This window comes from Triticum urartu, chromosome 1A (genome assembly GCF_056163025.1).
Source record: "Triticum urartu cultivar PI428250 chromosome 1A, HENAU_Tu73, whole genome shotgun sequence".
Classification (NCBI taxonomy): Eukaryota; Viridiplantae; Streptophyta; class Magnoliopsida; order Poales; family Poaceae; genus Triticum; species Triticum urartu.
In genome coordinates, this window is record NC_141873.1 from 87252040 (window position 1) to 87323884 (window position 71845).

A 71845-nucleotide genomic window follows, 5' to 3' on the forward strand; every position below is an offset into this window, starting at 1 on the left:
ACTCGTCATAGGAGTATCGTTTTCACAGGGCAAGGCCGCGAAGTGAAGAGAATTAGGGCGAGGCGCGGGCCCCACCGACAGGGAGGCAACCGAGCTATTAGTTTAGCAGGGAGGTACCAAAATAATCTAGGAGTGGATCACTAGACAGTGGTCAAGAACATCATGAAATACCTGAAAAGGACTAAGGATATGTTTCTCGTTTATGGAGGTGACAAAGAGCTCATCGTAAATGGTTACGTTGATGCAAGCTTTGACACTAATCCGGACGATTCTAAATCGTAAACCAGATACATGTTTATATTGAACGGTGGAGCTGTCAGTTAGAGTAGTTCTAAACAAAGCGTCATGGCGGGATCTACGTGTGAAGCGAAGTGCATTGCTGCTTCGGAAGCAGCAAATGAAGGAGTATGGATGAAGGAGTTCATATCCGATCTAGGTGTCATACCTAGTGCATCGGGTCCAATGAAAATCTTTTGTGAGAATACTGGTGCAATTGCCTTGGCAAAGGAATCCAGATTTCACAAGAGAACGAAGCACATCAAGAGATGCTTCAATTCCATCTGCGATCAAGTCCAGGTGGGAGACATAGAGATTTGCAAGATACATACGGATCTGCAGACCCATTGACTAAGCCTCTCTCACGAGCAAAACATGATCAGCACCAAGACTCCATGGGTGTTAGAATCATTACTATGTAATCTAGATTATTGACTCTAGTGCAAGTGGGAGACTGAAGAAAATATGCCCTAGTGGCAATAATAAAGTTATTATTTATTTCCTTATATCATGATAAATGTTTATTATTCATGCTAGAATTGTATTAACCGGAAACATGATACATGTGTGAATACATAGACAAACAGAGTGTCACTAGTATGCCTCTACTTGACTAGCTCGTTGATCAAAGATGGTTATGTTTCCTTACCATAGACATGAGTTGTCATTTGATAAACGGGATCACATCATTAGGAGAATGATGTGAGTGACTTGACCCATTTCGTCAGCTTAGCACTTGATCGTTTTAGTTTACTGCTATTGCTTTCTTCATGACGTATACATGTTCCTATGACTATGAGATTATGTAACTCCCGATTACCGAAGGAACACTTTGTGTGCTACCAAACGTCACAACGTAACTGGGTGATTATAAAGGTGCTCTACAGGTGTCTCTGATGGTACTTGTTGAGTTAACATAGATCAAGATTAGGATTTGTCACTCCAATTGTCGGAGAGGTGTCTCTGGGCCCACTTGGTAATGCACATCACTATTAGCCTTGCAAGCATTGTAACTAATGAGTTAGTTGCGGAATAATGCATTACAGAACGAGTAAAGAGACTTGCCGGTAACGAGATTGAACTAGGTATTGAGATACCGACGATTGAATCTCGGGCAAGTAACATACCAATGACAAAGGGAATAATGTATGCTATTATGCGGTTTGACCGATAAAGATCTTTGTAGAATATGTAGGAGCCAATATGAACATTCAGGTTACGCTATTGGTTATTGACCAAAGACGTGTCTCGGTCGTGTCTACATAGTTCTCAAACCCGTAGGGTCCGCACGCTTAAAGTTCGGTGACGATCGGTATTATGAGTTTTTGTGTTTTGTTGTACCGAAGGTAGTTCAGAGTCCCGGGTATGATCACACACATGACGACAAGTCTTGAAATGGTTAAGACGTAAAGATAGATATATTGGACAACCATATTCGGACACTGGAAGTGTTCCGGGTGATTTCGGAGAAAACCGGAGTGCCGGAGGGTTACCGGAACCCCCCCCCCGGGAGAAATAATGGGCCTTAGTGGAGATAGAGGGCTGGCCTAGTGTAACCACCCGAGACCGTTGTGCCAGGTGTCTTCTAGTTATTCGTTGTTGTTGCCTTGTCATTGCTTGCGTTTCATGCATCTCATATCATGTCATCATGTGCATTGCATTTGCATACGTGTTCGTCTCATGCATCCGAGCATTTTCCCCATTGTCCGTTTTGCAATCCGGCGCTCCTATGTCACCCGGTGCCCCTTTCTACCTCTTTTCGTGTGTGGGTGTTAAACGTTTTCAGATTGGACCGAGACTTGCCATGCGTCCTTGGTTTACTACCGGTAGACCGCCTGTCAAGTTTCGTGCCATTTGGACTTCGTTTGATACTCCAACGGTTAACCGAGGGACCGAAAAGGCCTCATGTGTGTTGCAGCCCAACACCCCTCCAAAGTGGCCCAAAACCCACCTAAACCTCCTCCATCATCTCGGTCGTTCGATCACGATCGCGTGGCTGAAAACCATACCTCATTTGGACTCTCCTAGCTCCCTCTACCTATAAATATGTGATCCCCTCCAAAATTTCCGCGCAGATCAAACCCTACCCTAACTCCCTCAGCGCCACCGGACATGTCCGTCTCGCCGGCGGACGCGTCCACCGGCCACCTCACCCCGGCCAATAGGAATCCGCCATGTCACCATGCCGCCGCTCTCCACCAACCAGGCCACGCCACCTCGCCGTGCTTCTCTCTCCTCCCCGCCGCGGACCCGTGGAAGCCCAGATCCGGCACGCCCGGGCCCGGATCCCCCGCCGCCTGTGCCCTTGAGCCCCGAGCACGCCGCCCGCGCCTGACCGCGCCCGAGGCGGTCGCCTCTGCCGCCGGCCACCGCGCGTCGCCGGCCCCGCCGCCGAGCCGCCTCCTCCTGCCGCGTGCGTCGCCGCCTTCGCCCGGCCGCCGCCCGGGATCTCCGCCGTCTGCGTCATCGCATGATCCGCCGCCGAGTGCCGTCCCCGCCACCCAGCGCCGCCCGCGCCGCGCCGCTCCAGTCGTCGGCCACCGCCGCCCTCACCGGAGCCCGCCGGCCGGATCCGGTGGATCGGGATGAGATCCACCGGGAGCTCAGCCAAACACGGCCCCGTCCAGATCCGAACCTCCTCGTCCCCGTATCCCTCCATCCCGATTTCCCGGAGAGGTCTATTTTTTCTTCTAAGTCCCAGATCTGCATATTTTTTTCACATTTTTCATCGCATCATAACTCTGCATCCGTAGCTCGGATTCGTGCGTGTAGCATATCATAATGTTCGTCTCGACGAGTACATCATTTCATCTCATTGCATCATTTTCATTTGATCTCATCTTGTTGCCCGAAATGCTGTTGGAAGAGGGCTATGTGATGAATTTGTCAGATCTATTTCAGCAAATGGCATTTTGTCATTTTTGCCATGTTTAATGTGTGCATGCTATGATCCTGAGCTCTACAAGTGTTTTGTTATATGCCAATGCCATCTTTACAGAGGTGATTGCCATGTATTTTTGTGATATTTGTGGTTACTAGCACAAGCTTGCAAAGTAGCGTAATCGGTAATGCTGATTTCAGGGACTTAGAATTTCACCAAGTCCTTGTTCTGTTTTTGTTGTTATGCCATATGTTCATGTTGTTTCCTAGTGATCCATGCCTCTTTTGAGGATGATCATTAAGGATGTTTTGTTAATATTGTGGTGCTCTATCCATCCATGTCTTTGTTTGCAATTATGGAGCACCCTAGCTTGAGTCAATCGAGCTCTACTTTTTCTATAAAATAATCCTGGCAGATTGTTGACATGTTTAGCGATTTTGCCGAGGATGTTGCTATTGATCCGTGCATGCTATGTTGTTGTTCTTGCCATTTCTAGCTTCTATGCCATGTATTATTGATGGGTGTATGCTTAGTTTGTCATGCCATGCTCTGTAGTGAGTGCATCGAGCTCGTAAACATGCCTACTTTTCAAATCTGTTTGCATGCTCCAGTTTTTCACCAAGTCTGAATCTGTTTATGTTTTTGCCATGTTCACATGCTTGCAATTGTATTTTCTGATCCCTTTTGGCTCATGGTCACTAAGGAACTTTTGTTAAGTGCTTTGAGTAGCTTCATGCCATGCCTTGCTTTGCCATGTTAAGTTCCTGTAGCACGTAGTTTTCATGCTCTAAAGTTTGCTTCATGATGATAAATTCCAGACTTGTGTTAATTTCACTAAGTCTGAAACCTGTTATCATTTTCTCTTTTGCCATGCTTGTTTGAACCTGTTAATGGATGAATTAGCCGTAGCTCAGTGTTCAACTTTTGTCAAGCTTCATGAGTGGGTCCCTGCCATGTATCTTGTTGTCATGTTTGAGTGTTGTAGCATATTTATCTTGATGCATTTAGTTGGTCACTTGCTAATTATCGCAGACCGTTGCCATATTCGTTTTGATTGTCATTTCCAAACCGTGCATCCGATTCCGGTGATCTTTATATCGATTTCAACCGAAATCACCTCACCTTTCCAGTGGCACTCTTGGATTTCCAAGTTGAGGCCAGGTTCAATCATTCCTTGTCAAATCTTGCATATGCATCACATACCGCATCCCGCATATCATACCATGTTTGCATCATGTTGTTTGAGCATTGCACGTGGTTGATTGCGTTCCTTTTTGCTTGTTGTTCTTGTTTGGGTAGAGACGGGAGACGAGTTCGTGAACGAGGAGCCCGTTGAGTTCGCTTACGAGGATCAAGTCAACTCTGAGAATTTTGCAGGCAAGATGACCATACCCTCGAAATCACTTCTATCTTTGCTTGCTAGATGCTCGCTCTTTTGCTATGCCTATGCTGCGATACCTACCACTTGCTTATCATGCCTCTCATATTGTTAAGCCAAGCCTCTAACCCCCCTTGTCCTAGCAAACCGTTGTTTGGCTATGTTATCGCTTTGCTCAGCCCCTCTTATAGCGTTGTTAGTTGCAGGTGAAGTTTGGAGCTTGTTCCATGTTTGATACATGGATATTATTGTTGGGATATCACAATATCTCTTATTTAATTAATGCATCTATATACTTGGTAAAGGGTTGAAGGCTCGGCCTTATGCCTGGTGTTTTGTTCCACTCTTGCCGCCCTAGTTTCCGTCATATCGGTGTTATGTTCCCGGATTTTGCGTTCCTTACACGGTTGGGTTATAATGGGAACCACTTGACAGTTCGCCTTGAATAAAACTCCTCCAGCAAGGCCCAACATTGGTTTTACCATTCGCCACCTAGCCTCTTTTTCCCTTGGGTTAGGCCAGCCCAAGGGTCATCTTTATTTTAACCCCCTCCCCCCCGGGACAGTGCTTGTCTAAGTGTTGGTCCAACCCAGAGCACCGTGCGGGGCTGTCCCTTGGCAACTTGGGTTACGTTGGCTCCCATACGCTTAGCTTATCCGGTGTGCCCTGAGAACGAGATATGTGCAGCTCCTATCGGGATTTGTCGGCACAGCGGGTGGTCTTGCTGGACTTGTTTTACCATTGTCGAGGATGTCTTATAAACGGGATGCCGAGCCTGATCGGATTGTCTTGGGAGAAGGAATATCCTTCGTTGACCGTGAGAGCTTGTGATGGGCTAAGTTGGGACACCCCTGCGGGGATTTGAACTTTCGAAAGCCGTGCCCGCAGTTATGGGCAGATGGGAATTTGTTAATGTCCGGTTGTAGAAAACATGAAGTTGATCTTAATTAAAATACATCAACCGCGTGTGTAACCGTGATGGTCTCTTCTCGGCTGAGTCCGGGAAGTGAACACGGTGTTGGAGTAATGCTTGACGTAGGTTGTTCTAGGATCACTTCTTGATCATAGTTGTTCGACCGCGCTTGTGCCTTCTCTTCTCGCTCTCATTTGCGTATGTTAGCCACCATATATGCTAGTCGCTTGCTGCAGCTCCACCTCATACCTTTTACCCTACCTATAAGCTTAAATAGTCTTGATCGCGAGGGTGTGAGATTGCTGAGTCCCCGTGACTCACAAATACTTCCAAAACCAGCTTGCAGGTGCCGATGATATCGTGCAGGTGACGCAACCAAGATCAAGGAGGAGTTCGATGAAGATCTTGTCCTTTGTGTTGTCTCGTTCTAGTTGATCAGTAGTGGAGCCCAGTTGGGGTCGATCAGGGATCTGTGTAGCATTTGGGGTAGTCTTCTTTCATTTTGGTTCCGTAGTCGGACCTTGATTGTATCTGGATGATGTAATGCTTTATTCATGTATTGTGTGAAGTGGCGATTGTAAGCCAACTATGTATCTCTTTCCCTTATGTATTACATGGGTTGTGTGAAGATTACCTCACTTACGACATTGCTTTCAATGCGGTTATGCCTCTAAGTCGTGCTTCGACACGTGGGAGATATAGCCGCATCGAGGGCGTTACAAGTTGGTATCAGAGCCTTCCCCGACCTTAGGAGCCCCCTGCTTGATCGAATCGCTGGCGTTGTTGAGTCTAGAAAAATGTTTTGAGTCTTTTAGGATTATATATATCAGAGAGTTAGGAATTCTTTTTACTCCTCAGTCCCTTCGTCGCTCTGGTGAGGCATCTTGACGTAGAGTTTTGACTCTTCTCTTCTCAGATTTCACTAAAAAAATTTAGGATCACGCGGGTATCTTGGAATCGTTCCGATGGTTTTGTGACGAGAACATTGTTCTTGGTGCCTCCTGACATTTAGGGGTTGTGGCAGTGTCCCGGGGAGTTGAGCTCCGAGGTGTTGTCATCACAATTTTATCGTTGCAGTTCTGGAATACCTGAGTTTAGTTTCGCCGACATCGAAAATCTCTTTTATGCGGTTGTTGGTGAGATAACCTCGACGCCACCCAGTACTGGGGCGGGAGTTCGGGAGTATTGCCATAACTTGTATAACGGATGCTTTTCAAAGGTTGAGGTAAACGATTTCCGAAGGTTTCTTGGTTATGTGATGAAGGATGGATACAGCTGGATGTAGGATTTGCTAGTTTGGGTGAGATATTATGCTTCCCCTGTATCCCCAACACCTGATTGCATAACCGGAAAATTTCGGGAGTTTATAAGTGGGAATTCAAGTAGCTCCTAGGATTTCTTTCCGATAGATGTATGATTTGAAATTGGGGTTCGACGTCTAGTGGTCCGCCTATCCACGGTTGGTTTTACAGTGGTCTCGTTGTGTCTTAAAGAGTCCTTTGCTATGCTGACTCGGGGACGCTTCGTATGTCATGTGCACTGCCTTGTACATGATGGTGCTGTACGATCGAGCCCGTGTAGGCCCCATCACGAAATCTCTATCATATGTTTGTTCCGGCTTATTCTGCAAGCCAATCCTTTGTTTTGTTTCAGTTGTGGTATTCGAGTTGCTTTGAAGTCAAATGTTGATTACATACCTTTCCTAAATGGTGTTCTCATATTCCTATGTGAATACTAATCCTTCTTGATCATCGAGGTTGTCATGTTAATTCTTTTTCAACCAGCGTGTTTCTCCTCAAGCGGATCCGATCACTTCAACATTTGCAAGATCAAGTATCATTTCTCCTCAACGGTGTTTGTTTCATCCGTCTCCAAGTTGCCTTTGTTTTTCCCGCCCACCCACCCTTTTTCTTCAAGGACTCAGATTTCTTGATCAAGTGTCCATCTTATTCATGTGAAGTCTCTTCTTTCTTTTCTTTCAATGTTCTTACCCGGGGTTTCTCATGAAGATTCTAACGGAGCCTCAAGTTCATCATTATTCGTTCTCTTTCTTCTTCGGTGGTTTCAAGTCAAACTTTGTTGATCATATCCTTTTCCTTGTTTCAAATGTTTTCTCGTGCCGGTGCACCTCTTAATCATCCACTTCTCGCTATTCAATTGTTCCAGAGTGCTCTAGATATCTCAGAGATTCATGTTTTCACTCTGCTTTCGTTCAAACTCTTTCGAGTATGTTACCTCATTCAAGTCATCTAACTCAACCGGCACAATCTATCTTTTAAATCTTTTCAACGGTGTTTATTTTGAGTGGGCCCTAACCCACAGGTCTTTTCCCAGGATCTTACCTGACTCTTCTTATTTTTACCGGAGCTATCTCAAATTCTTCAAAGTTTGACGTAAGAATGAGTTATCATAAGTCAATTGCCTTCTCCAAGATCTTTCAAATTCTTTTCATCATTGGTTCAACCTTTATAATTTTATTCTGGAGTATCTCAACAATTCATGGTGGTGTTTCTCATCGTCATCCTCGACATTTGAAGATCGAAGAAGAATTTTCCTCCATATCTTGCTCCATTCTCTTCAAGATTCTAAGTTCTAGCTTGATGACATCCTCTCATAATTGTTTTGGTTGCGAGAATTCTTTTCACCTATCCGGAGCATTTCATGAGATGTTTCCATTTCTTTACTCCGAAGCCCATCATCTCAGATTTATTCATTCCAGCTTTCAGCTCTCATTCTCTAAATCTTACCGGTGCATCTTTCAAATATTCTCGTATCAGCTCAGAATCTCTTCGTTCCCATGTATCTAATTTATCTCTAGTATTTGTTCATTCGTTCTCTAATTCTCCCTGGCGTTTCCTTATCTTTTCTTCGTTCATTTTCAATTCTTACGGTGGTTCTTCCAGGATTCTCTTCCTTAGTTACCGTATCAAGTCACTCGTTCTTTCCAATCATACCGGTGGTTCGTTGAAGACCTTCTCAAGTTTATGTTATATCTCTCTTAATCTTTTCTACGAGAATAAATAATATGTCAAATCTGTTGATTGTCATCAATTTAAATTTGTGAAAGGATACGCATAACGTAATTCTTATTCTTGCTTCATCCAAGTGATTAATTCCTTATTCTGGAGGCTCATCAAATTCTTGGTTTCAATTGTTTCATCTTCTTTTTTCCCGGAGTTCCAACCTCTCTCAATTATATCACCACGGAGATCCATCTAAATCATTACAAAGATTCACCTTGTGTTTTCAACTTCCCTTTCCTCTCGTTATCCTTTTGTTACCGGAGTTCTCACGAAGGTTCTACATGATGGTTCATCAAAGAAATAATTCCTTCTCCAAGTGTTCATTGAGATTCTTTTCAAAGGGGCTCAAGCTTTCTTCATCTTGCATTTTAAAGTGCAATTCTTTCAACCGTATCATCGGAGGTGGTATTATGTCATTCTTGATAATTTGAGTTCATGTTTCATGATTCACATGTTGTTAAGAATGAGGTATTTTAAATCCATCAACCTCTCCGTTGGAGTTGTCTGGGGTTATATTTCACCTAAAGCTTTCCCTAAGGATTAATGCTATTAATGGTGGTAATATATGATCCAAGTTCTTCATCTATCCTCCCGGTGAAATAGCTTTCTCGTCTCCTTGTTCATACCAATCAAATTCTTTTGCCGTTAGTGGCAGGTTGTCACCTCATAATTTGAGATGTATTCCATAAGACCATATCAAGCTTATCCTTTTTTGTTGTTGGTTTTCCAACAATTCCGTTCGACCTTTCTCTTCAAGATGCTTTTGCAAGCTCATGTAAGGTAGAAGATGTTGTTTTCTTCTCCGTTCTTTTGTTCCGACGATCCAACTTCTATTCTTTCTCCCGGAGGTCTAGTGATGTTGCTCTTTTCACTCCTCATCTCGGTTTGTCAAGACCATATTCTTTCCTTTGCTAATCCTTTTTCCAACCGGAGTGTCGTGTTTTCATTCATGTATCTTCTCATCTTATCAAGTTCTTATTCAATTCCTTTTCTTTTCAACCAAAGTGTTACCCGAATCGGTTCTTTCTTTTCCTCTTTTCTAACGGAGTGTTTTCAACTTCGTTCATCTCCGTTGTATTCTTTTCTCGAAATGGCTTAACCTTTTCAAGGTTCGTGGTTTCACTCATTTGTCAAAGAAGCAACTTAGTTTTACCGCTTATCTTCCTCCTCCGTTTTCCCTCTGGTGCCATTCTAGATCTCGGGACGAGATCCTCTCGTAGTGGTGGACTGTTGTAACGCCCCGAGACCGTTGTGCCAGGTGTCTTCTAGTTATTCGTTGTTGTTGCCTTGTCATTGCTTGCGTTTCATGCATCTCATATCATGTCATCATGTGCATTGCATTTGCATACGTGTTCGTCTCATGCATCCGAGCATTTTCCCCGTTGTCCGTTTTGCAATCCGGCGCTCCTATGTCACCCGGTGCCCCTTTCTACCTCTTTTCGTGTGCGGGTGTTAAACGTTTTCAGATTGGACCGAGACTTTCCATGCGGCCTTGGTTTACTACCGGTAGACCGCCTGTCAAGTTTCGTGCCATTTGGACTTCGTTTGATACTCCAACGGTTAACCGAGGGACGGAAAAGGCCTCGTGTGTGTTGCAGCCCAACACCCCTCCAAAGTGGCCCAAAACCTACCTAAACCTCCTCCATCATCTCGGTCGTTCGATCACGATCGCGTGGCCGAAAACCGCACCTCATTTGGACTCTCCTAGCTCCCTCTACCTATAAATATGTGATCCCCTCCAAAATTTTCGCGCAGATCAAACCCTACCCTAACTCCCTCAGCGCCGCCGGACATGTCCGTCTCGCCGCCGGACGCGTCCACCGGCCACCTCACTCTGGCCAATAGGAATCCGCCACGTCACCACGCCGCCGCTCTCCACCAACCAGGCCACGCCACCTCGCCGCGCTTCTCTCTCCTCCCCGCCGCGGACCCATGGAAGCCCAGATCCGGCCCGCCCGGGCCCGGATCCCCCGCCGCCTATGCCCGTGAGCCCCGAGTGCGCCGCCCGCGCCTGGCCACGCCCGAGGCGGTCGCCTCCGCCGCCGGCCGCCGCGTGTCACCGGCACCGCCGCCGAGCCGCCTCCTCCTGCCGCGTGCGTCGCCGCCTTCGCCCGGCCGCCGCCCGGGATCTCCGCCACCTGCGCCGCCGCGTGCTCCGCCGCCGAGCGCCGTCGCCGCCACCCAGCGTTGCCCGCGCCGCGCCGCTCCGGTCGCCGGCCACCGCCGCCCTTGCCGTAGCCCGCCGGGCGGATCCGGTGGATCGGGACGAGATCCACCGGGAGCTCAGCCAAACACGGCTCCGTCCAGATCCGGACCTCCTCGTCCCCGTATCCCTCCGTCCCGATTTCCCGGAGAGGTCTATTTTTTCTTCTAAGTCCCAGATCTGCATATTTTTTCGCATTTTTCATCGCATCATAACTCTGCATCCGTAGCTCGGATTCGTGCGTGTAGCATGTCAAAATGTTCGTTTCGACGAGTACATCATTTCATCTCATTGCATCATTTTCATTTGATCTCATCTTGTTGCCCGAAATGCTGTTGGAAGAGGGCTATGTGATGAATTTGTCAGATCTGTTTCAGCAAATGGCATTTTGTCATTTTTGCCATGTTTAATGTGTGCATGCTATGATCCTGAGCTCTACAAGTGTTTTGTTATATGCCATGCCATCTTTACAGAGGTGCTTGCCATGTATTTTTGTGATATTTTTGGTGACTAGCACAAGCTTGCAAAGTAGCGTAATCGGTAATGCTGATTTCAGGGACTTAGAATTTCACTAAGTCCTTGTTCTGTTTTTGTTGTTATGCCATATGTTCATGTTGTTTCCTAGTGATCCGTGCCTCTTTTGAGGATGATCATTAAGGATGTTTTGTTAATATTGTGATGCTCTATCCATCCATGTCTTTGTTTGCAATTATGGAGCACCCTAGCTTGAGTCAATCGAGCTCTACTTTTGCTATAAAATAATCCTGGCAGATTGTTGACATGTTTAGCGATTTTGCCGAGGATGTTGCTATTGATCCGTGCATGCTATGTTGTTGTTCTTGCCATGTCTAGTTTCTATGACATGTATTCTTGATGGGTGTATGCTTAGTTTGTCATGCCATGCTCTGTAGTGAGTGCATCGAGCTCGTAAACATGCCTACTTTTCAAATCTGTTTGCATGCTCCAGTTTTTCACCAAGTCTGAATCTGTTTATGTTTTTGCCATGTTCACATGCTTGCAATTGTATTTTCTGATCCCTTTTGGCTCATGGTCACTAAGGAACTTTTGTTAAGTGCTTTGAGTAGCTTCATGCCATGCCTTTCTTTGCCATGTTAAGTTCCTGTAGCATGTAGTTTTCATGCTCTAAAGTTTGCTTCATGATGATAAATTCTAGACTTGTGTTAATTTCACTAAGTCTGAAACCTGTTATCATTTTCTCTTTTGCCATGCTTGTTTGAACCTGTTAATGGATGAATTAGCTGTAGCTCAGTGTTCAACTTTTGTCAAGCTTCATGAGTGGGTCCCTGCCATGTATCTTGTTGTCATGTTTGAGTGTTGTAGCATATTTATCTTGATGCATTTAGTTGGTCACTTGCTGATTATCGCAGACCGCTGCCATATTCGTTTTGATTGTCATTCCCAAACCGTGCATCCGATTCCGGTGATCTTTATATCGATTTCAACCGAAATCACCTCACCTTTCCAATGGCACTCTTGGATTTCCAAGTTGATGCCAGGTTCAATCATTCCTTATCAAATCTTGCATATGCATCACATACCGCATCCCGCATATCATACCATGTTTGCATCATGTTGTTTGAGCATTGCACGTGGTTGATTGCGTTCCTTTTTGTTTGTTGTTCTTGTTTGGGTAGAGACGGGAGATGAGTTCGTGAACGAGGAGCCCGTTGAGTTCGCTTATGAGGATCAAGTCAACTCTGAGAATTTTGCAGGCAAGATGACCATACCCTCGAAATCACTTCTATCTTTGCTTGCTAGATGCTCGCTCTTTTGCTATGCCTATGCTGCGATACCTACCACTTGCTTATCATGCCTCCCATATTGTTAAGCCAAGCCTCTAACCCCCCTTGTCCTAGCAAACCGTTGTTTGGCTATGTTACCGCTTTGCTCAGCCCCTCTTATAGTGTTGTTAGTTGCAGGTGAAGTTTGGAGCTTGTTCCATGTTTGGTACATGGATATTATTGTTTGGATATCACAATATCTCTTATTTAATTAATGCATCTATATACTTGGTAAAGGATGGAAGGCTCGGCCTTATGCCTGGTGTTTTGTTCCACTCTTGCCGCCCTAGTTTCCGTCATATCGGTGTTATGTTCCCGGATTTTGCGTTCCTTACACGGTTGGGTTATAATGGGAACCACTTGACAGTTCGCCTTGAATAAAACTCCTCCAGCAAGGCCCAACATTGGTTTTACCATTCGCCACCTAGCCTCTTTTTCCCTTGGGTTAGGCCAGCCCTTTATTTTAAACCCCCCCCCCGGGCCAGTGCTTGTCTAAGTGTTGGTCCAACCCAGAGCACCGTGCGGGGCCGTCCCTTGGCAACTTGGGTTACGTTGGCTCCCGTACGCTTAGCTTATCCGGTATGCCCTGAGAACGAGATATGTGCAGCTCCTATCGGGATTTGTCGGCACAGCGGGTGGTCTTGCTGGACTTGTTTTACCATTGTCGAGGATGTCTTGTAACCGGGATGCCGAGCCTGATTGGATTGTCTTAGGAGAAGGAATATCCTTCGTTGACCGTGAGAGCTTGTGATGGGCTAAGTTGGGACACCCCTGCAGGGATTTGAACTTTCAAAAGTCGTGCCCGCGGTCATGGGCAGATGGGAATTTGTTAATGTCCGGTTGTAGAAAACCTGAAGTTGATCTTAATTAAAATACATCAACCGCGTGTGTAACCATGATGGTCTCTTCTCGGCGGAGTCCGGGAAGTGAACACGGTGTTGTAGTAATGCTTGATGTAGGTTGTTCTAGGATCACTTCTTGATCATAGTTGTTCGACCGCGCTTTTGCCTTCTATTCTCGCTCGCATTTGCGTGTGTTAGCCACCATATATGCTAGTCGCTTGCTGCAGCTCCACCTCATACCTTTTACCCTACCTATAAGCTTAAATAGTCTTGATCGCGAGGGTGTGAGATTGCTGAGTCCCCGTGACTCACAGATACTTCCAAAACTAGCTTGCAGGTGCCGATGATATCGTGCAGGTGACGCAACCAAGCTCAAGGAGGAGCTCAATAAAGATCTTGTCCTTTGTGTTGTCTCGTTCTAGTTGATCAGTGGTGGAGCCCAGTTGGGGTCGATCGGGGATCTGTGTGGCATTTGGGGTAGTCTTCTTTCATGTTGGTTCCGTAGTCGGACCTTGATTGTATCTGGATGATGTAATGCTTTATTCATGTATTGTGTGAAGTGGCGATTGTAAGCCAACTATGTATCTCTTTCCCTTATGTATTACATGGGTTCTGTGAAGATTACCTCACTTGCGACATTGCTTTCAATGCGGTTATGCCTCTAAGTCGTGCTTCGACACGTGAGAGATATAGCCGCATCGAGGGCATTACACCTAGGGCAGGCCACGCGCCCCTTCCCCTCTGGTCCGAATTGGACTAGGAGAGGGGGGGCGCCCCCCCCCCCTTTCCTTCTCCCTTTCCCCTCCTAGTAGGAGTAGGAACGAGGGGAGTCCTACTCATACTAGGAGGAGGACTCCTCCTCCTGGCGCGCCATAGAGGGCCGGCCGGCCACCCCCTTGCTCCTTTATATACGGGGGCAGGGGGCACCTCTAGACACACAAGTTGATCATTGATCCCTTAGCCGTGTGCGGTGCCCCCCTCCACCATAATCCACCTCAATCATATCGTAGCGGTGCTTAGGCGAAGCCCTGCGTCTGTAGCATCATCATCACCGTCATCACGCTGTCGTGCTGACGGAACTCTCCCTCGAAGCTCTGCTGGATCAGAGTTCGTGGGACGTCATCGAGCTGAACGTGTGCTGAACTCGGAGGTGCTGTGCGTTTGGTACTTGAATCGGTCGGATCGTGAAGACGTACGACTACATCAATCGCGTTGTGCTAACGCTTCTGCTTTCGATCTACGAGGGTACGTGGACACACTCTCCCCTCTCGTTGCTATGCATCACCATGATCCTGCGTGTGCGTAGGAAATTTTTTGAAATTACTACGTTCCCCAACAGCAAGACCCGGCCAAAGGCCGGCTCGTGGAGAGGCCTTCTGGGCCGGCTTGTGGAGACGACCCAAATGGAGGATTCCCAAACTTGGGAGGCAAGACAAGTAAGAGTTAGAGTAGGATATGGTTGACAGTTCAACCCGGAATCATCTGTAAACCTAGGGGACTCGACCTATTATATAGAGGGAGCCCCTAGGACGAAAGACTAAGTTGTAATATCTCGAGAGCTAGTTAGTAAATCTGCATCCTTGTAATCGAGATCATCGTCAATATCAATCAAGCAGGAAGTAGGTCTTTACCTCCATCGTGACTCCGTGAGGGGCCGAACATGGATAAACTTGTGTCCATCATTTTCAATCAACCATGTTCAAGTGACCACCTAGTTGCGATGGCCTCCATACTTAGTCCTTTCCCGAGGACATCTGCTGTTGTAAAACCGCGACACTGCCCAAGTTCAAATTTGGACATTTAAGCCGATTGGCATCCCGCAACCCTAGCCACATCCACCTCCTCCCTCTCCGCCCCGCAGCCCGATCCCATCCACCTCTCTCCCGCTCCGTCGCTCTTCCTACGCCCTTTGGCTTCGCCATGGTTCGGCAAAATATAACGACATATGCTATGCTCACGCCGGAGCGCTGGCTCTAGATTGAGCAGGAGATCCAGGCGTGGCATGCCGCGCGCGCCACCCGCATCACTGTCGTCCTGCCTCCGGATTTTCCGAAGTCGAAATTGGAGTCGAAGGAGGAGGAGCAGGTGGATGAGGAGGAGGAAGAGGAGCAGCAGCCGGCTCCGATGGAGGTGACGAAACCGGAGGAGGATGAGGCGGAGAAGCCGAAGGAGGGTCTGGCGCCGGCTCCGGGCTTCAATATGGAGAACGCGAAGGCGGAGTTCACGGTCGCCCAAGCAGCCGAGATGGAGGAGCAGCAGGCCTTCCTGGAGTCCATCCAGGATAAGGCCTATGTGGAGGCCAACCGACAGTGCATCCGGCAAGAACTAGCGGTGACTGACGCGCTCTTCGACGTGGTGGAAGCGGAGGCCGACACGGAGCAGATGGAGGAGCCGCATGAGCTAGAGTTGCGGCTGCCGTCCATGTACCCGAAGCCAGGCACCGAGATAGTGGACATCTCCGACGAGGATTAGGATAGTTGATCAACGTATTATGCAGGGAGGAAGCTAGAAAAAATGGGCAGTGATGTCAATCACTGCCCACGGTAAGCCTATTATAGTGGTGCAACAACATAGACAATGGTCGAGAGCAATATAAAGAGCAAACATATGCAATGAGCTCGTGATATTATTATTACATAAAAAAAACCATACCGAGTATTGGCCGAGCGAAGTCATAGAACAACACTTGTTTACATATTCCATAAATAATAAGCAAAACGATGACTTTGGAATGTTTCATTTGCAACTTTCTGAAAAAGATAAACAAAAGAATATATATTAATTCACAACAATGGTAAGAAAGAAATAATGCAGACAATAAGTATCATTAAGCAAAAAAAACTAAAGTGATATGAGACTCACATTTTATAACTTCCCTTCTTGATCTTTCATCTTCTTAAATAGATCAATAACATAATCATTCGTTATATTGTAGAAAATATATCTTTCTCCACATAGCAAATCAGGATCACTTATGAACTCGTCACCCATTTTGTTTCGCAAAATACTCTTGACGATATTCATTGCTGAAAAGCATCTCTTCACTGACGATGTAGCAACTCGCAAAATTAGCACCAACTTGAGAAGTTGATACACCAAAGGAAAAGCAAGATGCTTTTTAGTTTCCACCAACACTTTAGCAAGATTAGCAATGCCATCCAAATTGTCAAATCTCTGGCCCGCTCGGACATTGTCAAGAAAATCCGAAGTTCATGACCGAGATCCATCAATTATGTTGAATTGAAATCATCAGGATAAAACTCAGCTAGCTTACCTGGGATGGGAAGAACTTGTAGAGTTCTACGATCTAGAGAGCGAGAGAGACACAGTGCAGATTACCTGGGATGGGGAGAACTTATAAATTAAAGATTATGTCGGTCGGCCGATGTCAACATTCATCGGATGAACCAGCGTCGAGTTCTCCGTCGTTCGCTATCGATTCGCTTTGTAGCTAAACATGCATAGAATCCAAACAAAAGCATGTAGAGGATAAAATCCACGTAATACCAAGGACGGAGCTCCCATGTAGCTATTGAAATTAAGTTTTGTAGTATGAGGTATCTAAATGCAGATAAGCAAATTTGAGACGTGATCAATCAATCATTGTCCACGGACCTTTGAAGGGTCAATCGTAGATGCTTTTACTGTGGATATGGCACGCGAGGACAAAAGGGCATTCGATGAAAATGGAAACGTGACCGCTACACGTCATAGGAGTATCGTTTTCACAGTGCAAGGCCGCGAAGTGAAAAGAATTAGGGTGAGGCGCGGGCCCCACCGCCAAGGAGGCAACCGAGCACATGCCGCCTTCGTTTCCTCCCCAAGCCGCAAAGCCCAGTTCGCGGGGCACGCACGCTCTCCTCCCACTCATTGTCGCCGCTCACCAGGCGCGCCCTCTCCCGGGACGCAGCCCCGCGGGAGCACGGCGCCGTCCGCCCGCGCGCGCCACCTCCCCGGCATTGCGAGGGAACCGCCCAGGTGCGAGCAGATCGTCCTCTCCCCGGTCGCGTCAGCCGCTCTCTCCTTCCCTCGCCCGCTTCTCACGCCCCTCCCTTGTCCCCGCAGGAGCACGCACGCCGCGGCCCCGTCTCGGTCCGCCCCGCGCCGCCCCGCCCCCTTGGTCCCTGCTTCAGCGCCGGTTGGACCCCGCGAGCAAGCCGCGAGTGCCAGGGTTAGTTCATCTGTCTCCACGCTCGCCTCGTCCCGTTTGGGTTCACTTTTTGCTCCGCGAGCAGCATTTGGATTTGCTCCTCATGTGCGGCGCGTCGATTTGCCGATGCATTTAGCGGGTTTCCTGCTGTGGGGTTTAAGATAAAATTGAATCTCGATTCTGAGTTCGCGACTTCATGGGGGGACGAGGAGATATCTGGACGCGTGCACGTAGATAGGATCACGGGAGCGAAGTACAGTGAGTGATTGACAAAAAACTACCAGTTTGGGGGTTTGCGTCTCACAGAACTACCACTTTTTTAAAAGTGGCCGAAAACTATTAAAAAAACGTAAAAACGTGACTAAAAACTATCAGGTTGACTGAATGGTGGTTTTGACCGTTTTAACCACGATTCTGACATGAGTGGCCCACGTGCCAGGCTAGCGGCCCGCCTAACGGCTAACGGCGCGCACGCGGGGCCGTTAGAGCCGCTCGTCGGTCGCACCTGATCGGGACCAGGTCATAACCTGGCCGACCGGGCCGCTCGTCCCCACCAGCTCTCTCACTCTCCCCCGAGCTCACTCAACTCCTCTCTGCTCTCCTCTGCTTCTGTTTCTTCTTCTCGTGCTCCAGCGACGCCGTGACCATGCCGTCGTGGCCGAATAGCAACAAGACGTCGGATGACGATGACGAGTACATGAGCGAGTTCAGCAGCATGCAGATGGAGTACTTTGTAAGTCATCTCAGTCTATCCTCTCCCTCTCCTGTCTGTTCTGTTCTAGGGTTAGGGTAGGGTTAGGGTTTGAAGATATTTGAGATTTTTCCATTTAAGTTGATATATGTGAGTTGTTCTTGATACAGATATGCTTTTGCTTTTGCAGCAAACTCCTGACACTGTGATAGACCCTAGTTTCTGTGGGCTTGTGACTGAATCTGACAGAAGGTGCATCCTGCACAGGCAGAGGGCGGGCACGTTTGTGGCATTTGAAGGCACTGACACTGGCAGGAGATTCATAGGATGTGCTACTGAGGTAATGGACCAAGTTGGTGTGGATTTGATTAGTTTGAATTTCTGCTGTGTAGTGGAAACAGAGTGTTTAGTTGTTGTTATTCTGAATTTTCCTTAAGTCTGAAAACATTGGTATGTCTGAATACTTTACTTGTAGTAAAGAGCACTGGAAACATGTCTGAATACTGTACTTGTAGTATAGAACTAACTAGCTAGTGTAGCTTATATCATTATTGTTTATGATTTGTTATTCTGAATTTGCTTGTTCACTGTAAAATTAAATTGATTTTCAGGATGGTGTGAACTGTGGTGTTCTGGAGTGGGTAGATGCCCCCTGGCCTGTAATTCTGCAAAGGCGCTTAAGCAAGCTCTGGGATATGTATCATGAGCAGAACCTTGGTAGAGCCCAGGATAATGAGGCTCATGGGATAGAGGTTGCAAAACTGCAGAAGGAGCTTGATTCTCTGGCCAATCAGTATAGCCAGCTGGTGGATGATGTGTCCAAGTTGTTTGATTATCAGGATGGAATCAAATCTCATGACATGGATTGCACAAGCCAGGCAATCAATGAACTGAAGGAGAAGAAGAAGCAACTTGAGGAGCAGGCAAAGATTGAGCTTCAAATGGAGAAGCTTAAGCTCAAGAAAGAACAAAGGTGCATCCTTCAGAGTCAAGCTGATATAATCCAAAACACAAGGAAGGCCATGAAGGAGCTAGAGGTGGAGAAAGATCTCCTTAAAGAAGAGAAGAAGAAGCTGGAGAATGTCATTGCTGAGCTCCTTAAGGTTGGTCATGGGTGCAAGGAAAAGCTGGACAAGATAAAGGAAGTTGTGATGGAGGAGTGAAGTGGCAACTCTCTGGATGGTAAGTATATATGAGGCCTATATATATAATTGGCCTAGGAATGATCAGTCTGATGCAAATATGCCCTGATCTGCTTATGAACTACCTTTGAACTACCTAAGAACTGTAATGGGTTCAGATCATTTTGGTTGGTGTGGGGGTGGTGTTTGCCCTGATCTGTACTGCCCAAATATTATCCTGATGCTGAGAACTGGTGCTAAGTTAAGTTAAGAACTAAATTATCTAAGTCTGATGTAGTTTATTTGTGTGTGTTGTATCATAAGTTCTTGCTGAGATCTGTTTACTTCATAAATTGCTTCATCACAGGTTCAGACAAATTCAGAGAAGTTTGGAAGACATCTAGTCTCCCATAGATAGCATTTAGTCTTACATAGATAGGACATGGACACTGAAATTGTTCAAAGACACTTAAACTGACAGAACTGAATCTCACTGAGATTGCAAACACCCTGATAAACTGACAGAACTAAACTGACATAACTGAATCTCACATAGATCTGGCGATAACTGAATCTGAAACTTACTGTTTCAGATTGTTAGGCCCCTGCCCTGCTATGCGACCTGACCGTCGCACCTCTTGCTTGACTTGAGTGGTAGGTGGCAGCTCTGGCACCTCCTCTTCGTCTCCATCGATGACGATGATGGGAGGAGGACGTCGGCGAGCCAGCAGTGCTGGTGGGGCGATGATCTGCAGGTCCTCGTCGGCGTTGCCCATAGTAGTTGGAGTTGCAGCTTGTGCTGGAGGGATATAGCGGTGGGCTGCCCACCGTTCCCTCTGCCCAGCATCGTCGGAGTCCGCCTCCTTCATTGCCCACAGCAACATTTCGATGGGCATGATACCCTTACCTGGGGTTGCATAGCGCTGGTCCATGCACTGCTTCTCCTCAGTCATCGCCTTCTTCCTCACCTCTTCTGATGCATCCACGAGCCCCTGTGCGCTGCTGTATCTCATGGCAATCTTCATGTAGTCGAGGAAGAGGTCTTCGTCGCCGTGAGCCGACCCAAAAAGCATGGCAACCCAGCCCTTGCCGGTGGGGAAGGGGTTCAGCCATGGGTCTGGCGTAGAGGAAGAACCAGCCATGGATGTAGGTGGAGTGAGGTTTTCGAGAGAGAGGTAGAGTGAGCAGAGATAGAGTGAGCTGTTGGGCTACTTAAATGTTGGAGTGGAGGAAGTGCGGTGGAGTGTGACAGTGGGGAAGTGGTAGATTGAGTGATGAGAAATGGTGGTAGTTGTGTTGCAATTAAAGTCTTTGTTGAAACCCAGCAACTTGGAACTTGTGTGCTCAAACAGTGGAGTAGTTGATGGTCAAACAGTGGAGTATTTCAAAAATTAGAGTGACCAAAAAATCACATTTCAGCAAAGCCCAAGTATAGAAACATTCAGATAAATGCAGATAGATGGATTCAGGCATAAGTTCAGACTTAAAAATACTGTGCCATGGATACATTTCTTAGAAAATAAGCATAGTCTTTATCATAGATTTTCCAACAACCCAAACATAGATAGTTCAGAAAATAAGCATAGTCTTTAACATGAGTACTCTCTTTAACATAGATTCAGGCAGCCACATTGCATCGTCTTCATCAAGGTTGGTGCATCTCCTGAACTGCATCCTTCACTGCAATCATGAAGTTCAGAAAGTTCAGAAGAAGACAAGATTCAAAGCAAGACTAAGAACAAGATTCAGGGCAATATTGAGCACAAGACAAGCAGATTCAGAAACACCACAATTTAGTCAGAAACTACCGCGTAGAACTAATCCCAATCCTGTCTTCCTTCTGCTGCAGCCAGGATCTGAGTCCATCTCTTCCTTGTTGCTTGGAATCGATGGAAAGAAGCCCTGTCTCTGGCCCACCAGATGATTAGTTCATCTGTGATGTTGGTTCCTTCTGGGAACACCTCCTTGAACTGCTTCACGTCATTCTGGTTGCGTTCCGCCATAATCATGGCAGCAATCCTCTGGCGTCGCTCCTGTGCCTGTGCTCGACGGTTGGCCCTCCTTTTAGCCCTCCTTTCAGCCCTCCTTTCAGCCCTAACAACCCACAATTTCCACAGGTAATTGTTCCCATCCTACTGGTGTCTCTTGGGGCAGGAACTTCAAACTCTCCTTTCCTCCTTGCAGTCTGTTTTCTGCCTGCCTTTTCTTTGAACACAGGAGGTTCAATGTCTGGAGTGTTTGTGTGAGGCCAGAAATCTGGACCAGGAACATGGTATATAATTTCTTTGTATGTCTCCAAATAAAGTGGCTTCTTGAAAAAGTCATTGACATAGTCCTCAGGATGCAGCTTTTGCTTTGTCAGTACAGATATGCCATGACTGCAAGGTACACCAGTCATGCTCCATCTCTTGCAGTCACATGTATACCCTTCCATGTCCACACAATACTGTTTTTCTTTGCTAGTAACTTGCCAAATTGTTGGACCTGCTCTGTCAGCCTGACAATACTTGGCATACTGCTTGTTCTCTTCTAAAATCTCTGAGTAGGTTGGTGTGATTGTCCACCTGCTAATCTGTAACTTCTTCCTAATTTGTTGCCTCTTGATCATTTGCTTGGTCCTAATCCCTTCAAACATTGTCCTTATTGGTTTGGCCCTAACATCCAGTATCATCTTGTTGAAGACTTCACTTAGATTGTTCACAACTAAATCTGTTTTGCAAGTATGATCCATAGCAAACCTAGCCCAAGTAGAGACCTCAATTTTTTTGAGCCATTTCCAAGCATCCTCAGACTGTGCTTTCAGCTCTGCCATGCCTAGTTCATGCCCATGTTTAGTGTAGGAGTAGCTAGCCTTGTCAATACACTTCTTTAGTTCCTGGCCTCTAAATCCAGCAGATTGAAAATTTGCATATATGTGCCTAAGGCAATACCTTTGAGGTGAATCAGGGAATACCTCATTTATTGCCTTAAGCAAGCCCTGCACATTCACAAATTATTAATACAACTGAAAAAAAGTAATAACATAAATTGCTCAATGAAATTCTTCCCAACCTTTTGCCTATCAGACATGATAGTGTATGTTCCAAATTTGTTGCCACTGCCAATGCAACATCTCAATTGAGTTAAAAACCAATTCCAATTTTCAGCATCTTCCTTGTCAACCACACCAAAAGCTATAGGATAAATATTGTTGTTTCCATTCCTTCCTGTGGCTGCAAGAATTTGTTGTCCAGTGATTAACTTGATGAAGCATCCATCAAGACCTATAAATGGTCTGCAGCCATTAAGGAAACCTTCCTTTGAAGCTGCTAAACAATAGAACATATACTTGAATCTAGGAGTAGGTGTTGGGTTCTCTAGATCTTCAAATGTTGTTACTATACACCTGCTACCTGGGTTTGTGTCAAGAACTGCTTGAAGATAATCCCTGAGCCTCAAGTACTGCTTCTTGTGGTCACCTTGAACTACATCAACAGCCTTCCTCCTTGCCCTATATGCCACACTTCTTGATACATCCACTGAAAACTTAGTCTTGGTCTTCTTAATTAATGCATCCACATGAGATCTAATGTCTTCTCTCAATGCTGCCTCCACTGACCTTGACATCCACTTAGTAGTAACCTTCATGGACTCTGCACATGCTCCACAAGTGTGCAACATATCACACTTCTTGATGCAGAATGTTTTTTCATGAGCTAACTTAGAGGCACATATATAAAAATCACATCCCTGGGTGGCTCTCTCTGAGCACCAAACAATAATCCTATCTGGGGCATTTTTGTGGTATTGAAAATTTCTCAAAGTCCTAATGTGAAAATCCCTAAGTGCATCTCTGAACTCATACACAGTGGTGAAGCACAAGCCCTTACAAAACTGTTCTACTGGTCCTTGAAGTTTGTGATCATACCATATCCTGTCTTTCAACTTCTTATTCCTTCTCTTCCTACCACTTGGTAGTTTATAGGATCCTTCAGGCTCATCTTCTTCATCACTGATGCCATAGTCACCAGGGAAACATTTTTCATCTGCTTCAGGGAACCAATCTGCTTTCTCCATTTTCTCAATCTCATGGTGGGATCTACTAGTTGGACCAGGTTTTCTCACTACCTTCAGTTTCTGTACCACTGCTGTATCTTGTTTTGCAGCTTCATCTTAAGAGGAATACTCTGACTGAAAATCCACATTGTTCCCATCTAAACTTGAATTTGCAGCTTCATCATCAGAAACAAATTCAGACACATCAGTATCACCTTCAAAATGGTTAAGGTTAGCCTCTCTCTGCACCATGCTTTTCTTCAGCTCTTTCTTTCTGTCCATGCTTATATCCACCACCTTAGTGCAACTTTGTTGAGTGTTAATGCAATGTTCAGCAAAATAATTATCTCTGTTCTCATCTGCATTACATTCCTCAAGAGCTCCCACTACTCTTATGTTCAGAAACTTTTCATTATGAGAGTGTGCCAACATCTGCTGCACATCATCTTCACAACATATTTTATCTAAACCTTCTAATCCTTTCTCCTCATCAAATACATAGTACATATAATCATCAGCCACAAAGCCCTCACTCCCAATAAGAGAAAGCATTGTCAAATATGATATGTCTAACTGGTATAAATTTTGAACCACAGATTCTCTGGCATTGAAATGGAACCAAATTGACCACTTTGGGTCATCAATTCTGAAAATTATAAAATGAAATACCTTTATTAACTGAATACAGGATTACTGAACCTAAGTAGGCACAATATTGAGTTTCTGTCAAAGTGCTTTTTTCAGTTTCTTACACAACAAAGTATGCGCAATACTAACAATTTCCAAGATGACCATAACTAAATCTAACCATGCAAAAAACTAGCTTAAATTACCGATTCTCTGAATCTCTGAATCTCACAACCATGCAAAAAACTAGGCCGTACCTGTCGCCGCCAGCAGAACGAGGAAGCTTCCGCTGACCTTGAGCTCTGCTTCTTGTCGTCGACGGTGGTCGCGCCAGCGCCGACCAATCCAACCTCTGCTGCACGCCGGCAGCGGAAGGATTAGATTCGGACTGAGAAGGCTGCTGTGCCGCGCTGCCGCCCGGAGGTATGCCTGAATCGCCGCCGGAGTTTGCATCCACAGCCGCCATGGCTGCCAACGGCTAGAACTAGGAGCTCGGGGGAGAGTGAGAGAGCTGGTGGGGACGAGCGGCCCGGTCGGCCAGGTTATGACCTGGTCCCGACCAGGTGCGGCCGACGAGCGGCTCTAACGGCCCCCCGCGCGCCGTTAGCCGTTAGGCGGGCCGCCAGCCTGGCACGTGGGCCACTCACGTCAGAATCGCGGTTAAAATGGTCTAAACCACCATTCAGTCAACCTGGTAGTTTTTAGTCACGTTTTTACGTTTTTTTGGTAGTTTTCGGTCACTTTTAAAAAAGTGGTAGTTCTGTGGGACGCGAACCCCTAAAGTGGTAGTTTTTTGTCAATCACTCAAGTACAGTAGATACTCTAGTTCTTCATATTTTGCTTAATTAGATCAGTAAGCGTGGTAAGAATCGAGCCAGAACAGAAACGCCAGCGATTTCTTTTGCAATTAGCCGCCTGAAGTCCGTATCCTTGGCAGAATTGGTCCACTCCAATCTCTGTTCTCCCAGGAACAGAGAGCCCGAACAGAGGCTTCAGAGATTCGTGTGATGGGGAACGTGATTTGAGGGATTCTTGTCATTTATTCCGCAGCGGTGTAGGTACCACGACTATTTTTTGAGCTTGCTTATGTGTGGCCACTTGCTGAATCTTGTGGGGAAGGGAAGGGGATGGATGTGTGTGGGCGTGGTCTTTCTTGTGCCCTGGGGTCCGTTGCTTTTCCTCCTTCGTGCAGGAGGTGGCCTCCCTGATGAATCCCTGCCTGCATTTATGATTCTTCATGGTATTTTTTGTTTGTGTCATCTGATTTGATGTAAAGCTGCATTCCTAGCATGCAGCATTACAAGACTTCTTATCATATACGAAAACAGTGGGGTGACTTGTGAATTTTGTGATGGATGGATGTTTCATGGGCATCCTGTGTCCGACTCACCTGCTCTTCTTCGGCTTTAGGGAGGGGTTCCCGTAACTGCTGCTGCTGTTACTGCTTTCTCCTTTGGGTTTTCTGGGTTTGTTATGATAGTGTGTTGTTCCTTTTTGGAGACTACCGTAACACATCACAACTGGCATTATCCCGAGTCTCTTGGCTAGATGGTAGGGAGAATGCTTGTATGTCGAGCTTCTTCAGTTGTACTGTGTGATGTTGACTGAACCAGAATGGGCTTGCTAGCTTATTACTCATTCTTATACCTTGAGCTAAGAATTACCTACTTCAAGCTGACTGCTGTTTCTTCTTTTTCTTCAGGAGTTCAGGGTGTACTTCTGAGTGGAGCGTGTTACTTCTGATTGAGTTGAGTTTCGTCCGCTGTATTACTGCTGTAACTTCACAGCAGCAGAGAAACAGCGTCATGGTTGAGAAGGTATCCAGTTTAAGTCCCTGTTTGAGCAGTTTGCTTCTAGAACTTTTGATTGATCATTTACATGCAAGTATGATTAAACTTTATCAGGTTCTGTAATGACAAATTAACTTGTTACAGGGATATGTACTGAGTAATGACTATGCTTCAGTTCTTGGTCATATGTATTCTGCTTAGAAGGCTATCACTCGCAAGGTAAACATAGAGTTACTGTTTCTATCGTGTGCAAAATACATCCAGCTCCTATACTGTCATTCATTCCCTATGTGTGTTGACTGGCAAACTTTCTAGAGTCTCCGTATCTTTAAGTTTGGTCCTTATATTTAAAAGTTCTAAAATCAGAGAACTACAGAGATAAGCAAAAAGAAACTCCCCCAATAGGGATGATTGATAGTCATTACTGGTTCGTCCTCATGCTTTGTTGGAAGCACAGACAAGTTTTGAACATCTCTATTAATCAATCTTCGGATCTGTTGTACAGCATAAACAAGCCATTAGACTTGAAGCCTTGAACATCTAGTTACAATCTAATGTGAAAGATCTGTTTGTCACAAAACTGAATTTGCCCATTTGTGGAGTTAAAGTAGTGCATTGTAGGTTTGGGATATACTCCGTCCCAAAATAAGTGTCTCAACTTTAGTACAAAGTTGAGACATTTATTTTGGGACGGAGGGAGTAGCATTTTTGTTCAAATGCCTTTAAGGAATTAGATGTCAAATCATTATTTTAAGCCCTTAATTGTGAGTAAAGTTAAACACGGTTAGCTGGCTTGAGTGAGTGTTGAGTCTTTTTTTGTTTATTCTATCTATATGAAATCAAATAGAGTTTCATATTTTCTTATTTCTGCTTTAATATGGGCCGATTATAAACTGATATAGATGTCGTTCTTGATCAAACTCATGCTGCTGTGTAGTGTCTTTTCTTTTTAACTATGTTAAAAAAGAAGTATTCATTGTACTTCTGGCCTTAGCATTCATTTTGGGGGTTTTACTATTTATTCTCAGATGTTATGGCTTTTGTTTATGACTTTTTATTTACTGTCACGCTAAGCAAGGTTGCTGTTTGTTCCTACAGCTTCCTTTGATCTCATTACTTAGAATCACCACCTCCTCTTCTGTATCCCGACGCAGGGTTGACCGTGGGTGTCTAATACAAGGTAGTATGCTCCCTGGACTTCCTCACTTCTGTTCTTTTTGTTTGCATTGTACCAAACTGTAAACTGTACTTAAAAAATCCTTTTCTTTTTCTCATTGCTAGATGGCTGCTCCGCCAAATGCATTTTCGAGCGAGTTACAGAAGTGGATCTACAACCGTTCTGTAGGCTCTATATTTTTCATCACTATCGGACCAAAAGCATCTGCAATTAATGCACTTATAGCTCTTATGAACAAAGTAGAGACTGTTCCTGCAGAAAAAAGAGCTGCGGAGTTAGACCTCCGAGGACAAAATTGCACAGGCGTTGTAGTGGAGGAGGCAGATGATCATCTTAAGATCTTAACATGTGCCCATCTTATGCAACACGTATTCAAGAGTTCAGAACCCCTTTCGCTTAAAGATGCTTGTTCGCTTTTTTCTGTAAGAGTGTTGTGTGATCATTACGAGCAGAGCTTCCGCGGGCAAAGCAGGATAAGAGCAAGAGTTTATGCACCAGCTTCCATGATTGGCATCGATTGCGAGAAAGACCTGCTTCTTCTTCATGTATACCGACCAGATATTAAGAATTTGGGCAGAAGATGTACCAACAGTCATCAGGGCTTGATTCTTAGTCCAACTCCTCCAGAAGCTTTCGACAAGTGCGCAATGATTTCATGGCCTCCTGGCCTACCTCGAACAGCTGTTGAAGGATCAATTTCTCACCCTTCAAGAACAGTCCGTGACTTGGAACTTGTGAACACTGTTGGATACACAATGAACCTCACTCAAGTAGTAATAGCAAGTGAAAAAGGAAGCTCAGGTGCTCCGTTGTTAGATGGTAATGGGAGAATAATTGGATTGTTGCATGGCGGTTTTGGAGGGCAGTTTACATACTTTATCTCCCATGCTGATATCGGATGTTTTCTGAGGCGACATCACGTGGTACATGGTATGTTATCACATATGTTTTTTTACTTGTTTGTGTTGTTACTATTTGTAAATATGCCTTACGAAAGCATAAATAACATGCAGGGATATGAGGTGTTATTTGATCATCCTACAGCCCTTGTTCCCACCCGATCTCTTGTTGTTATCCCATCCACAATTGCTGCTCGAACTGCTGTTAAACAACAGAGTCAGGTTCATTAGTGCTGCTCTGTTACCGGTAAGGAACCAACCATAGCATGATGTTGCTAGAGTTTGTTTGTTCTTGATGTTAATATCTGGTGTGGAACAGTAAGAATGGATTGATTGTATGGTTTTCTGCTTCAGATTACTTTCTGTTATTGTAGTTGTGAAAACTGATAGTAATTCAAAATTTGCCTCAAAATGCCATTCAGAATACTGTGATTTATTCTGCGCAAAATGCCATTCATAATTTACTTCTGGTCCATGAGGTCACAGGTTCAAGTCCTGAAAACAGCCTCTTACAGAAATGTAGGGAAAGGCTGCGTACAATAGACCCAAAGTGGTCAGACCCTTCCCCGGACCCTGCGCAAGCGGGAGCTACATGCACCGGGCTGCCCTTTTTTTTTACTTCCTGTCTATGCAAGCCTCAAAATGTGATATGGAATACCATAGTTTACTCTCTTGTCCCCTCACCTTAGAGTTTAGTTTCCTTTTCGTGGTCTGTGCTAGTAAATGGTGATTCCTATCCTGGTTAAAGTAATACGGAGTGCTCTGTGATCAGTTATTCTAACTAGATGCTGGGGCGCGTCCAGTTGTTTTTATGGCCTAAGTTGATCTGTGTAAATAATAAATCTATGAACAGCAAAATCAGCTGCAACCACTTGTAAAATATAACGGGAGTATGGGATACAGCCAGAGTTATTCCTTTCCTTCTTTTAAGCTTCCTCCTGACCAGAGCAGCACAGAAACCCAACACACCATACAAGTGGCCCTAGATATGACCAAATTGCCTACGCGTGGTGACATAGCTCAGCGTACGCAACGTGGTGCCCAGTAGGTGCACAATCAACACCACTTGGACAGCCCAGTTAACGCCCTTGTTCGGTCCTTAATTGTTTTAATTTGCTCTTTTTGTACGTTGTGAGTTGGTGGACTTGTGAAGAACAATTTACAAGAATGTGGTAACCGTCTGAAGTATTGTACTGTACATCCTAAGGATGTGAATGATACCTTTTGTTGTGGACGAACTGTATGAACACTTGGCTGCAGATGGTTTATCCATTCACTTATTTAGTTAGAAATTTGATAGGAATGGGAAAACAGTGTAAGATACTAAGATCAAAGGTTAATTGTCAATTTTCTTTGTCCATCGACGTAATCTGCTGTTGATTTAAATTTCAGTTGAATTCCAGTCTGTCATTTAACCTTGTTTTATTGTAGTTTATGTGACAGCAATGTCGATTCAACTGCTGCGTTACGAAGTGCTGATTACAAATGGAGAGACTACGCGACAACTCTGTACTGAAATCGGCAAACACTTGTTGTTCCATCTCTTAGGCTTTATCACAGTTCCCCCGCCCAAAAGAAGTCTTCATCAGAGTTGAGAATTTTTGAGGTCTACCAGCTGAAAACAATCTGTGAGCATACACTATGTGATGTTGCTCTCTGGTCTAAAATGTAAACTCAGTACTGCCTCTCTGTTCCCAGCATCAATGTTATTTCGCTTCAGATCTGATTTCCTGCAGAGTGCAGTTCTTTTTGCTGATTTTCATCCGAATAACATATGTGTTGGTACTGACTTGCTTCTTGGAATGAACTAGTATCTTCATAAGATTGTTGAGTTCGTTCGAAGATTGTTGCACACAAATTAGTGCCAGCAGCAGGGAGCTGATGCTGAATACCAAGTGTGCTGTTCAAGCTGATCCGCCACGTAGGCCATGTTCAACAAGAATGTATACCTGCAGCTTTCTGAACCATATTTTTTGGCAGAACACGTATATTGTTGTACGGAGTATCTTGAAAAACTGCAACCGCTGAGTGAGGCGTACTGGAGCTTGGGCTTCAGAGCTGTGTTTTCTTTATTTTATTTTTTCAAAATTCCCGTTTTGAAGTGTCAAAATATAAAATCCATATGTATATATGGATGTATTCTATGTGTGCATAGATTTATTTTCATGATGGAAGGATTTAAGATGTGAGCTAAAAATAATTGTGTGGATTTTAGTCTCTATAAACAGTGATGTGCTGAAGTGACACGAATTTAATTTTTTAGCTTACATCTTAAATAATTTCATCTTAAAAATTATACACATGTAGAATACTTCCTCTGTTCCCAAATATAAGTCTTTTTAAATATTTCAAATGGAATACAACATACGGATGTATGTAGAATATTTTAGAGTGTAGATTCACTCATTTTGCTCCGTATGTAGTCACTTGTTGGAATCTCTAAAAAGACTTGTACTATGTATTTGGGAACGGAGGGAGTACATTAGTATGTTGGTGCAACTGTCTTTGGGATTTTTAAAAATTAAAAAAATATCTTTTGTTTTTTTTTTTCCAAAAAACAAGTTCTATGGAGCCAGAGCTCCAAACAAACTTTTCAGCAATAGTGTCTTATACTCGCTCCGTTTCAAATTACTCGTTGCAGAAATGGATGTATCTAGAATTAAAATACATCTAGATACATCCATACATGCGACAAGTAATTTGGAACGGAAGGAGTATTAGGGAAGCGCTAGGGATAGGAAGTGTTTCCCTTACCTACACGGCTACAATATCAGCAAGATGGTGAGAACAGACGAGGGGCTTCACAATGAGCGTAGACGTGCAGATGTATTCACATGCAAGGAGGGACGTTGCTGCATGGCATTCGGCTGTGCACCATAGTTTAATGATGGATTAGTCTAAGGCGTCGGATCATACAGGATATGGGTGGCGGCCAGTATAGCATCTCTGATGGAAATAATTACACAGTCGACAGTATATCTTTGTACATAGGCTGTTGAAGACTAGCCAGATTTGTTTGTACTCCCTCCGTTTCTAAATATTCTCTCTGTTCCTAAATATTTGTCTTTCTAAAGATTTCAACAAATGACTACATATGAAGCAAAATGAGTGAATCCACATTCTAAAATATGTTTATATACATCCGTATGTGATAGTCCATTTGAAATCTCTAAAAAAACAAATATTTAGGAACAGAGGGAGTATAAGTTTTTTAGAGATTCTAAGAAGTGACTACATGCGGAGTAAAATGAGTGAATCTACACTTTAAAATATGTCTACATACATCCGTATGTTGTTGTCCATTTAAAATGTCTAAAAAGACTTACATTTAGGAACGGAGGGAGTAGATGTGAGTGATGTATGCAGCAAAGGATAATTTCATCCAAATGTATCACAATTATATTTATTAATCCAAAATGGAATTAATTATAGTGCACATAAATCACTCTTCTTTTTTGTTTAAACATGTTATGGTCAGAACATCATGGATGATATTTTCGTCTTGACTCCAAAAGTCCAAACCACATTTATCGCGATCATCTTTAGTAATCCAAAATAACTAGTATTATGTTACACATAAATCATTTTCTTTACACTGTCAAAACACGACACGCGCAGGCAACGGAGGAGGAACGCACATGTACCACTTCTCCTCTCAAGTTCCAATAGCATATGAAAGAGAAACCCTTATAAAGTTGTCTCAACTCTTCTCCATAGCTGGTATTGTATTAAATTTGCCACCGTGTCATGACACCTAGGCCCATATATAATTCAACAAAGGACACCGACCCCGCAAGTGGTGAAGGTAAGTGGGAAAATAGCAGAAAGGGGAGTAAGGGGATGAGATGCTGAGCATAAAGTGGAAGAAACATCTGGGCGGCGGCATGCGTAACATGCTCTAGAACCAATAGTGCATGCACGTTCATTAGATTTTGGAAAAACAATACTGGTAGATTTAGACCTGGTTGAAAACTAACCACATTTTGAACAGTTTGATTCTGGTAAATATGAAATATGAATCTGCCCTGCTATAGGAAATAATATAATTTGAAGAACATTGTTGTCTCCCAATCTCATTTGAATTCAGTTTGCAAGGGAAAAAATTCGAGACAGATGTAGGCACAAGTGATGCCAACGACTTGACCAACCGGGGAGGTGGACACTGTATCGAGCTGAAAAACCTTGTTCCTGGCAGGTTGGGACGAGAGTACGTCAATGGTGTATCATGTTTTTATACCTGCAATTGCGTGACTTTTAGGACCCCCTGCACGTACCATTTTTCCCAAGTAGACCATGCATGTAATATAACTACTGAATATTTTAGGACGCCGACAAGTCCTGAACATTCGGGATTCAGCTGTGGCAAATTGAACGTTTTTCATGACAATTTATATACGTTAGGGATGACAAGTTTAGTTGGTAAGCATGGCAATTTCACCCTCGGTTTGTTTTTTGCCAAGTACTCCCTCCGTAAACTAATATAAGAACTTTTAGATTACTACTTTACTGATCTAAACGCTCTTATATTAGTTTACAAAGGGAGTAATTGCCATGTTCTCAACTAAATTTGTCATCCTCACGTCAGCTAAAGTTGCCAAAGAAAACGTTTGATTTGCCATGAGCAAATCCCAAACATTCCGGATTTATCATTTCCAAAATTTGAAGGGCACAAAGCTGGGAAATCTAGCCGCTATGCCCCTGAAACGTGACAAACATGATTGGCAATATTTCTCATTGCTTGGAAACAAAATGTTCCTGTAAGTGTTTACATAAGCTAAATTTGAGTTAAGTGTGGCCTGCTATAGAGTTTTCAGTTAAATGCACCAAACTACTATCAGAGAGGGTTCCCGGAAGTTATGACATTTGCACCTTTTTTCCTTACGGATAAACAGAGAGCTTTATCACTCATTTGGCAAGTACAGTCAGCCGTTTGGCCTCTGCTCTAGTTCAGCTGGAGAGGACCATGTATCCAGTTCATCACTTCAGAAATGTGCATAGTCATGAGAGCTAGTTCCCGTTTTCATGCAAAGGAGGAACATTAGAGGCCACCTGCCTACACCAGTTCTCCCATACAAGTGTAGATATGAAATACATTTAGCAGAAACTTGCATGTTTCATTCACCAGGACCATGTCTGCCCTCAACTCCCTGACACCACATTTAGCAGTCACCCTATTGATTGTGATGTCTTCCTGGACTCGCTCGCTTGCTCAAGTCACACGGATCAAGTCTTTTCTCCAAAAGGATAGTAACCTGTGTAAGACATGTGTTAGACAAAATGTTTTGCATGCTTTTACTCACCAAAATAGTGATAATTTAAACACCTATGACATCGCTTTTTCTCACTTGACACATTTGCCATTAGTTCTCACCGTGCTCTGCTTTTGCCATTGCACACCTTCACGGCCAGACCCGGCTAAGTGCTTTTCTCTTCCAAAAGTACCCTCTCAGTCACTGGCTGGTGGGGCTTGAGTGCTTGACCCATGAAGTCACCACATTTTAGCCCCATGAGTCCCCCAACTCTCAATTCCACTCTCCAACTCTGCACCAAATCCTTCCAGATGATTTGAATCCATCAATTCCTCCAAATATTTCCTCCAAACCAACACCAAGTCAGCACCCCTTCACTCCTCCGCGCCGCAGTTGGGAGATGGATTGGTTGGTAGTCAGCTGATGGAATGTGGCGGCAACAATCCAGTATCGATTCCAGAAGGACATACGATGATGCTAGACGATTTGTTTTTTCTTCTTTTCCTATTTCATGCCATGGATGATGCTTTGTGGGTTGCCACATCATGATTGTAAAGTACTTACATTGTGATTCCACTGTAAAGCTTCACACTTCAAAATTAATAGATGTTGGTAGACGATGGTCTCCTTATCGTTTTCACTTACTGTTTAAGCCCCCCCCCCTCCCCACACCCGCACACACACACAAACCTCTACTATCATGTGCGACTGCTGTGGAGAAGCACACAGAGAGAAGTCATGATCTAGATTATGTGTCTGAGGGAAGTGGTTACAAATTTATTTATTTTATTTGTTTGAACAGTCACCGGGATAGCTGCAAACAGAAATGAAGTAGGCATCTTGATTAACAAGAGCCTTAAGTATGGAGTGGTAGACGTCAACAGGGGTGGCGACCGGATTATTCTGGTCAAGCTGGTAGATGGGGACTTAGTTCTCAATGTTATCAGCACATATGCCACAATAAGAACACCAAGAGGGAGTTCTGGGAAGGCCCGGAGGACATGGTTAGGAATGTACCTATTGGCGAGAAGCTCTTCATAGGAGACCTCAATGGCCACGTGGGTACATTTAACACAGGTTTTAAAGGGGTGCATGGGGGCTTTGTCTATGGCAGCAAGAATCAAGAAGGAGAAGATGTCTTAAGCTTTGCTCTAGCCTACGACATGATCGTAAGTAACACCCTCTTTAAAAAGAGAGAATCACATCTAGTGACTTTTAGTAGTGGTCAACACTAAGAGAAGACAGGCGTGTTTGACTGGATTGTAAGATGATGATACCTAGAGTGTTGTCCCGTAGCATAAGCTTGTGGTGGCTGACTTCCGCTTTCGGATCCGTGTCCAGCAGGATAAGCGCGTCAAAGTACCTACAACAAAGTGGTGGAAGCTAGGGGGGGGACTCAGGCTTTCAAGGAGAGGGTCATTAAGGAGGGCCCTTGGGAGGAAGGAGGAGATACAGACAATATGTTGATGAAGATGGCGACTTGCATTCGTAAGGTGGCTTCAGAGGAGTTAGAAGTGTCCATGGGAAGTAGAAGCGAAGCTAAACATACCTAGTGGTGGAACTATGATGTCCAGAAGGCTATTAAGGAGAAGAAAGATTGTTTCAAACGACTACACCTGGATAGGAGTGCAGACAACATAGAGAAGTATAAGGTGGCAAAGAATGCCGCAAAGCAAGCTATGAGTGAAGCAAGGGGTCGGGCATATGAGGACCTCTACCAGCACTTAGACACGAAGGAAGGCGAAAGGGACATCTATAAGATGGCCAAGATTCGAGAGAGAAAGACGAGGGATGTCGTCCAAGTCAAATGCATCAAGGGTGGAGCAGATCAGCTCCTGGTGAAGGACGAGGAGATTAAGCTTAAATGGCGGGAGTACTTCGACAAGCTATTCAATGGAGAGAATGAGAGCTCTACCATTGAACTGGACGACTCCTTTGATGATACTAGCAGGCGTTTTGTGCGGCGAATCCAAGAGTCTGAGGTCAAGGAGGCTTTAAAAGGGATGAAAGGATGCAAGGCGATGGGCCCTGATTGTATCCCCATTGAGGCGTGGAGAGGCCTCAGAGACATAGCGATAGTATGGCTAACTAAGCTTTTCAATCTCATTTTTCGGGCAAACAAGATGCCAAAAGAATGGATGCAGAGTATATTAGTACCAATCTTCAAAACAAGGGGAGTGTTCAAAGTTGTACTAATTACCGTGGAATTAAGCTAATGAGCCATACAATGAAGCTATGGAAGAGTCATTAAGCACCGCTTCAGAAGAACGAAAAGCGTGACCAAAAATCAATTTTATTTCATGCCTGGGAGAAAGACCATGGAAGCCATCTTCTTGGTACGACAACTTATGGAGAGATATAGGGAGCAAAAGAAGGACCTACATATGGTGTTCATTGACTTGGAGAAGACCTACAATAAGATACCACGGAATGACATGTGGTGGGCCAGAAACACAAAGTCCCAACAAAGTACATTACCCTCATCAAGGACATGTACGATAATGTTGTGGCAAGTGTTTGAACAAGATGACTTCCCAATTAAAATAGGACTGCACCAAGGGTCAGCCTTGAGCTGTTATCTTCTCGCTTTGGTGATGGATGAGCTCACAAGGGATATACAAGGAGATACCTCATGATGTATGCTCTTTGCGGACGATGTGGTGCTAGTCGATGATAGTTAGATGGGGGTCATTAGAAAGTTAGATCTATGAAGACAAACCTTGGACTCAAAAGGTTCTAGGCTTAGTAGAAGTAAAACCGAATACATGAGGTGCGGTTTCAGTATTATTAGGCACGAGGAGGAGGTTAGCCTTGATAGGCAAGTGGTACCTCAAAAGGACACCTTTCGATATTTGGAGTCAATGCTGCAAAACGATGGTGATACCAATGAAGATGTGAGTTATGAATCAAAGCCGGATTGATGAAGTGGCGCCAAACTTCTGGCGTTCTCTGACAAGAGAGTACCACAAAAGCTATACGGCAGGTTCTATAGGACAGCGATTCGACCCGCAATGTTGTATTGTGCTGAGTGTTGCCGACTAAAAGGCGATATATTCAACTGTAGCGAAGATGTGCATGTTGAGATGGATGTGTAGCCACACAAGGATCGGGTCCAGAATAATGATATACAGGATAGAGTTGGGGTAGCACCGATTGAAGAGAAGCATGTCCAACATCGTCTGAGATGGTTTGGGCATATTCAGCCAGGCCTTCAGAAGGCCTTCAGAAGCTCTAGTGCATAGAGGACAGCTAAAGCGTGATAATGTCAAGAGAGGTCGGGGTAGACCAAACTTGACATGGGAGAAGTCCGTGAAGGTCTGACTGACTGGAATATCACCAAAGAACTAGCCATGGACAGGGGTGCATGGAAACTAACTATCCATATGCCAGAACTATGAGTTGGTTGCGAGATCTAATGGGTTCCAGCTCTACCTTACCCCAACTTGTTTGGAACTAATGGCTTTGTTGTTGTTTTTAGAACAGTCATCGTGGGAGAGCTCCCTACCTGAATTTGATCTCATTCAAAGAAAAAATCAATCCGGTTTATAAGGGCAACCGAATCAAAAACCTAAACAAGTTAACCCTGTTTATGAGGGAAACCGGACCAAAACCATACAAGACCAAAATTGAGGCTGTCGTACCCCCTCGTCTCGCTCCCGTACCCCCTCGTCTCATTCCCTCCAGGGCGAGCGGGGGGGGGGGGGGGAGCCCCCCAACCGCCGCACCCTCCCTACCTCTCCTCCGCCTCGTCGTCCCCAGAGACGGGCGTCGGCTAGGCCCAGGCGCCGCCAGTGATGGTGACAGCGGGGATCTGGGCTACAACCCCGCGGTCTGGAGGGATTGCGACGCGAGATCGCCCTTCCGTCTTCGTCTTTCCCGGCGGTTCGGCGCTGCTCCAGCGGCTTCGTAGGGAGGGCGGATCCGGAGGGGATCTTCCCAATTGGCAGTGCTAAATCCCCGGAGCAATGATTCTGGTCATGGCGGCGTCGTCCCCTCTGTCGGGATGACGAGCCAGGTGGTGGGTCCTTGTGGCAGCGTCGGTGGCGGCGGATCTTGGGATCCCGCTCCCGAGGACGTTGCGGGACGCGCGTGACGGCCGGAGCTTCCTCCGTCATCGACAGCGCTGGATGCGGGATCGCGGCGGCTATTGCCGTTGTATGGGCGACGACAACGGCTGACGCGACGGTGGGTGCTCCCTGTAGTGCTTGGAATCGGCGCGGCGGCCCCTCTTCATCGACGGCGACAGACTCCGGGGTTGTGTGGGCGATTCAAAGTCTGGATCTAGAGGTGGCGACGGCCTTTTCAAGGCTGTGGCGGTATGGGACGTCCCCTCCATCAACAGATCGGGTTCGATGCGGCTCGACAGGTGACACATGCGCCTCTTTCGGAGTTGTCGGGCAGTGCATGTCGCCGGCGCGTGAAGCCACCGGTGGATGCGCTACCGGCGGATGCTACGCACGACGTCTTATTCAGAGACGTCAAATCATGCCTACTACCGACAGGTGATGCACAGTGGCTTTGGCGGAGGTGTCATGTTTAGCCTGTTGCTGTTAGATCGAAGGTGGTGCGACAGTAGCGGGAGGCAGGCGGTATGGGACGTCTTTGTCTTCCGTTGTCTTCTCCAGAGGTATCCGAATATCGAGGCGTCGGTAGACGGATAAGGGCGGATGGTACAGACGGCTTCAACGATGAGTTTATGCACTCCGATGGAAGCACATGATCTCTGATCGGGCTATGTCGACGCGTGCCTGCGTTGTGTCCTTGTTGAAGGTGGTGGATTGAAGCTTGGCTTTGGGGATGAGAATCCGGAGTTCATCCTTGTGGTCGACTCGCCATCTTCGGCGTACGTGCTACAATTCCTTCTTGAAGGCGTAGCCTAGAAATTGTGTATTTTTGTTTCTGATGTGTCTTGTAACATAGGGTTTGTGGTTATCTAGGGGAGTTACTGTCGCGAGGTATACGGCCTTAGGATTTGTTTTCTGCTTTATTCCTGGGTCAAGGTTGTTCGGGTGCTGGATTTTGCACTATTAATAATATATGGCTGCATACATCTTTCTGATGCAGAGGCCAGGGGTTATCCTCCTTTTCCAAAAAAAACAAGGGGAAAGGAAGAAGAGAAAAATGCACACCTAGGAGAAGGCACGACCTAGCTAGCAGACAGAAGGACCATCACGAGGGACACGAGTAGATGTGGGGAGCCGTCGAGGGATCACAATACCAAAACTTTGTAAACAGCCTAACGCACAGCACCGGCGTGCGTACCGAACCCCAGGGCGCAATAGAGGAGCCTCCACGATCAACGAATGCCATAGTTGAACAAGAACCTTGACTGCAAGCTCCGCCACATGAAGCCGGAACGATTAGCAAGTTGGGAAGGCATCATTGTGCCATCATTGAGCAAAGATGAATGGAGACCACCATGGGAGGGTCTTGAACATGCACAACAAGACGGCGCACCACATGAACACCACCAAAGACAGACAAACGAGGCAGAGATGGCAGCTCCACAGCACCAAGCGTGATGTTGCCAGACCCCAAGACACACCACTGTCAACCCCAAGTCGGTCGCACCACCACCACCGACATCCCCGTAGCAAGCAGCTACCCAACACAACAATCGAGCCGACTTCTAGACGATGCCTTCAAGACAGGTTGTGACGCAAATTGCGCCACCATCGGTTGTTCAGGGCAAACCTGGAACCAAGGTTTCCCCCTAAGTCGCAAAGAGGATGGCAAAAACAACATACAATGACGCCTTCAAGAAGGTTCGCGGTGCCCATGGGCGTCGTCGTCATTTGCTCCGGTCTGAGCTTTCACCAAGTTGAGCACACACATCCAGAGCATCGATTGAACTAGGTAGATTGCTCACTTGCACTATGACAAGCATTGGGTCACCACAGCCCCGTCGCCACATATTCCCGAGTCAAACAACCGCCGGCTAGATCCAGCCGACCAACGCCATGGTAGCCAGATCTGGCAAAAGTCCAGGCCCGAGCCACCATTGATGCCAGATCTAGGCGGCGGTTGGCCTAGAAGCCCTTCACCTCCGGTTGGCGAGCACAGGCCAACAACAGCCAAGCACCACAACCACCAAGTCACTAGGCAACCACCACCAACCTCCCATCGCTCCCGAGCACTATCCATTGTGTGCCAGACGATCGAAGACGTGCAGATCTGTCCCATCCCAGCCGCTGCCATCCACGCATCCATCCGGGCCGCTGGCACCCTCACCGCACTTGCATGAGGCGGGGATATGCAAGCCGCACGCGCTAACCACCATGCACTGAAACGCCACGATGGGGCTCGCAACAGCACCCCGCACGATGAGCACCTGAAGGTCGTTGCACGGGCACAACTCCATCATGCCAACATCGTTGTCCTCCCACCGTCCCCGGGCTCTAGTGACACGCGCGGAGGAGCGCGCCGCCGCCTGCTGTTGTGCGAGCCCCCGGTCGACGACTAGCCTCCCTGGGACTTCAGAGCCCCTCTGTCGTCGGATTCGTGCGGGCTTTGCCCGGCGGAGGCCATGGGGTAGCAGCGAGGGGAGTTGAAGCAAGTGATGGGGGTCTAGCGCGGGTGGGGATGTGCTGTCACCCGTGTCGCCCTAGGGAGGACGACGCATGGGGCCGTCGTCGAGTCCGAGAAAAGTCCAAGGTCCATTCCAAGTGGGTTGCGAATTTATGATGCAAATGATGAGTCAGAGGACATAGAAATGGATTGCCCGGATGACTTTGGTTTGGTGGTAGTTCAAGGTTGTAATATGGACTTCTCTCAAGATAGTTTTACTTTTCAGGTATAATATTTCATAGTTGGGTCTTCATGTTTAACATCTGAATCATATCTGGTAATAATTCAGTTGTCTCGTTATTTGCAGGTTTAGGTGAACCCCAGACTCACATTAGCCCTAGTGCTCAAAGAAGTGAAAGGCTGAGGCTAGCTACAACAAAATGGATTGCTGATGCAATTTTGGACTGGTCAAAAAATGATTCTTCTCTTGGAGGTACAGCTTTGCAGAAGAAACTCGAAGAGAAGTACCATATCAAAGTTCCAGATCACAGAGTGTTCTATTGCAAGGAGATGGAACTGGATGGGATATATGGGGAGTGGAAAGATAGTTTCCACTTGCTATACACACTTGAGAGTGAGATCAGTGCTTGATATGGTTCATTTCAGTGCTCTTTCTCTTGGTATGGTTCACCACATGCCTATGATCGTTCTCTCCCAATATAGGTTTTGTATCGGTATAGCTGAAGTCTGTCACTTAACTGAAGTTGCAGAGTGGTAGGTGGGCGTGCAGTCTATGCATTTCATATCAGTGGCATTAGTTCCTTTTCATTCTATAGATAGATAGATGGGCGGAACACTTCTTTTAGATTCTATTCTAGAACAAACTCTTCTGTTAGCTTTGCACTCTAGTCTTTTTGAGCAAGGAATCGGGCTCACGAATCAAAAGGAGGTTGCTCAGAAGAGATAGATGCATCCAACCTCTATTGTTTTTGCTTGGAAACTTTTTTGTTACGACAGTGACTATGAATTCCCAATCTTCTCCAACAGAACTCCCTCACTGAGTAAGCAGTCAGCATTCCTAGTATGATCCACTCATTCTACACCAAGAGATTGTTTGTGTCAACGAAACCATGTTGGAACAATCTCTTAAGAGGGTTTAGACCACAGATTTCTGTAGAATCAACTGCTCAAACAGGTAAATTTGGAAGACAATTTCGCGGCTGCTTGTGGTATTGATGGCCAAAATTGGTTGTACCCAGTAGCCTATGGTGTTATGGATGCAGAATTCACTGAGACCTGGACTTCGTTCATAGAGATACTACAACAAGTCACTGGTCGTCCAGCTGATCTAGTCATTCACACATATGGATGCAAGAGGCTGAAGAGTGCATCCAATAGCGTCTTTGTCGGAGTGCAGCACAAAGAGTGCATGAGGCACCTCTCTACTTATGTTTTGAAGAAGTCCAAAGGGCCTTTGTTTGATGATAACTTATGAGACAAATTAGTGGTCATACTTAACTTCCTATGATACATGCTTGATTTTGCAGTGCACATACTTAACTCCCTATAAAGCATATTGGCTACATTGAGAAAATCTGTGCAAAACCTAAAGTGAAGAAATACTTAGATGAACACCACTCAAAATTATGGCAGAAGGTCAATACATTCTAGGAGAGTTCTTCAACAGTAAGGTCAGGGAATTAGAAGGCCTGCCCATTCTTGATTTTTTGGATGCCACTAGGCAGCAATTAATGGAGAAAATTGACCGCATGCAAGGATTGCAACCAAGAAATTTGAAGATCATACAATTCTCCCATCGGTTTAGAAGGACCTTAATCAAAAGAAGTACAAGTCTAAAGCTAAAGATTGGTCAGAAGCAAAAGTTTGGAGGCAGAAGCATATGCAATATATACTATTGCCATGTAAAAATGTTGGTTCCAGATGTGTAACTGCGAGCATGTAGTTGTAATGTTCTTTTAAACTTATAATGACAATTATGCAGTTCTGATGCTTTTGGAACACTTGCAATGTCAATTATGCAGTTCTGATGCTTTTGGAACACTTGCAATGTCAATTATGCAGTCCTCATATGATGCTTTGGAAAAAATTGTAATGACAGTTACAGAGTCCTGATGCTTTTGAAAGTAGAGACTTGTGAGACCTGATGCTTGAAATGGCAAGTGCTCTTACCTGCATCTTCGACGTGAGGTGTGTGCACTGAGATGGTTTTTGTGTGCTACGTCTGCCTAAGGGTATTTTTCGTCTTTACACAACGCCCAACTACATGATGATGTCAAAGAGAGGTCGGGGTAGACCGAACTTGACATGGGAGGAGTCCGTAAAGAGAGATCTGAAGGACTGGAGTATCACCAAAGAACTAGCCATGGACACGGATGCGTGGAAGCTTGCTATCCATGTGCCACAACCATGAGTTGGTTGTGAGATCTTATGGGTTTCAGCTCTAGCCTACCCCAACTTGTTTGGGACTATATAAACATAAAAAGAAAAAGGTTTTGTTGTTGTTGTTGACACAACGCCCAACTACATCAAATTAGGGCTGACCGAACAGTGACGGCATGTGGTGCCAAAAGTAGGGCACATGGCGGGAGTAACTGATGGCAAATGTATATTCCAAGAAAATGGCATAATGCATGTCTTGAGCGGAGATTAGTGGCACAAATGTGAATTTCCCACTACAAAACGAAGGAACTTGGTTGGCGAAGGATGCATACCTCCTCTCACAATGACTTCTGCGTCATCAAATACTTTTACAGTTAATGTTTTACTTCTCCAAAGACTTCTGCGAATATGAAATACCCGAACCTATACAGTAAAAAATTTCATATTCTTAGTGCTAACATACGCCACAAACAGAACAGATCAAACAAAAAAACATAATTGAGACATACAGGTAAACTCACCTCAATATCCACCTCAGAATTAAGACCACTTGATCCTTCCACATACTTACTCAGCAACATGTTCTCTAGCTAACAACGCCAACAATAAATAGCAAAAATTAACAAATTAACAGAATGTAACACAAATCTAATTTATTTCTATTTTAATTTACTTGAAGCCTAATAAATCAATAGCGCACCCACCTCAACTGTGGTAGAGACGTGTTCTCCATTTAAGCATTCAATGACATCACCCACTCGAAATCCAAGTTTCTCAGCGGGAGATCCTTCTGACACCTAGATTCAGTTATCAACAATAACCACTCAATACGCATGAGAAGATAAAAATCCTCAGAAGTGGCGCAAACATTTATATATACCTCTTGAACAATAAGACCACCATCAATGCTACACTTGACCAATATTTGCTCGATAATAGGAGGATCTAAAAGCTTGATTGCAGAAAACTTCAATCCAAGGTGGGGTCGAGACATGCACCTACAAACAACCATTTAGTGAAAGAAACAATACCATAAGATGTAACCCTTTTAAATGAGTCATTTCAGTTAGGAACCGAATTATGGCTATCATATCATAAGATTGACAATACTACCACAAATTTTTGACATCATGAAGTTCAAAAATACTCCGAAAGGATGTGTAAACAGAATTTGACATATACAATAGAACCAAAACAGAACGACATATTACAATATAACCAAAACAATATCGAGTTTTTATTACATCAAATATGTCCAAACAGAACGGCATATTACAATAGAACCAAAACCTATCAATTTTTTTATGAACAATGCACTGATGAACATCTTCAAATTTATATCAATAGAAGATATTATTTCCTTTCAAAGAGGAATCAGTATGCATAACAGGGTATCAAGGTTAAGATAAAAACATAACTTCTCACCAAATTTTACATCCGCACAGTTGCCATAAAATAATATTGATAACACATAGAAGTCCATAAAGTAACAATTGATTTTCCCATAAAGTTCTCATAAGGAACCATTTGCCAAACTTGATCAGTGTGGTTCTATTCCTGCTTCTATCCATGTAGGCCACATGACGGTCCATCACCTGACCTCACTTGTACATATATTTTGCTAAATAATCTCTTGTGCAATCTATTTAAATATACTCACTACAAACATAAAACACGACAACAAACGCATTACTGAACAAATATTTTTTTTTATGGTCATTATTGCATGAGCCAAGAGAAAGATAAAAACAGGACAGACCAAACTTAACAATATCCTTTCCACATCATGATAGTTTAGATATGTATAAGTCATACATGATAAAGAGAATGACATGGCGATTATTTTGTAGTTCTACTTCCTTTGGCAGGCGTTTGCAAGCCGAAGCAAAATGTAGGAGCGCCACGTGAATGACTGCTGCTGGTGAGCATTGATCGACACCTGACTACATCCAACTTTATTATGCCTTTGTCTACCCATCCCTGTTTTCGAGTCGAACGACTAGTAGCGACTAGTCGTCGACTAGTCGATGAGTCATAACTGGAAGTCGACTCAAACACCTCGACTACTTGAGACTGGTCGAGACTAGTCGATCGCCACGGCACGACTCGTCAAGAGTCGCTACCCCAGACCGACTTGTCGACTCGAAAACCTTGCTACCCATGCATGGTAACGAGTTAGACATCATGCATATGTTTCACCCTTCGTGTCTATATGATGTGTTTTTTACCTCATGCATGGTGCGTACACAGCATGCATATGCTTCAATCATGTTTAATTCTGGCCAGGGAAAATAAACAAGAGAGAATTCTTTATTTGACACTCCCTTAAAATCATGTTCCTTATTTGACACTAAAAAAAATTTCTTCCCTATATGACCTATAGTCTTAATTTCTTTCCCTATATGACACTCTAGTTCATTTTGTACACGTGAAAAGACCTTTTTGCCCCTGTACATAATGTGACCAGAAATATGTAGCATTGAGCCTAATTAGGGAAAATTCGTTTATGAGAGTGAGCACAGCTGAACATGTTATCTCCTCCGTTGGTCTTTTTTGGGATGTGTGTATTCTGTATACCTGAGTGCATGCATCCAATGTATTTAGAACGTATTCAGCTGTGGGTCTAGTTTCATGTGGTATGGTTTGTGAGTGCGACTGTTTGACGTACTTTTGTACGTGTGCTTTAACACTAAAATGCATTCTTAAAAATGAATGGATTTTTTTAAGCACTTTTGTGTATGCTTCGGTGATCACCTACGTGCATGTCATTAGTGCATGTGCACGTATTTGCATGGCCCATGCAGGACCTATAGCTGTATGGAAGGAAGCTGCGTGCTAGCACGAACGTATGCCCGATTCGGTGCAGCCAACATGCGTATGTATATGAACCGGGTCATACGAAGCTAGAATACATGTATTCGCTTGATCGTCAGGGTGCGCGTACGTATTTAAATATCTACGCTCCGGCAGGTAAGCTGGCCGCGTATATGTACACAAATACGTATAGACAACTAGCCAGACCGGTCAATTAGCACATGAACCATCGAAGGCCTCGGTCATGATTTCTTGTATCGGCTGGAGATTTCCAAAGAGCGAGAGACAAAGGCTCTGTTTGCTTCAATTTTTTTTTTGAATTTCGTTTGCTTCAATTTGTATCGATGGATTCCGCTGCCGCACAGGGCCAAAGATTTAAACAACCTTCAAGGGATTGAGGTAGGGACGCGTTTATCTTAAACAACGTTACATCCATATCGCTCCATAAAAATCGGAACGGCAATGGCCAGCGCCGGACCTTCTCCAGCTGCCTATAAATACCGAGGCACAACGCACGCACAAAAGGAGGCAACGCACGGCGCACCCACGGGGAGCCACCAAGAGATCCATCCATCATCCATCCATAGCACGCCTCAAGCATCACGCATCAGCCAGGAGATCGACGCGAGCTCGGCTGTCTTCTGGAGTAGATGGCCGGGAGGGAGGTAGCATAGCCGGCTCCGGCCGTGTTGCGGTTGCTGTCCAGCCGGCTGACTCTGTCCGCCCACCCCGCCGCTTATCCAGAGGAAAATTCCTAAACGTAGTAGACTTGACCTGATTTTTACCGGCCGACCTAATTCAACAGACTTTTTGAAAGCATATTTGTGGTCACATTATACATATGGGTAAAATGGTCTTTTCACGTGAACAAAATGCACTAGAGTGTCATATAGGGAAAAAAATTAAGACTAGAGATCATATAGGGAAAAAAAATTCTTCAGTGTCAAATAAGGAACACAATTTTAAGAGTGTCAAATAAGGAATTCTCTCAATAAACAAACAACAAACATTATGTTTGTGCTGGCCCATTCCTATCCTTCTTAAGCCAGGAAAGGTATGGAAGCCTGCCTATAAAATTGTATGTTTGTAACTATGGGATCCAGTTTCAATAAAACACGCGATATAAACTGCCATTCAGGTTTTCTTGCAAATCAACACGCATCGATTTACTACAACTTGGGATAAACAGAGAAATTATGTACTTTTCACATACTAACCATACACCTGGTCCCAACAGTGTAATGAAGACACGTGTAATGAGCACAAACAGCCAAAAGTTTGAGATACTCATTCTCGTGAGTAAATCTAATAAGTAGACTGCAATAAGACAAGCTTACAGTATTTGCTTGTTCTCAGTACCTCTTTTGCGCAATCCACAATGTATGCTCATGCATGCATGCAAAAGCGACACATACATGTATAGCTTTAAATATGGCACATAAATCCAAGCAACATGTTCACCATTGATGTTGGTGTGACATGATAATTCAAGTAATAAGTATGGTACGCAATGTCAGGTGTAAGTAGCACTCATTTGTATGTTTGTGCAACTTTATCATCAGATGCTAATTGGGTTTTAGATTACTACCAAGTTGAGGACACATATCCCAAGGCAACGCGTCCAATGGCAACAAGCCTGGGGACAGCTATCCCCCGTGGCAGCAAACTATATTTGAAAGAAATACAACAAATAACTTGACAAGACAAATCGAAGTGGAACAACTCAACGTAAGAGTAAGAACCATGGGAGAGGCGTTTAACTCTTAACAGTAAAAAAAATAGTAAAGAAGATTATTTTAATAACACTAAGACAGAACTAAAAGAAAAGACAATACCCAAATTTCTTCCACAAATGCAAGCACTTGAGCAAAATGGATGAAGGGATAATGGACCCTCTCGTGCTGTTGCTGACCATTCCCACAATCTTGCCATCAAAGTCAATAACTGGCCCTCCATTGTCATACTGGAACATATGTATTAGCAACATTAAATTTTGATACCAACATTTTGCAAAATAAAACAACAGATGACATTATCCAAATAACGAAACAATGTAGACAATAATCTCAGAATAGATTACAATCTGTACCTTAGGATGCTCATCTGCGCCATGAACATACAGATAGTGATGCCGTTCAAGCAGGTTGGGATTCAGATATTGCACCATACCATGACCTATCGTTAGAAATGAACTTTCATCTCTTCCGAGTTCAAACACTTCTTCAGCACTTTTCACGTCATCATTGAAGGAGAGCAACTGGACAGGTTCTTCTACTCTAACCTCAAGCATAGCAAGATTGTAGTGCTTCTCGTAGTACAGCATGGTGGCCTTCTGAGTAGTGGCATCCCGCAAGTGAACAAAAACCTGAAACAGAAGTTGTGAAATATGATGTTTTAGATATTTTTATTTGTTCGAAAACCAATGATGTCTTAGAAGTTAGAAAAGAAAAAATATGATGACATTTATAGTTATACCCATGTCTTCTTAAATTGGTCAACATCTCCCACAAAGCCACATGTGGATGCAATGCAAATTACTCTTTTAGCTCCATTGAATTCACCATTTGTATAAAATAGATAGTGACTAATTGAATTGATTCATTATGTATGCATGGTTTACCAAAAAATTATATCGTTATTTCGGTGCTAGCTAATTGTATCATTGTGTCAGCCAACATACTTCACTTTAACACCTCCCTAGTTCTAGTGTCAGAAGATAGAATATGCAGGTGTAACTGCGGATGGAGTTATGTTAAATGTGGACAGGACTAGCTATCTTACGCCACAAATAAAATGAGTTAAGTAAGGTTGAACTAGTATGAGACTACATGCACAAAAAATAAGTGAATACAAACTGCCATTTTCCTATCCTTAACAACTCACCTTGGCCTTGGGAGCATACTCATCTTTACCTAGCCAGTCATTTGAGGATGGGGACTTCGTGCGAATCACATGTGCAGTAGTCAAAACAGTACCTTTTTTGTTTTCCTCATCCCAATCAACCCAAAATCCAGAGCATCGTGTTAGCGAATGACGACCTGCAAACGCATGCATGTATGAACAAGGAACAACCTATTCTCGCAGCGCTCCTAACAAATAGATATGACATAGTTGTCATACCAACAGAGGATGAAAGTCCAATAACTGATGGAGCAGCAGCAAGCACTGTCTTTGTTGTGGATTCACGGACACGAAGAAGCTTAGGATTAGTACTCAAGCATGTGGGCGGTTTACACGTGTGCAGATAAAGAGTCGGCAGTTCCATTTGGCGGCCTGCAAGAAGATCAGCAATCAGAAGTTAACACTAATATGCTAAACTGTCATTTGATTTCAGCAGCATTCAGAGGATATGTCGCTTCGCTAAGTTGAACTTCACAATAGGCGGCACATGTCTCGATTTCAAGATAATCTGCAAATGTCTCATGTTCTTGTCTCTCACAGGCATACTAGATAGTATACATGATAATGACAGGACGTGAAACATTAAAAGGAATGGAGGGTACTTGAACAACAAACCTAATTTTTCATCGTATGCATCGTGTACATCTTGAATGGCCTTGAGCATATCCAGATCTTCGTATAACGCATCCGGAATCTGCGGCGCGCGAATTGGGGAGCTGCCTGCAGATGAGACCCCATCCTCCTCCTCCTCCTCATCCCTGGTCCTTGTCCGTTCCTTCGATTTCTGGTTGGCAGCCGCCCCCCTCTTTCTCTTCCTTGTCGGGGACCGCACGGGTGGTTCCTGTGGCGATTGGGAGCCCGGGGGCTTCCGCCGCGCACGCACCAGGGCCATCGACCGGGTGGTCGTCGTGGGCGTTGCTGAGACGGTGGAGCTCCGACCGCGGCGGAGCGCGAGGGTTGGTCCGGACCCCGACGCCTCTCCCTCTTGGGTGGCGGCTTGCGGCATTGCTGACCGCGTCGGGCCGCCGCGGTCAGCAAGAGAGGACGGAACTGCACGGGCCTTTACGATCGCCGGCGGAACTCCGGGTTGGGGAATTGATTTTTACTTTACGGTTTTGCTACAGCATATTTAGATGTGCCAGGCTAGTCATAGTGAGAGTAACTTAAACAATAACATAACGCACTTTGAGATATTTTTGTTTATGTAGTAAGTAGTTAATAAGAAGTGGCAACATAATATGTTACTGTAATATAGTGTTTTTCAAGACAACATGAGTATACAAGCTATTAAATGAAGCCACATATGACACTATTACTATATTACTTTGCACTATGAAGATGATAACTTAAAGTAGTATCATATGTATGACACTAGTATAAGTTTCTTCTATGACCAATCTAAAAGCATTGCTGGCCGTTGGCACCACCAGGAGGCTTAAAAATCGCCTCTCGCAGCCAGCGCTAAAATCGACGCGGGGGTGATTGGGTTCCCAGCCGCCGCCCCAGGTCGCTCCCAGGTGTCGATATCGGCCCATTTTTGATACAAATGTGTCTGTTTTTCGGCCCATTTTCAACGAAAAATCAGCTCGATATCGGGGCAAATGGGCCCATATTCGCCCTGGTTCAGCGCAAATTCAACAAGGGTAATTTTTTATCACATAGTTCATCACAGAAAATCAATAGAAATCAAATAGTTCAATACAAATTCTATAGTTCAACAAATAAAAACTCATATTTCATCACACGTCGAGCTAGTTGCCCTTGAGCCTCCATAGGTGCTCCACCAGATCCTGTTGCAGTTGTTGATGCACCTGTGGGTCTCGGATCTCCTGACGCATATTGAGGAAGGCAGTCCAGGTTGTCGGTAGCTGGTGATCAACTTGCGCAAGAGGACCCTGCCTGTAATATGGTTCAGTGTCAAACACTGGCTCTTCCTGCTCGCTCTTAATGATCATGTTGTGCAAGATGACACAACAAGTCATGATCTCCTACATTTGATCTTTCGACCAGGTCTGAGCGGGGTACCGGACAACAGCAAATCAAGATTGGAGCACACCGAATGCCCGCTCAACATCCTTCCTGCAAGCCTCCTGAATCTTCGCAAAGTGGAAGTTCTTGCCTCCTGGCACAGGGTTTGAGATAGTCTTCATAAATGTAGACCATCTCGGATAGATGCCATCAGCTAGGTAGTACCCCTTGTTGTAGTGCTGCACATTGACCTCGAAGTTCACCGGAGGAGAATGACCTTCAACAAACTTGGCAAAGACAAGGGAGCATTGTAGCACGTTGATGTCATTGTGAGTTTCTGGCATATCAAAGAAGGAGTGCCAAATCCAGAGGTCCTGTGTGGCCACTGCCTCAAATACCACACTGCAACCATCTTTGGCGCCTTTGTACATCCTCTGCCAAACAAATGGACAGTTCTTCCATTTCCAATGCATGCAACCATAGACGTCGAGTGAATCACCGGGAGCTCCGTATGCAAGCATCCTCATAGTCGGTTCTCTGCTTTCAGCTGCCCCGGCGCCGAGCCACCTCGCCGTGGCTTTTTATTGCTCGCGAGCAGGTCGGCGGGGGTGGCGAGGACAATGAGATGCTCCTCGTCCTGGACTTAGGCATCGGCTTCCTCCTCCAGCAATGCCGTGAGCGCCTCCTCCTCGTCCGAGTCCATCGTCGAGCAGGCAAATCGCCGAACACCTGGCAGGCGCGGTGGGCGCAGAGCCGCCGGTATGCCTCCCTGCGCGGCCGGAGCGCCGGAAAACTCGCCCGGAAGGTGGTGGAGAGGTTGCCATGGCCGAACCTTCTCTCTTTTCCGGTGGGGAATGGCCTATCTAGCGGTGTTGGGCGGTTGGCGGTGATAACCCACAAGTATAGGGGATCGCAACATCTTTCGAGGGTAGAGTATTCAACCCAAATTTATTGATTCGACACAAGGGGAGCCAAAGAATATTCTTAAGTATTAACAGCTGAGTTGTCAATTCAACCACACCTGGAAACTTAGTATCTGCAGCAAAGTGTTTAGTAGCAAAGTAATATGATAGTGGTGGTAGCGGCAACAAAAGTAAAGACAGCAAAAGTAATGTTTTTGGTATTTTGTAGTGATTGTAACAGTAGCAGCGGGAAAGTAAATAAGCGTAAACCAGTATATGGAAAACTCGTAGGCACCGGATCAGTGATGGATAATTATGTCGGATGCGATTCATCATGTAACAGTCATAACATAGGGCGACACAGAACTAGCTCCAATTCATCAATATAATGTAGGCATGTATTCCGTATATAGTCATACGTGCTTATGAAAAAGAACTTGCATGACATCTTTTGTCCTACCCTCCCATGGCAGCGGGGTCCTATTGGAAACTAAGGGATATTAAGGCCTCCTTTTAATAGAGAACCGGAACAAAGCATTAGCACATAGTGAATACATGAACTCCTCAAACTATGGTCATCACCGGGAGTGGTCCCAATTATTGTCACTTCGGGGTTGCCGGATCATAACACATAGTAGGTGACTATAGACTTGCAAGATAGGATCAAGAACTCACATATATTCATGAAAACATAATAGGTTCAGATCTGAAATCATGGCACTCGGGCCCTAGTGACAAGCATTAAGCATAGCAAAGTCATAGCAACATCAATCTCAGAACATAATGGATACTAGGGATCAAACCCTAACAAAACTAACTCGATTACATGATAAATCTCATCCAACCCATCACCGTATAGCAAGCCTACGATGGAATTACTCACGCATGGCGGTGAGCATCATGAAATTGGTGATGGAGGATGGTTGATGATGACGACGGCGACGAATCCCCCCCTCCGGAGCCCCGAACAGACTCCAGATCAGCCCTCCCGAGAGGTTTTAGGGCTTGGCGGCGGCTCCATATCGTAAAACGCGATGGTTTCTTCTCTCTTATTTTTTTCTCTCTGAAAGCAAATATATAGAGTTGGAGTTGGCGTCGGAGGGCATCCAGGGGGCCCACGAGGTAGGGGGCGCGCCCTAGGGGGCGCCCCCACCCTCGTGAACAGGGTGTGGACCCCCTGGTCTTCATCTTTGGCGAGGATTTTTTATTATTTTTTCTAAGATGTTCCGTGGAGTTTCAAGTCATTCCGAAAATATTTGTTTTCTGCACATAAAACACCACCATGGAATTCTGCTGAAAACAGCGTCAGTCCGGGTTAGTTCCATTCAAATCATACAAGTTAGAATCCAAAACAAGGGCAAAAGTGTTTGGAAAAGTAGATACGACGGAGATGTATCAGGCGGCGCTGGGATCGGCGGGGTGGTGGTCGAGCGCGCGGGGGTGGGGGCGAATCTGGACGATTGCCATGAATTTTCGCCTGATGATAACCCACAAGTATAGGGGATCAATTGTAGTAAGCAGTATGACTTTTATCGCCCACAACTCACTTGTGTTCTACTCGTGCATAACATCAACGCATAAAACCTAGGCTCTGATGCCACTGTTGGGGAACGTAGTAATTTCAAAAAATTCCTACACACACGCAAGATCATGGTGATGCATAGCAACGAGAGGGGAGAGTGTTGTCTACGTACCCTCGTATACCGGAAGCGGAAGCGTTAGCACAACACGGTTGATATAGTCGTACGTCTTCACGGCCCGACCGATCAAGCACCGAAACTACGGCACCTCCGAGTTCTAGCACACGTTCAACTCGATGACGATCCCCAGACTCCGATCCAGCAAAGTGTCGGGGAAGAGTTGCGTCAGCACGACGGCGTGGTGACGATCTTGATGTTCTACCGTCGCAGGGCTTCGCCTAAGCACCGCTACAATATTATCAAGGATTATGGTGGAGGGGGGCACCGCACACGGCTAAGAGAACGATCACGAAGATCAACTTGTGTGTCTATAGGTGCCCCTCGACCCCCGTATATAAAGGAGCAAGGGGGGAGGAGGCCGGCCCTAGGAGGGGCGCTCCAGGGGAGTAGGATTCCTACTCCTAGTTGGAGTAGGTTTCCTCCTTTCCTAGTCCAACTAGGAGAAGGGGGGAAAGGGGGGGAAAGGGGAAGGAAGGGAGAGAGGGGCCGCGCCCCAAACCCCTTGTCCAATTCGGACTGGGTTTGGGAGGGGCGCGCGCCACCTCCTGGTCCTTCCCACTAAGGCCCATTAAGGCCCATTGCTTCTTCCTCGTAATCCCGTAACTCCCCGGTACCTCCGAAAATACCCGAATCACTCGGAACCTTTCCGATGTCCGAATATAGTCGTCCAATATATCGATCTTTACGTATCGACCATTTCGAGACTCCTCGTCATGTCCCCGATCTCATCCGGGACTCCAAACTCCTTCGGTACATCAAAACTTATAAACTCATAATATAACTATCATCGAAACCTTAAGCGTGCGGACCCTACAGGTTCGAGAACAATGTAGACATGACCGAGACACGTCTCCGGTCAATAACCAATAGCGGAACCTGGATGCTCATATTGGCTCCCACATATTCTACGAAGATCTTTATCGGTCAGACCGCATAACAACATACGGTGTTCCCTTTGTCATCGGTATTTTACTTGCCCGAGATTCAATTGTCGGTATCTTAATACCTAATTCAATCTCGTTAATGGCAAGTCTCTTTACTCGTTCCGTAATACATCATCTCACAACTAACTCATTAGTTGCAATGCTTGCAAGGCTTATGTGATGTGCATTACCGAGAGGGCCCAGAGATACCTCTCCGACAATCGGAGTGACAAATCCTAATCTCGAAATACGCCAACCCAACATGTACCTTTGGAGACACCTGTAGAGCTCCTTTATAATCACCCAGTTACGTTGTGACGTTTGGTAGCACACAAAGTGTTCCTACGGCAAATGGGAGTTGCATAATCTCATAGTCATAGGAACATGTATAAGTCATGAAGAAAGCAATAGCAACATACTAAACGATCGGGTGCTAAGCTAATGGAATGGGTCATGTCAATCACATCATTCTTCTAATGATGTGATCCCGTTAATCAAATAACAACTCTTTTGTTTATGGTTAGGAAACATAACCATCTTCGATTAACGAGCTAGTCAAGTAGAGGCATACTAGTGACACTCTGTTTGTCTATGTATTCACACATGTATTATGTTTCCGGTTAATACAATTCTAGCATGAATAATAAACATTTATCATGATATAAGGAAATAAATAATAGCTTTATTATTGCCTCTAGGGCATATTTCCTTTAGTCTCCCACTTGCACTAGAGTCAATAATCTAGATTATACAGTAATGATTCTAACACCCATGGAGCCTTGGTGCTGATCATGTTTTGCTCGTGGAAGAGGCTTAGTCAACGGGTCTGCTACATTCAGATCCGTATGTATCTTGCAAATTTCTATGTCTCCCACCTGGACTAGATCCCGGATGGAATTGAAGTGTCTCTTGATGTGCTTGGTTCTCTTGTGAAATCTGGATTCCTTTGCCAAGGCAATTGCACCAGTATTGTCACAAAAGATTTTCATTGGACCCGATGCACTAGGTATGACACCTAGATCGGATATGAACTCCTTCATCCAGACTCCTTCATTTGCTACTTCCGAAGCAGCTATGTATTCTGCTTCACACGTAGATCCCGCCACGACGCTTTGTTTAGAACTGCACCAATTGACAGCTCCACCGTTTAATGTAAATACGTATCCAGTTTGCGATTTAGAATCATCCGGATCAGTGTCAAAGCTCGCATCGACGTAACCATTTACGATTAGCTCTTTGTCACCTCCATAAACGAGAAACATATCCTTAGTCCTTTTTAGGTATTTCAGGATGTTCTTGACCGCTGTCCAGTGATCCACTCCTGGATTACTTTGGTACCTCCCTGCTAGACTTATAGCAAGGCACACATCAGGTCTGGTACACAGCATTGCATACATGATAGAGCCTATGGCTGAAGCATAGGGAACATCTTTCATTTTCTCTCTATCTTCTGCAGTGGTCGGGCATTGAGTCTGACTCAACTTCACACCTTGTAACACAGGCAAGAACCCTTTTTTTGCTTGATCCATTTTGAACTTCTTCAAAACTTTGTCAAGGTATGTGCTTTGTGAAAGTCCAATTAAGCGTCTTGATCTATCTCTATAGATCTTAATGCCTAATATGTAAGCAGCTTCACCGAGGTCTTTCATTGAAAAACTCTTATTCAAGTATCCCTTTATGCTATCCAGAAATTCTATATCGTTTCCAATTAGTAATATGTCATCCACATATAATATCAGAAATGCTATAGAGCTCCCACTCACTTTCTTGTAAATACAGGCTTCTCCAAAAGTCTGTATAAAACCAAATGCTTTGATCACACTATCAAAGCGTTTATTCCAACTCCGAGAGGCTTGCACCAGTCCATAAATGGATCGCTGGAGCTTGCACACTTTGTTGGCTCCCTTTGGATCGACAAAACCTTCTGGTTGCATCATATACAACTCTTCTTCCAGAAATCCATTCAGGAATGCAGTTTTGACATCCATCTGCCAAATTTCATAATCATAAAATGCGACAATTGCTAACATGATTCGGACAGACTTAAGCATCGCTACGGGTGAGAAGGTCTCATCGTAGTCAATCCCTTGAACTTGTCGAAAACCTTTTGCGACAAGTCGAGCTTTGTAGACAGTAATATTACCGTCAGCGTCCGTCTTCTTCTTGAAGATCCATTTATTCTCTATTGCTTGCCGATCATTGGGCAAGTCAACCAAAGTCCATACTTTGTTCTCATACATGGATCCCATCTCAGATTTCATGGCTTCAAGCCATTTTGCGGAATCTGGGCTCACCATCGCTTCTTCATAGTTCGTAGGTTCATCATGATCTAGTAGCATGACTTCCAGAACAGGATTACCGTACCACTCTGGCGCGGATCTCACTCTGGTTGATCTACGAGGTTCAGTAGTATCTTGTTCTGAAGTTTCATGATTATTATCATTAGCTTCCTCACTAATTGGTGTAGGTGTCACAGAAACAGATTTCTACGATGTACTACTTTCCAATAAGGGGGTAGGTACAGTTACCTCGTCAAGTTCTACTTTCCTCCCACTCACTTCTTTCAAGAGAAACTCCTTCTCCAGAAAGTTTCCGAATTTAGCAACAAAAGTCTTGCCTTCGGATCTGTGATAGAAGGTGTATCCAATAGTTTTCTTTGGATATCCTATGAAGACACATTTTTCTGATTTGGGTTCGAGCTTATCAGGTTGAAGCTTTTTCACATAAGCATAGCATCCCCAAACTTTCAGAAACGACAACTTTGGTTTCTTGCCAAACCACAGTTCATAAGGCGTCGTCTCAACGGATTTTGATGGTGCCCTATTTAACGTGAATGAGGCCGTCTCTAGAGCGTATCCCCAAAACAATAGCGGTAAATCAGTAAGAGACATCATAGATCGTACCATATCTAGTAAAGTACGATTACGACGTTCGGACACACCATTACGCTGTGGTGTTCCGGGTGGCGTGAGTTGCGAAACTATTCCACATTGTTTCAAATGTACACCAAACTCGTAACTCAAATATTCTCCTCCACGATCAGATCGAAGGAATTTTATTTTCTTGTTACGATGATTTTCAACTTCACTCTGAAATTCTTTGAACTTTTCAAACGTTTCAGACTTGTGTTTCATTAAGTAGATATACCCATATCTACTTAAGTCATCTGTGAAGGTGAGAAAATAACGATATCCGCCACGAGCCTCAACATTCATCGGACCACATACATCTGTATGTATGATTTCTAACAAATCTGTTGCTCTCTCCATAGTACCGGAGAACGGTGTTTTTGTCATCTTACCCATAAGGCACGGTTCGCAAGTACCAAGTGATTCATAATCAAGTGGTTCCAAAAGCCCATCAGTATGGAGTTTCTTCATGCGCTTTATACCGATATGACCTAAATGGCAGTGCCACAAATAAGTTGCACTATCATTATCAACTCTGCATCTTTTGGTTTCAACACTATGAATATGTGTGTCACTACTATCGAGATTTAATAAGAATAGACCACTCTTTAAGGGTGCATGACCATAAAAGATATTACTCATGTAAATAGAACAACCATTATTCTCTGATTTAAATGAATAACCGTCTCGCATCAAACAAGATCCAGATATAATGTTCATGCTTAACGCTGGCACCAAATAACAATTATTTAGGTCTAATATTAATCCCGAAGGTAGATGTAGAGGTAGCGTGTCGACTGCGATCACATCGACTTTGGAACCATTTCCCACGCGCATCGTCACCTCGTCCTTAGCCAATCTTCGCTTAATCCGTAGTCCCTCTTTCGAGTTGCAAATATTAGAAACAGAACCAGTATCAAATACCCAGGTGCTACTGCGAGCATTAGTAAGGTACACATCAATAACATGTATATCACATATACCTTTGTTCACCTTGCCATCCTTCTTATCCGCCAAATACTTGAGGCAGTTCCGCTTCCAGTGACCAGTCTGCTTGCAGTAGAAGCACTCAGTTTTAGGCTTAGGTCCAGGTTTGGGTTTCTTCTCTTGAGCAGCAACTTGCTTGCTGTTCTTTTTGAAGTTCCCCTTCTTCTTCCCTTTGCCCTTTTTCTTGAAACTAGTGGTCTTGTTGACCATCAACACTTGATGCTCCTTCTTGATTTCTACCTCCGCAGCTTTCAGCATTGCGAAGAGCTCGGGAATAGTCTTATTCATCCCTTGCATATTATAGTTCATCACGAAGCTCTTGTAGCTTGGTGGCAGTGATTGGAGAATTCTGTCAATGACGCAATCATCTGGAAGATTAACTCCCAATTGAATCAAGTGATTATTATACCCAGACATTTTGAGTACATGCTCACTGACAGAACTGTTCTCCTCCATCTTGCAGCTATAGAACTTATTGGAGACTTCATATCTCTCATTCCGGGCATTTGCTTGAAATATTAACTTCAACTCCTGGAACATCTCATATGCTCCATGACGTACAAAACGTCGTTGAAGTTCCGATTCTAAGCCGTAAAGCATGGTACACTGAACTATCGAGTAGTCATCAGCTTTGCTCTGCCAGACGTTCATAACATCTGGTGTTGCTCCAATAGCAGGCCTGGCACCCAGCGGTGCTTCCAGGACGTAATTCTTCTGTGCAGCAATGAGGATAATCCTCAAGTTACGGACCCAGTCCGTGTAATTGCTACCATCATCTTTCAACTTTGCTTTCTCAAGGAACGCATTAAAATTCAACGGAACAACAACACGGGCCATCTATCTACAATCAAACATGAATACGCAAGATACTATCAGGTACTAAGTTCATGATAAATTTAGGTTCACTTAATCATATTACTTAAAGAACTCCCACTTAGATAGACATCCCTCTAATCCTCTAAGTAATTACGTGATCCAAATCATCTAAACCATGTCCGATCATCACGTGAGATGGAGTAGCTTCATTGGTGAACATCACTATGTTGACCATATCTACTATATGATTCACGCTCGACCTTTCGGTCTCCGTGTTCCGAGGCCATATCTGTTATATGCTAGGCTCGTCAAGTTTAACCTGAGTATTCCGCGTGTGCAACTGTTTTGCACCCGTTGTATTTGAACGTAGAGCCTATCACACCTGATCATCACGTGGTATCTCAGCACGAAGAACTTTCGCAATGGTGCATACTCAGGGAGAACACTTGTACCTTGATAATTAGTGAGAGATCATCTTATAAAGCTACCGTCAATCAAAGCAAGATAAGATGTATAAAAGATAAACATCACATGCAATCAAAATATGTGACATGATATGGCCATCATCATCTTGTGCCTTTGATCTCCATCTCCAAAGTATCATCATGATTTCCATCATCACCGGCATGACGCCATGATCTTCATCATATTGACCTATATCAATGTGTCATCACATGGTTGTCTCGCCAACAATTGCTCTTGTAACTATTGCTATCGCATAGCGATAAAGTAAAGCAATTATTTGGTGCTTGCATCTTATGCAATAGAGAGATAACCATAAGGCTTTTGCCTGTTGCCAGTAACTTCAACAAAACATGATCATCTCATACAAAAACTTATATCTCATCACGTCTAGACCATATCACATCACAACATGCCCTGCAAAAACAAGTTAGACGTCATCTACTTTGTTGTTGCAAGTTTTACGTGGCTGCTACGGGCTGAGCAAGAACCGTTCTTACCTATGCATCAAAACCACAACGATAGTTTGTCAAGTTGATGATGTTTTAACCTTCGCAAGGACCGGGCGTAGCCACACTCGGTTCAACTAAAGTTGGAGAAACTGACACCCGCCAGCCACCTATGTGCAAAGCACGTCGGTAGAACCAGTCTCGCGTAAGCGTACGCGTAATGTCGGTCTGGGCCGCTTCATCCAACAATACCGCCGAACCAAAGTGTGACATGCTGGTAAGCAGTATGACTTATATCGCCCACAACTCACTTGTGTTCTACTCGTGCATAACATCAATGCATAAAACCTAGGCTATGATGCCACTGTTGGGGAACATAGTAATTTCAAAAATTTCCTACGCACACGCAAGATCATGGTGATGCATAGCAACGAGAGGGGAGAGTGTTGTCTATGTACCCTCTTAGACCGGAAGCGCAAGCGTTAGCACAACACGGTTGATGTAGTCGTACGTCTTCACGGCCCGACCGATCAAGCACCGAAACTACGGCACCTCCGAGTTCTAGCACATGTTCAGCTCGATGAAGATCCCCGGACTCCGATCCAGCAAAGTGTCGGGGAAGAGTTCCGTTAGCACGACGGCGTGGTGACGATCTTGATGTTCTACCGTCGCAGGGCTTCGCCTAAGCACCGCTACAATATTATCGAGGATTATGGTGGAGGGGGGCACCGCACACGGCTAAGAGAACGATCACGAAGATCAACTTGTGTGTCTAGAGGTGCCCCCTACCCCCGTATATAAAGGAGCAAGGGGGGAGGTGTTGGGGAACGTAGTAATTTCAAAAAAAATCCTACGCACACGCAAGATCATGGTGATGCATAGCAACAAGAGGGGAGAGTGTTGTCTACGTACCCTCGTAGACCGAAGCGGAAGCGTTGACGCAACATAGAGGAAGTAGTCGTACGTCTTCCCGGTCCAACCGATCCAAGCACCGTTACTCCGGCACCTCCGAGTTCTTGGCACACGTTCAGCTCGATGACGCTCCCCGGGCTCCGATCCAGCAAAGCTTCGGGGAGGAGTTTCGTCAGCACGACGGCGTGGTGACGATCTTGATCTTCAACCGTCGCAGGGCTTCGCCTAAGCACCGCTACAATATGACCGAGGTGGAATATGGTGGAGGGGGGCACCGCACACGGCTAAGGAACGATCACGAAGATCAACTTGTGTGTTCTAGGGTGCCCCCCTGCCCCCGTATATAAAGGAGCCAAGGGGAGGGGGCGGCCGGCCAAGGAGGGCGTGCCAAGGGGGAGTCCTACTCCCATCGGGAGTAGGACTCCCTTCTTTCCTAGTTGGAGAAGGAGAAGTGGGAAAGAGGAGGAAGAGGGAAAGGAAAGGGGGGGCGCCGCCCCCTTCTCCTTGTCCTATTCGGACTAGGTAGGGGAGGGGCGCGCGGACACCTCTTGCCTCCTTTCCTCTTCTCCCTTAGGGCCCATGTAGGCCCAATAACCCCCGGGGGGGGGTTCCGGTAACCCCCCGGTACTCCGGTAAAATCCTGATTTCACTCGGAACGATCCCGATATCCAAATATAGGCTTCCAATATATCGATCTTTATGTCTCGACCATTTCGAGACTCCTCGTCATGGCCATGATCACATCCGGAACTCCGGACAACCTTCGGTACATCAAAATACATAAACTCATAATGAAACTGTCATCGTAACGTTAAGCGTGCGGACCCTACGGTTCGAGAACAATGTAGACATGACCGAGACACGTCTCCGGTCAATAACCAATAGCGGAACCTGGATGCTCATATTGGTTCCTACATATTCTACGAAGATCTTTATCGGTCAGACCGCATAACAACATACGTTGTTCCCTTTGTCATCGGTATGTTATTTGCCCGAGATTCGATCATCGGTATCTCAATACCTAGTTCAATCTCGTTACTGGCAAGTCTCTTTACTCGTTCCGTAATACATCATCTCACAACTAAGTCATTAGTTGCAATGCTTGCAAGGCTTATGTGATGTGCATTACCGAGAGGGCCCAGAGATACCTCTCCGACAATCGGAGTGACAAATCCTAATCTCGAAATACGCCAACCCAACATGTACCTTTGGAGACACCTGTAGAGCTCCTTTATAATCACCTAGTTATGTTGTGACGTTTGGTAGCACACAAAGTGTTCCTCCGGCAAACGGGAGTTGCATAATCTCATAGTCATAGGAACATGTATAAGTCATGAAGAAAGCAATAGCAACATACTAAACGATCGGGTGCTAAGCTAATGGAATGGGTCATGTCAATCACATCATTCTCCTAATGATGTGATCCCGTTAATCAAATGACAACACATGTCTATGGTTAGGAAACATAACCATCTTTGATTAACGAGCTAGTCAAGTAGAGGCATACTAGTGACACTTTGTTTGTCTATGTATTCACACATGTATTATGTTTCCGGTTAATATAATTCTAGCATGAATAATAAACATTTATCATGATATAAGGTAATAAATAATAACTTTATTATTGCCTCTAGGGCATATTTCCTTCACTCTCCCACTTGCACTAGAGTCAATAATCTAGATTACACAGAAATGATTCTAACACCCATAGTTCACATCGTCATGTGACCAACACCCAAAGGGTTTACTAGAGTCAATAATCTAGTTCACATTGCTATGTGATTAACACCCAAAGAGTACTAAGGTGTGATCATGTTTTGCCTATGAGAGAAGTTTAGTCAACGGGTCTAGCATATTCAGATCCGTATGTATTTTGCAAATTTCTATGTCAACAATGCTCTGCACGGAGCTACTCTAGCTAATTGCTCCCACTTTCAATATGCATCCAGATTGAGACTTAGAATCATCTAGATCAGTGTCAAAGTTTGTATCGACGTAACCCTTTACGACAAACCTTTTGTCACCTCCATAATCGAGAAACATATCCTTATTCCAGTAAGGATAATTTTGACCGCTGTCCAGTGATCTACTCCTAGATCACTATTGTACTCCCTTGCCAACATCAGTGTAGGGTATACAATAGATCTGGTACACAGCATGACATACTTTATAGAACCTATGGCTGAGGCATAGGGAATGACTTTCATTCTCTTTCTATCTTCTGCCATGATCGGGCTTTGAGTCTTACTCAATTTCACACCTTGTAACACAGGCAAGAACTCTTTCTTTGACAGTTCTATTTTGAACTACTTCAAAACCTTGTCAAGGTATGTACTCATTGAAAAAAAACTTATCAAGCGTCTTGATCTATCTCTATAGATCTTGATGCTTAATATGTAAGCAGCTTCGCCGAGGTCTTTCTTTGAAAAACTTCTTTCAAACACTCCTTTATGCTTTGCAGAATAATTCTACATTATTTCCGATCAATAATATGTCATTCGCATATACTTGTCAGAAATGCTGTAGTGCTCCCACTCACTTTCTTGTAAATACAGGCTTCACCACAAGTCTGTATAAAACTATATACTTTGATCATCTCATCAAAGCGCATATTCCAACTCCGAGATGCTTGCACCAGTCCATAGATGGATCGCTGGAGCTTGCATATTTTGTTAGCACCTTTAGGATTGACAAAACCTTCTGGTTGCATCATATACAACTCTTCTTTAAATCCATTAAGGAATGTAGTTTTGTTTATCCATTTTCCAGATTTCATAAAAATGCGGCAATTGCTAACATGATTTCGACAGACTTAAGCATCGCTACGAGTGAGAAAATTTCATCGTAGTCAACACCTTGAACTTTGTCAAAAAAACCTTTTTCGACAAGTCTAGCTTTGTAGATAGTAACACTACTATCAGCGTTTGTCTTCCTCTTGAAGATCCATTTATTCTCAATTGCTTGCCGATCCTCGGGCAAGTCAACCAAAGTCCACACTTTGTTCTCATACATGGATCCCATCTCAGATTTCATGGCTTCAAGCCATTTCGCGGAATCTGGGCTCACCATCGCTTCTTCATAGTTCGTAGGTTCATCATGATCTAGTACCATGACTTCCAGAACAGGATTACCGTACCACTCTGGTGCGGATCTTACTCTGTTTGATCTACGAGGTTCAGCAGTAACTTGATCTGAAGTTCTATGATCATCATCATTAACTTCCTCACTAATTGGTTTAGGTGTCACAGAAACCGGTTTCTGCGATGTACTACTTTCCAATAAGGGAACAGGTACAGTTACCTCATCAAGTTCTACTTTCCTCCCTCTCACTTCTTTCGAGAGAAACTCCTTCTCTAGAAAGGATCCATTTTTAGCAACGAATGTCTTGCCTTCGGATCTGTGATAGAAGGTGTACCCAACAGTCTCCTTTGGGTATCCTATGAAGACACATTTCTCCGATTTGGGTTCGAGCTTATCAGGTTGAAGCTTTTTCACATAAGCATCACAGCCCCAAACTTTAAGAAATGACAACTTCGGTTTCTTGCCAAACCATAGTTCATACGGTGTCGTCTCAACGGATTTAGATGGTGCCCTATTTAACGTGAATGCAGCTGTCTCTAATGCATAACCCCAAAACGATAGTGGTAGATCGGTAAGAGACATTATAGATCGCACCATATCTAATAAATTACGGTTATGACGTTCGGACACACCATTACATTGTGGTGTTCCAGGTGGCGTGAGTAGTGAAACTATTTCACATTGTTTTAATTGAAGACCAAACTCGTAACTCAAATATTTGTCTCCGTGATCAGATCGTAGAAACCTTATTTTCTTGTCACAATGATTTTCCACTTCACCCTGAAATTATTTGAACTTTTCAAATGTTTCAGACTTATGTTTCATCAAGTAGATATACTCATATCTGCTCAAATCATCTGTGAAGGTTAGAAAATAACGATACCCGCCGCGAGCCTCAACACTCATTGGACTGCATACATCAGTATGTATTATTTCCAATCAAGTTTGTTGCTCGCTCCATTGTTCCGGAGAACGGAGTCTTAGTCATCTTGCCCATGAGGCATGTTTCGCAAGTACCAAGTGATTCATAATCAAGTGGTTCCAAAAGTCCATCAGTATGGAGTTTCTTCATGCGCTTTACACCGATATGACCTAAACGGCAGTGCCACAAATAAGTTGTACTATCATTATTAACTTTGCATCTTTTGGTTTCAATATTATGAATATGTGTAACACTACGGTCGAGATCCAACGAACTATTTTCATTGGGTGTATGACCATCGAAGGTTTTATTCATGTAAACAGAACAACAATTATTCTCTGACTTTAATGAATAACCGTATTGCAAGAAACATGATCAAATCATATTCATGCTCAACGCAAACACCAAATAACACTTATTTAGTTTCAACACTAATCCCGAAAGTATAGGGAGTGTGCGATGATGATCATATCAATCTTGGAACTACTTCCAACACACATCGTCACCTCACCCTTTACTAGTTTCTGTTTATTCTGCAACTCCCGTTTTGAGTTACTACTCTTAGCAACTGAACCAGTATCAAATGCCGAGGGGTTGCTATAAACACTAGTAAAGTACACATCAATAACACGTATATCCCATATACCTTTGTTTACCTTGCCATCCTTCTTATCCGCCAAATACTTGGGGCAGTTCCACTTCCAGTGACCAGTCCCTTTGCAGTAGAAGCACTTAGTCTCAGGCTTAGGATCAGACTTGGGCTTCTTCACTTGAGCAGCAACTTGCTTGCCGTTCTTCTTGAAGTTCCCATTCTTCCCTTTGCCCCTTTTCTTGAAACTAGTGGTCTTGTCAACCATCAACACTTGATGTTTTTCTTGATTTCTACCTTCGTTGATTTCAACATCACGAAGAGCTTGGGAGTTGTTTCCGTTATCCCTTGCATATTATAGTTCATCACGAAGTTTTACTAACTTGGTGATGGTGACTAGAGAATTCTGTTAATCACTATCTTATCTGGAAGATTAACTCCCACTTGATTCAAGCGATTGTAGTACCCAGACAATCTGAGCACATGCTCACTAGTTGAGAGATTCTCCTCCATCTTTTAGCTATAGAACTTGTTGGATACTTCATATCTCTCAACTCGGGTATTTGCTTGAAATATTAACTTCAACTCCTGGAACATCTCATATGGTCCATGACGTTCAAAACATCTTTGAAGTCCCGATTCTAAGCCGTTAAGCATGGTGCACTAAACTATCAAGTAGTCATCATATTTAGCTAGCCAAACGTTCATAACGTCTGCATCTGCTCCTGCAATAGGTCTGTCACCTAGCGGTGCATCCAGGACATAATTCTTCTGTGCAGCAATGAGGATAAACCTCAGATCACGGATCCAATCCGCATCATTGCTACTAACATCTTTCAACACAATTTTCTCTAGGAACATATCAAAAATAAAGGGAAGCAACAACGCGAGCTATTGATCTACAACATAGATATGCTAATACTACCAGGACTAAGTTCATGATAAATTAAAGTTCAATTAATCAAATTACTTAAGAACTCCCACTTAGATAGACATCCCTCTAATCATCTAAGTGATCACGTGATCCAAATCAACTAAACCATAACCGATCATCACGTGAAATGGAGTAGTTTTCAATGGTGAACATCGCTTGTTGATCATATCTACTATATGATTCACGCTCGACCTTTCGGTCTCAGTGTTCCGAGGCCATATCTGCATATGCTAGGCTCGTCAAGTTTAACCTGAGTATTCTGCGTGTGCAAAACTGGCTTGCACCCGTTGTAGATGGACGTAGAGCTTATCACACCCGTTTTGGGGAACATTGCAGAAAACAAAAAATTTCCTATGGTTTCGCCAAGATCCATCTAGGAGTTCATCTAGCAACGAGTGATTAGATGCATCTACGTACCTTGTAGATCGCGAGCGGAAACGTTCAAAGAACGGGGATGAGGGAGTCGTACTCGACGTGATTCGAATCACCGAAGATCCTAGCACCGAACGGACGGCACCTCCGCGTTCAACACACGTACGGAACAGCCACATCTCCTCCTTCTTGATCCAGCAAGGGGGAAGGAGAGGTTGAGGGAGATGGCTCCAGCAGCAGCACGACGGCGTGGTGGTGATGGAGCTGCAGTAACCGGCAGGGCTTCGCCAAGCACTATGGAGGAGGAGGAGGTGTTGGAGAGGGAGAGGGAGGCACCAAAGATCAAGGTAAGAAGTCCTCCATCTCCCCACTATATATAGGAGGGCCAAGGGGGGGGGCACCGGCCCTAGGAGATCTAATCTCCTAGGGGGGTGCGGCCAAGGGGAGGAATCCCTCCTCCCCAAGGCACCTAGGAGGTGCCTTCCCCTCCTAGGACTCTTCCCTCCTTGAAACCCTAGGCGCATGGGCCTCTTGGGGCTGGTGCCCTTGGCCCATGTAGTCCAAGGCGCACCCCCTACAGCCCATGTGGCCCCCCGGGATAGGTGGCCCCACCCGGTGGACCCCCGGGACCCTTCCGGTGGTCCCGGTACAATACCGGTGACCCCGAAACTTGTCCCGATGGCCGAAATAGCACTTCCTATATATAATTCTTTACCTCCGGACCATTCCGAAACTCCTCGTGACGTCTGGGATCTCATCCGGGACTCCGAACAACATTCGGGTTACTGCATATACATATCCCTACAACCCTAGCGTCACCGAACCTTAAGTGTGTAGACCCTACGGGTTCGGGAGACATGTAGACATGACCGAGATCGCTCTCCGGTCAATAACCAACAAAGGGATCTAGATACCCATGTTGGCTCCCACATGCTCCTCGATGATCTCATCGGATGAACCACGATGTCGAGGATTCAAGCAATCCCGTATATAATTCCCTTTGTCAATCAGTATGTTACTTGCCCGAGATCTGATCGTCGGTATCCCAATACCTCGTTCAATCTCGTTACCGGCAAGTCACTTTACTCGTACCGTAATGCATGATCCCGTGACCAGAAACTTGGTCACTTTGAGCTCATTATGATGATGCATTACCGAGTGGGCCCAGTGATACCTCTCCGTCATACGGAGTGACAAATCCCAGTCTTGATCCGTGTCAACCCAACAGACACTTTCGGAGATACCCGTAGTATACCTTTATAGTCACCAAGTTACGTTGTGACGTTTGGCACACCCAAAGCACTCCTACGGTATCCGGGAGTTACATGATCTCATGGTCTAAGGAAAAGATAATTGACATTGGAAAACTCTAGCAAACGAACTATACGATCTTATGCTATGTTTAGGATTGGGTCTTGTCCATCACATCATTCTCCTAATGATGTGATCCCGTTATCAATGACATCCAATGTCCATAGTCAGGAAACCATGACTATCTGTTGATCAACGAGCTAGTCAACTAGAGGCTTACTAGGGACATGTTGGTGTCTATTATTCACACATGTATTACGATTTCCGGATAACACAATTATAGCATGAATAAAGACAATTATCATGAACAAGGAAATATAATAATAATGCTTTTATTATTTCCTCTAGGGCATATTTCCAACAGTGTCCCACTTGCACTAGAGTCAATAATCTAGTTACATTGTGATGAATCGAACACCCATGGAATTCTGGTGTTGATCATGTTTTGCTCTAGGGAGAGGTTTAGTCAATGGATCTGCTACATTCAGGTCCGTATGTACTTTACAAATTTCTATGTCTCCATCTTGAACATTTTCACAAATGGAGTTGAAGCGACGCTTGATGTGCCTGGTCTTCTTGTGAAACCGGGGCTCCTTGGCAAGTGCAATAGCTCCAGTGTTGTCACAGAAGAGTTTGATTGGCCCCGACGCATTGGGTATGACTCCTAGGTCGGTGATGAACTCCTTCACCCAAATTGCTTCATGTGCTGCCTCCGAGGCTGCCATGTACTCCACTTCACATGTAGATCCTGCCACGACGCTCTGCTTGCAACTGCACCAGCTTACTGCCCCACCATTCAAAATATACACGTATCCGGTTTGTGACTTTGAGTCATCCAGATCTGTGTCGAAGCTAGTGTCGACGTAACCCTTTACGACAAGCTCTTCGTCACCTCCATAAACGAGAAACATTTCCTTAGTCCTTTTCAGGTACTTCAGGATATTCTTGACCGCTGTCCAGTGTTCCTTGCCAGGATTACTTTGGTACCTTCCTACCAAACTTACGGCAAGGTTTACATCAGGTCTGGTACACAGCATGGCATACATAATAGAACCTATGGCTGAGGCATAGGGGATGACACTCATCTCTTCTATATCTTCTGCCGTGGTCGGACATTGAGCTGAGCTCAATTTCATACCTTGCAACACAAGCAAGAACCCCTTCTTAGACTGATCCATATTGAACTTCTTCAATATCTTATCAAGGTATGTGCTTTGTGAAAGACCTATGAGGCATCTTGATCTATCTCTGTAGATCTTGATGCCTAATATATAAGCAGCTTCTCCAAGGTCCTTCATTGAAAAACTTTTATTCAAGTAGACCTTAATGCTGTCCAAGAGTTCTATATCATTTCCCATCAAAAGTATGTCATCTACATATAATATGAGAAATGCTACAGAGCTCCCACTCACTTTCTTGTAAACGCAGGCTTCTCCATAAGTCTGCGTAAACGCAAACGCTTTGATCATCTCATCAAAGCGAATGTTCCAACTCCGAGATGCTTGCACCAGCCCATAAATCGAGCGTTGGAGCTTGCACACCTTGTCAGCATTCTTAGGATCGACAAAACCTTCCGGCTGCATCATATACAATTCTTCCTTAAGGAAACCATTAAGGAATGCCGTTTTGACGTCCATCTGCCATATTTCATAATCATAAAATGCGGCAATTGCTAACATGATTCGGACGGACTTCAGCTTCGCTACCGGTGAGAAAGTCTCATTGTAGTCAACCCCTTGAACTTGTCGATAACCCTTAGCGACAAGGCGAGCTTTATAGATGGTCACATTACCATCCGCGTCTGTCTTCTTCTTAAAGATCCATTTATTTTCTATGGCTCGCCGCTCAACGGGCAAGTCAGTCAAAGTCCATACTTCATTTTCATACATGGATCCTATCTCGGATTTCATGGCTTCTAGCCATTTGTCGGAATCCGGGCCCGCCATTGCTTCTTCATAGTTTGAAGGTTCACCGTTGTCTAACAACATGATTTCCAAGACAGGGTTGCCGTACCACTCTGGTGCGGAACGTGTCCTTGTGGACCTTCGAATTTCAGTAGGAGCTTGATTAGAAGTATCTTGATCATTATCATTAACTTCCTCTCTAGTCGGTGCAGGAACCTCAGGAAAATTTTCTTGAGTTGCGCCATTTTCCGGTTCAAGAGGTAATACTTCATCAAGGTCTACTTTCCTCCCACTTACTTCTTTCGAGAGAAACTCTTTCTCTAGAAAGGACCCATTCTTGGCAACAAAGATCATGCCTTCGGATCTGAGGTAGAAGGTATACCCAATAGTTTCTTTAGGGTATCCTATGAAGACGCATTTTTCCGACTTGGGTTCGAGCTTTTCAGGTTGAAGTTTCCTGACATAAGCATCGCATCCCCAAACTTTTAGAAACGACAGCTTAGGTTTCTTCCCAAGCCATAATTCAAACGGTGTCGTCTCAACGGATTTCGACGGTGCCCTATTTAAAGTGAATGCGGCAGTCTCTAAAGCATAGCCCCAAAAACATAGTGGTAAATCGGCAAGAGACATCATAGATCGCACCATATCTAATAGAGTGCGATTACGACGTTCGGACACACCAATACACTGAGGTGTTCCAGGCGGCGTGAGCTGTGAAACTATTCCACATTTTCTTAAGTGTGTGCCAAACTCATGACTCAAGTATTCTCCTCCATGATCTGATCGTAGGAACTTGATTTTTCTGTCACGTTGATTCTCAACCTCACTCTGAAATTCTTTGAACTTCTCAAAGGTCTCAGACTTGTGTTTCATTAAGTAGACATACCCATATCTACTCAAGTCATCAGTGAGGGTGAGAACATAACGATAGCCACCGCGAGCCTCAACACTCATTGGACCGCACACATCAGTATGTATGATTTCCTATAAGTTGGTTGCTCACTCCATTGTTCTTGAGAACGGAGTCTTGGTCATTTTACCCATGAGGCATGGTTCGCACGTGTCAAATGATTCGTAATCAAGAGACTCTAAAAGTCCATCAGCATGGAGCTTCTTCATGCGTTTGACACCTATGTGACCAAGGCGGCAGTGCCACAAGTATGTGGGACTATCATTATCAATCTTACATCTTTTGGTACTCACACTATGAATATGTGTAGCATTACGCTCGAGATTCATTAAGAATAAACCATTCACCATCGGAGCATGACCATAAAACATATCTCTCATATAAATAGAACAACCATTATTCTCGAATTTAAATGAGTAGCCATCTCGAATTAAACGAGATCCTGATACAATGTTCATGCTCAAACTTGGCACTAAATAACAATTATTGAGGTTTAAAACTAATCCTGTAGGTAAATGAAGAGGCAGCATGCCGACGGCGATCACATCGACCTTGGAACCATTCCCGACGCGCATCGTCACCTCGTCCTTCGCCAGTCTCCTTTTATTCCACAGCTCCTGCTTTGAGTTACAAATGTGAGCAACTGCACCGGTATCAAATACCCAGGAGCTACTACGAGTACTGGTAAGGTACACATCAATTACATGTATATCACATATACCTTTTGTTTTGCCGGCCTTCTTGTCTGCTAAGTATTTGGGGCAGTTCCGCTTCCAGTGACCACTTTCCTTGCAATAAAAGCACTCAGTCTCGGGCTTGGGTCCATTCTTTGGCTTCTTCCCGGCAGCTTGCTTGCCGGGCGCGGCAACTCCCTTGCCGTCCTTCTTGAAGGTTTTCTTACCCTTGCCTTTCTTGAACTTAGTGGTTTTATTGACCATCAACACTTGATGTTCCTTCTTGACTTCTACCTCTGCTGATTTCAGCATAGCAAATACTTCAGGAATGGTCTTTTCCATCCCCTGCATATTGAAGTTCATCACAAAGCTCTTGTAGCTCGGTGGAAGCGACTGAAGGATTCTGTCAATGACCGCGTCATCCGGGAGATTAACTCCCAGCTGAGTCAAGCGGTTATGTAACCCAGACATAGTGAGTATGTGCTCACTGATAGAACTATTTTCCTCCATCTTACAGCTGAAGAATTTGTCGGAGACTTCATATCTCTCGACCCGGGCATGAGCTTGGAAAACCATTTTCAGCTCTTCGAACATCTCATATGCTCCGTGTCTCTCAAAACGCTTTTGGAGCCCCGGCTCTAAGCTATAAAGCATGCCGCACTGAACGAGGGAGTAGTCATCGGTACGTGCCTGCCAAGCGTTCATAACGTCTTGTTCTGCAGGGAGAATAGGTGCGTCACCTAGCGGTGCTTGTAGGACATAATCTTTCTTGGCAGCTATGAGGATGATCCTCAGGTTCCGGACCCAGTCCGTATAGTTGCTGCCATCGTCTTTCAGCTTGGTTTTCTCTAGGAACGCGTTGAAGTTGAGGACTACGTTGGCCATTTGATCTACAAGACATATTGTAAAATATTTAGACTAAGTTCATGATAATTAAGTTCATCTAATCAAATTATTCAATGAACTCCCACTTAGATAGACATCCCTCTTCTAGTCATCTAAGTATAACATGATCCGAGTTAACTAGGCCGTGTCCGATCATCACGTGAGACGGACTAGTCAACATCGGTGAACATCTTCATGTTGATCGTATCTTCTATACGACTCATGCTCGACCTTTCGGTCTTCTGTGTTCCGAGGCCATGTCTGTACACATGCTAGGCTCGTCAAGTCAACCTAAGTGTTTGCATGTGTAAATCTGTCTTACACCCTTTGTATGTGAATGTTAGAATCTATCACACCCGATCATCACGTGGTGCTTCGAAACAATGAACTGTCGCAACGGTGCACAGTTAGGGGGAACACTTTCTTGAAATTATTATGAGGGATCATCTTATTTACTACCGTCGTTCTAAGTAAACAAGATGCAAAAACATGATAAACATCACATGCAATCAAATAACAATAGTGACATGATATGGCCAATATCACATAGCTCCTT

At 44.6% G+C, this 71845-nt stretch overlaps 4 protein-coding genes across 7 annotated transcripts; 1 reads left to right on the forward strand and 3 right to left on the reverse strand.

The window, feature by feature from the left end:
• Positions 1–17213: 17213 nt before the first annotated feature.
• LOC125532727 (uncharacterized) lies at positions 17214–26912 on the forward strand. 4 transcript variants are annotated; one of them, XM_087513870.1, is made up of 9 exons: positions 17214–17296; positions 17384–18201; positions 18350–18499; positions 18771–19341; positions 23238–23374; positions 23492–23546; positions 25645–25759; positions 25877–25951; positions 26831–26912. In XM_087513870.1, the coding sequence occupies exons 2-4, from the start codon at positions 18115–18117 to the stop codon at positions 19320–19322; spliced, it is 789 nt and encodes a 262-aa protein (XP_087369996.1). In that variant the 5' UTR covers positions 17214–17296; positions 17384–18114; the 3' UTR covers positions 19323–19341; positions 23238–23374; positions 23492–23546; positions 25645–25759; positions 25877–25951; positions 26831–26912. The 4 variants fall into 4 exon arrangements, with proteins under 4 accessions (XP_087369996.1, XP_087369990.1, XP_087369994.1 ...); XM_087513864.1 differs by lacking the exons at positions 23238–23374; positions 23492–23546 and having other exon boundaries at positions 17216–17296; XM_087513868.1 differs by lacking the exons at positions 17214–17296; positions 23238–23374; positions 23492–23546 and having other exon boundaries at positions 17384–17489; positions 17908–18201.
• Positions 19349–23225, reverse strand: LOC147990164 (uncharacterized). The gene has a single exon (XM_087513876.1). The coding sequence runs from the start codon at positions 22938–22940 to the stop codon at positions 22266–22268; it is 675 nt and encodes a 224-aa protein (XP_087370002.1). The 5' UTR covers positions 22941–23225; the 3' UTR covers positions 19349–22265.
• On the reverse strand, positions 21286–22092 carry LOC147990165 (uncharacterized). The gene has a single exon (XM_087537321.1). The coding sequence runs from the start codon at positions 22090–22092 to the stop codon at positions 21286–21288; it is 807 nt and encodes a 268-aa protein (XP_087393447.1).
• A 5611-nt stretch (positions 26913–32523) lies between the features above and the next one.
• LOC125549265 (putative protease Do-like 14) lies at positions 32524–48809 on the reverse strand. Its single transcript, XM_048712718.2, has 10 exons — positions 48295–48809; positions 47899–48051; positions 47662–47816; positions 46868–47143; positions 46614–46741; positions 42845–42962; positions 42669–42761; positions 42486–42554; positions 42297–42387; positions 32524–33060 (listed from the first exon to the last, which is right to left on the reverse strand). Exons 1-10 carry the CDS (start codon positions 48683–48685, stop codon positions 33032–33034), a joined length of 1503 nt encoding a protein of 500 aa, XP_048568675.2. The 5' UTR covers positions 48686–48809; the 3' UTR covers positions 32524–33031.
• Positions 48810–71845: the final 23036 nt, after the last annotated feature.

Coding starts and splice junctions, on each gene's coding strand:
- LOC125532727 (XM_087513870.1), top strand. CDS start 18,115: ATGCCGTCGTGGCCGAATAGCAACAAGACGTCGGATGACGATGACGAG. Junction 18,202..18,349: donor GCATGCAGATGGAGTACTTT/GTAAGTCATCTC, acceptor TTGCTTTTGCAG/CAAACTCCTGACACTGTGAT. Junction 18,500..18,770: donor TCATAGGATGTGCTACTGAG/GTAATGGACCAA, acceptor ATTGATTTTCAG/GATGGTGTGAACTGTGGTGT.
- LOC147990165 (XM_087537321.1), bottom strand. CDS start 22,092: ATGGCAGAGCTGAAAGCACAGTCTGAGGATGCTTGGAAATGGCTCAAA.
- LOC125549265 (XM_048712718.2), bottom strand. CDS start 48,685: ATGCCGCAAGCCGCCACCCAAGAGGGAGAGGCGTCGGGGTCCGGACCA. Junction 42,388..42,485: donor ATTCTGAGGTGGATATTGAG/GTGAGTTTACCT, acceptor TTTACTGTATAG/GTTCGGGTATTTCATATTCG. Junction 33,061..42,296: donor AGAAGTCATTGTGAGAGGAG/GTATGCATCCTT, acceptor TGTCTTACACAG/GTTACTATCCTTTTGGAGAA.
- LOC147990164 (XM_087513876.1), bottom strand. CDS start 22,940: ATGTTGCACACTTGTGGAGCATGTGCAGAGTCCATGAAGGTTACTACT.